This window comes from Notamacropus eugenii, chromosome 3, assembly GCF_028372415.1.
Source record: "Notamacropus eugenii isolate mMacEug1 chromosome 3, mMacEug1.pri_v2, whole genome shotgun sequence".
Classification (NCBI taxonomy): domain Eukaryota; kingdom Metazoa; phylum Chordata; class Mammalia; order Diprotodontia; family Macropodidae; genus Notamacropus; species Notamacropus eugenii.
In genome coordinates, this window is record NC_092874.1 from 369,109,673 (window position 1) to 369,181,761 (window position 72,089).

Genomic DNA, 72,089 nt, shown 5'->3' on the forward strand with positions numbered 1-72,089 from the left:
TCTGTCAAAACAGTCTGAATTTCTAAGTGTTGATCTTTTGTTTCTTCATCTTTTGATCCCCTTTGACTTGAAAAAAATCATAATTTCCTTATTCTATCCTGTTGATTTCAAATTAATTTCTAAGATTCATAAATTAACTTCTTTCGGCTCTAGCTATTTTCCCACCTCAACTGTTATCCGTTAGACTAGGACAGAAAAGTTCAATCATCATTCATAATGACAATTCATCTGATAAGGACAGAGAAGAAAGCACCATGTACACTTCTGTAGACTGGAGAGATTTTATGTGTAATACCTGGCATCTAGAACCTCTGCTAGAGTATGGAGCTATCTAAACATGGTCCTTTGACCAGCATTGTTTTTTTTATTTAATTTTTAATTTATGGAATAAAACAAACATTTCCATAACACAGTACAATAAAAAAGATAATTGTATATGAAACTGCAAATATACTATGTACAACTTGCTATTCATTTCAAATATACAGCAAAGTTATCATGTATATTTCTTTTTTTTCTTCCTTCTCCTTACCCCGCCCCCCAGAGATGGCTACTATTAAACACAAATAGGCATACATATAATATATATGTACATATACATGCATACTATATATGTGTACCCACACACACACACACACACACACACACACACACACACACACACAATTCCACCAACAATGAATTAGTATCCCAATATCCTCTCTGACATTTGTCACTTTCCCTTTCTATCATTTTAGCCAGTCTGGTATATGTAAAATAATTTCTCAAGGTCATTTTAATATGCAATTTCTCTAATCAATAATATTTAGAACATTTTTATATGATTATAAATTGTTTTGATTTCTTCATCGAAAAATTGCCTGTTCATATCCTTTGGCCATTTATTAATTCAAAAATGACTCATATTCTTATAGATCTGTTGATCTTTATATATTTTAGGTATGAGACATTTATATGAGAAACAGTTCATAAACCTCCCCCGCTATCTGCTTTCTTTGTAATCTTGCCTATACCTGTTTTAGTTGAACAAACCCTTTTAAATTTAATGTCATTGAAATTATCCATTTTATGCCTAATTCCACTCTCCTCTACTTTATTCATAAATTGTTCACTTATCCATAGATCTGATAAGTAATATGTTCCATGTTCTGATTTTCTTGTAAAATCTCTATATTTAGGTTATTTATCCATTTTGACCTTATCTTGGTAAATATTGTGAGATATTAGTCCATGCCCAGTTTCTGCCATATTGCTTTCCAGCTGTCCCAACAATTTTTAGGGAATAATGAATTTTTATCCTCAGATCTTAAGTCTTTACACTTGTCAACTACATGATTATTTTGTTTTTTTGGTGCTATAAATTTTATGTCTATTCTATTCCATTGATCTATCTTTCTATTTCTTAGCCAGTACCAGATAGTTTTGATAACCACTGCCTTATAATACAGTTTAAGATCTGGTTCTGCTAAACCTCCTTCCTTTACACTTAAAAAAAAATAATTCCTTTTTATATTCTTGACTTTTTTGGTTTCCCAAATGAATTTTGCTATTTATTTTTCATAATTAAGAAAAATAATTTTTGGTACCTTAATTGGGCATTGAATATATAAATTAACTTGGGTACAACTGTCATTTTTATTATGTTGACCCTGACTACCCATGAACAATGAATATCTCTCCAATTATTTAAATCCAATTTTATTTGTGTAAAAAGTATTTTTATAATTTTGTTTATATAGTTCCTGAGTTTGTTTTGGCAGGTATACTCCCAGGTATTTTATATTGTCTAGTGTTGTTTTCAAAGGGGTAAAATCAGCATTCTTAAGAACATCATTGCAGAAATAATATTTTTGAAAGTAAATGTCATTTACCCAAAGTCATTGCTTGTTCAGGGTGATTTTTAATATCTTGCCTCTTTAGTGCCACAACTGTCTTGCTGTCCTCAGTCTGTTGTTTCCTACTACTTCCTCTTCTATCACCCTCTCAGAAGTGCTGAAAGTTTGTAAGTTTGTAAGACACCATAGCCTTGGCTCTCTTAGAGAGCTATAGAAAAGTAGCCATCAGTAAGTCCTTTCTACCTATGAGTACTCACAGTCATTTTGCTTTGTTGTAGCACCACCAGGAAACAGTGCTTTATGCTTGGCCCAAGTTGTCAATGGAAACATGACATTGACAAACATGCTGTTTTCTCTCATATTCAATAAGCAGTCTAATTTTCTTGATGTATTTTTACTAAAGAATGCTATATCCACCAGCACTTTTCTTTAAACAATTAGCTCAACGGGAATTTTTACCAAGCCTGAGAATAGGAACACTTGCCTGCTATTAGACTCCCTTTGCGTTATCCAAATTGTTTGATACATGGAATCATGGGGTCTAGGTCTGAAGTCGTAAGTTTTGGGCTGTTCATCCTAATCTGATAGGAACTTATCCCATGGTAATAGGCTGTCCTCAGGAATCAGCCATTCATCCCCCTGCTTCTGAGGGGTTCCTGGGAGATGCTTTGAAGCACTGAGTCAGATACATTGACTTTGAAAAATAAGTGCATTTTCTCATTAGGTACATTTTCCCATGAGCAACACATGGCATCATTGAATGTGCGACTAGATAAGAGCAGTTGGGTGCTGTCACCTTCCTATATGTGTATAGTTGCCAAATTCCACTTTAGCACAGGTTGGATACAAATATGAAATTTGTTTTATTTTGAAATATAATTCTACAAGTTTTAGAACTCATAGGTTCTTTAGAGACCAGATGAATCTGACTCCTTTAGTTTAAAGAAGAGAGAGTTGTGGCTCTGAGAAGGGAAGGGGCTTTTCCACCATGACACAGGGGACAGTCAGCCACTCTGAGATTCAAGTTCAAGTCTTCTCCTCCCTCCCTACATCCTGATGCCTCCTTTAAGTGGACCAAAGGGCTGCATGGTTGCTTGGCAGGCATTTGTTTGTACCTCCTAACAGAGGGCATTGGAGTGTCTCTTGGACATTTTTCCCTGTATGGTGATAACATCTGACCTTTTGATCATGCTTTAATCCTCCTAATAGCCTGGGGGGCTGGACATGTATGTCACTTCTCCCCATTTTTCAAATAAAGAAATTGAGGATCGTTGCCATCATCACCCAGCCAAGTTCAGAGCTGAGGTTTGTACACAAGTCTTCTGAAGGTGGCATAGTTAAGTACAAAGAGCTCTGGGGAATCTGAGTTCAAATTCTGGTTTTGCAACTGACCACATAGGTGACCTTGGGTAAGTCTCCACCACTCCAGGTCTCAGTTTGATCATCTTGTAAAATTAAGGAATTGGACTGGAAAACTTTTTTGATCTCTAAATCCTACAATTCTAGCCTGGTACTCAATTTTAAATACATCACCTCTCCTCAGCTCTCCAAAATTCAGGTCATGTGCTTTATTTCATATGTCCCTGAAACCTCCAAATCAAAGAAGATTTATATTTATAAAAACAGGAATCTTAAAAAGCCTATGTTATATTCAAATGTAATTACACCAAGAATAATAATATAACAAAATAGCAAAATGTCTTATAAACAATGACTTCTCTGTGGACAGAGGCTAGTGACTGCTTTGACAGTAGGAAGTTTTCATTCAAGACAATACACTATAATCAAATCAGCAAAATACTGTTACTCTGGGCACAGCGAAATTGTAGCCCTTTCTATAGAAGTGTTTGAAAAACTTTAAAATATTAAAATCATTTGGATGATACTGAAAACTACTTAGAACAATCTGTTTTGTAAATGCAAGTAGATATAATGAAAAATGCTGTATTTTTTTAGAATGCACATAAAATAAAATAATGCAACTTTCTGTTTAATTGTCATTGAAACCAAAAATCTTGAAATTAGGCCATAAGCAGTGATAATAGCAGTTTCTTCTCATAGATTTTTGAATACTCTATCTCATGTGATCTCTACAACAATAACAAGCTCACAGATTTAGAGTTAGATGGGTTCTTAAAGATCATCTAGTTCTCTTTCTTCCATTTTACAGATGAGGAAACTGAGGCACTGAAAATTGAAGTGACTTGCCCAATAGTATTAAGTAGCAAATTCAAGATTTGAACTCTGCTCTTTGTCTCCAAATCCATTGTCCTTTCCACTATACCTGATGATTCTAGAAACACTTGAGGGATTCTTTAAAACTTAAATGGATTTCTATTTTGTTCTTTTAGACATTCTAGTTAGTATGTGCTCCAAGCCTAAAAAAGTTTTTAGCAAGATCCATCAGTGAACTAACAAAAAAGGAAAAAAAATGTGCCTTTTACTTGGGTTTTCTTAAGAACCTCAAGATTTAATCTCATTTGGTTTCAAACACGTGCATTTGTGTACCCTTAGCCAAGCAGATATAAGATGATGGACAGTTAGCTCAAGAATGGGGCTTTGGGTTAAGGTTATGTCATATTATATGTGCATGCCAAAATTTTTACAAGCATAAAGGTGTTTTTGAACCTATATTCAAGATTTTAGTGCTATGGAGGGCTTTAGTTAAAAGGTTTTTTTTTTCTTTCTAAGTTTAATTTCTTGATTTGGAAGAAAAATTGATCAAGTAGGTGCTGATTGTATTCCTCAAAAATTGGGCTCTCATCATACCAGAATCACTTGGTCCTCATCAAAAAACTCAGTACATCACTCCAACACAAAAAAGTAAGGAAGGGGAAGAACAAGGGAGAACGCTGAAGCATAACTGCCTATGAACAAACTATAACTTACACATGTTAAGTTTACTACACTGTAAGGTTTTATTGTCTAATAAAATTATTTTCTATATAATTTAAAGATAATTTTAATAGAATTTTAGCTACTATGTTCAAACAATTTGTGAGTTTTTCTATTTATTATGGTAGTTCCACCATTCTACATACAGTGAAGTATTGCATGAGAATGTAAATTTGTGAAAAATAGATTAAATATGTTAATCTCCTGGTTAGCATTTACTATTCTATTATGTGCAGTATGATTCTTGCGTCCTTAAAATATTTGCAGATTAGTTGTGAAGTTTTGTGACTAATTAACCATAACATTTTAAAAATCTTGCTGATAATTTGACCTTTTTTGGTTGGCAATGGCTTTTATCCCCTAAATTCCAGTATGTGTGTAGTCTGAGAAACTCTGATGTGATTGCATAGCATTAAAATGTTGTTTGTTACAGTTGTAATAAAAAGCCATGCTAACTTATTTTCAGTGTGTGTTTGTCTCAGTCTTCATGTCTACATCTTTGTTTTCTTTTGTAGTTTGTTATTTCACAATGGGTAGATTTTGCCACCTTGAATTTTAACCATTGGACCCTTTAAAGAATATGTTTGAGTAACACTTCCTAACTCTTTATGCCCCAGATAATTAGTTAAACTTCTAAACTCAGTCATAAAGTCACTAGTAGGTACTAAATGCAAAACTGTAGTCTGCTGTTGCCACACAATCATATTTTCCTCCATTCCCCTTCAATGACTATAAACTCCAGGAAAATGAAACCACTCTGCCCTTCTTGGTGTTCCTCCTCTCATTGTATCTTTACTCAACCATCCCTCATGCCTGGAACAGACTACTTTCGTCACTCCTAATCAGAGAGGATGGGGTGGGATTAGATAAACATATGTACCAAAGATATTTTTAGCTATTGTCTCCATGGGGCTGGAAGTCTTCATCGCATTCTCTTCATGTTATATGTGCACCAGGGGAGCATGCAGACCGTTTGTTCATCAGGTGTCTTTCATTCCTATCACACAGCAGGCACATTATTTTCTCCATTGTAAATTCCCTGATGACATCCTTTACATTTCTTCTGCATAATTCCTCACTAGTAATATGTTCCAGCTAGCTAATATGCACCATGTACCTAACCATGTACTGCTGCATAACGTCAGTGGAAAAGTACTGGTATTAAATAACAGCCTTGTTTTGAAGAGAAGTGTGTAGCTTCCCAAAGGCAGTCCAACCCTCTTTCCTTTTCATCTCTGGCCTCAGGGTCTATTTGCAATATCAATCTCTACATGCTGATCAATGAGCATGATCCACCCAAACATCCATGTGCCTAACTAATACTATAGAACCAAGATAACATAATAACCAGAACCAAGTGAAGGAAAAATACTCTGTGTTTTGAATGATGAATAGGTGGATTTTAGTAAGTGATGAATAAGGGATATCTTTACTAATAAGAAAAATGAAAATTAAAAACAACTCTGAGGTTTTACCCTCAAACTTATTGAACTGTCAAGGATGATAACAAAGGAAAATGACAGTTATTGGAAGGCACACTAATGGGCACTGCTGGGGGTCTGTGAATCTCTCTAAACATTCTATAAAGCAATTTGCAACTACATTCAAGAGGTTACTGAAATGTGCATATACTTTGGCCCAGTGATATGACTACTGGATGTATTATAGATCCCTAAGAGACAAAGACAAAGGAAAAGAACCCATTTATTTAAAAAAATTATGACAGCACTTTTTTGTTTTTCTAAAGGATTGTATATAAGGTGATTTCCATCAGTTGGGAAATGGATGAATGGATGATGGAATGTGAATATAATGAAATATTACTATGCCATAAGAAATGATGAAAAAAAGGATTAACTCACTGTTACAAAGTGAAGTGGACTGAATGAGAAGAACCAATGATGATAACAATGCAAAGGAAACTTTGAAAGACCTAACTGTTCTCCCTGCAATGGCCAAACTTGATTTCAGAAAAGCTGAATGATGACTCAGGCTTTCCACTTCTTGCCAGAGAAGTAATTAACTAGAGATACAGAATAAAGCTTACATTCTCAGGCCTAGGCAATGTGTTGATTTGTCTTGCTGGATTACACTTATTTATTAGAAAGGAGGGCTTCTTGGGGGTGGGAAGTGGGGACTTCGTGGGCAAATTTCTTGCAGTAGTACAAAGAGAATAGAAAGCATCGGTAATAAACACAAGAATAGAAGGGGGCAGAGCCAAGATGGCAGAATAACAGCCAGGACTTGCTAGCACTCTCCCCACAAACCCAGCCAAATACCTGTAAAAATGACTCTAAACAAATTCTGGAGCTACAGAACCCACAGAATGACAGAATGAAGCACATTTCCAGCCCAAGACAGACTGGAAGGTAGCTGGGAAGTGTATATCACATTGCGCTATGAGCAGAGCAGAGTGCAGCATAGGCTTCACCTGCACAGATGGGACCTGAGCAGGCCTTGGGGGGACTGAATCTCAGGCACTTGTGGTGGTTTCCAGACTTCATGACCCCAAAACACCAAGGACAAATTGGGAGGTCAATGGAAAAAACCTGTGGAAATAGAGTGGTTGGGCTCCAGCCCTAGGGCTGTGGAAGGGGTGGAAGAGTATGCTGTGGAGGAGCCCCCAGCAACAGTGGCAGCCGCAGTTTCTGGAGCTCTAGGCCCACACATTGTGGGAGGACCGATTGGATGACAGTACCCCCTGAAAGCCAAGAGTCACCGTGACAAAGAGCTAAAAGGTCAAGTAAATAGCTGGGAAAATGAGCAAAAACCAGAAAAAAGAATCAGACTATAGAATCTTAATTTGGGGACAAGGAAGACCAAAGTATACAAAGAGAAGACAACAAAGTCAAAGCTTCTCTATCCAAAGCCTCCAAAGAAAAATATGAATTAGTCTCAGGCCATGGAAGAGCTCAGAAAAGATTCTGAAGATCAAGCAAGAGAAGGAGAGCAAAAATTGGGAAGATAAATGAGAGTGATGCAAGAAAATCATGAAAAATGAGTCAACTGCTTGCTGAAGAAGACTCAAAAAATACTGAAGAAAATGATACTTTAAAAAATAGACTAACTCAAATGGCAAAAGAGATCCAAAGAGCCAACGAGGAGAAGAATAACTTAAAAAGCAGAATTAGTCAGATGGAAAAGGAGATCCAAAAGCTCACTGAAGAAAATAATTCCTTAAAGATTAGAATGGAGCAAACAGAAGCTAATGACTTTATGAAAAATCAAGAAATTATAAAACAAAGACAAAAAAATGAAAAAAATAGCAGACAATGTGAAATATCTCATTGGAAAAACAACTGATCTGGAAAATAGATATAAGAGAGACAACTTAAAAATTATCAGACTATCTGAAAACCATGATCAAAAACAGAGCCTAGATATCATTTTTCAAGAAATTATCAAGTATAACTACCCTGATATTGTAGAGCCAGCAGGTTAAACACATATTGAAAGAATCTATCAATCACCTACTGAAAGAGATTCCAAAAGGAAAACTCCTAAGAATATTGTAGCTGAATTCCAGAGCTCCCAGATCAAGGAGAAAATTGCAAGTAGCTAGAAAGGAACAATTTGAATATTGTGGAAATACAATCAAGATAACACAAGATCTAGCAACTTCTACACTAAGGGTTTGCAGGGTTTGGAATATGATATTCCAGAGGTCAAATGAGTTAGGACTAAAACCTAGCTGGAAAATATGAATATAATACTTCAGGGGAAAAAATGATCATTCAATGAAATAGAGGACTTTCAAGCATTCTTGTTGAAAAGACCAGAGCTGAAAAGAAAATTTGACTTTCAAACACAAGAATCAAGAGAAGGATGAAAGGTAAACAGAAAAGAGAAATCATAAGGGACTTACTAAAGTTGAACTGTTTACATTCCTACATGGAAAGATCATATTTGTAACTCTTGAGATTTTTCTCAGTATTAGGGTAGTTGGAGGGATGATATACATGTAGACAGAGGGCACAGGATGAGTTGAATAGGTAGGGATGATATCTAGAAAAATAAAATTATGGGGCAAGAGAGGAATATATTGGGAAGAGAAAGGGAGAAATAGATTGAGGCAAACTATCTCACATAAAAGAGGCAAGAAAAAGCTCTTTCAATGGAGGGGAAAAGGAGGGAGGTGAGAGGGAAAGAGTGAACCTTACTCTCATCGCATTTGGCATAAGGAGGGGATAACATGCACACTCAATTTGCTATGAAAATCTATCTTTCACTACAGGAAAGTAGAGGAGAAGGGGATAAGTGAGGTGTGTATGGGGGGATGATAGAAAGGAGGGCAAATGGAAGGAGGCGGTAATTAGAAATAATTGGGGATGGACAAAGTCAAAAGAGAGAATGGAATAAACGGGGGGCAGGATAGGATGGAGGGAAAAATAGTTTTTCACAATATGACAGTTATGGAAATGTTTCACATAACTACACATGTATAACTTATATTGAATTGTTTGCCTTCTCAGTGGGGATGGGTAGGGAGGGAAGAAGGGAGAATAGTTGGAACTCAAAGTTTTAAAAACGAATGTTAAAAATTGTTTTTACATGCAACTAGAAAATAAAACATACAGGCAATGGGGTATAGAAATTTATCTTGCCCTACAAGAAAATAGAGGGGAAGAGGATAAGAGAAAGGATGTATATGTAAGAAGGGAAGGCAGATTGGGGGAAATTGTATTCAGAATGCACGGCATCTTGGGGTGGGTGGAGGGGAGAGATGGGGAGAAAATTTGGAACTCAAAATCTTGTGAAAGTGAATGTGGAAAACTAAAAATTAATAATTAATTATTTAAAAAAAGAAAAAAAAAACCAAAATCCTCCCTTCTATAAGAAGCCTCCCCCACCCCCCTACTCCCCCCAAATAAACCTTTATGGGAGATTCCATTTATTCTTCTTGGTCCCAGAAAACAAAACTAAAACTGGGGGTTGAAGTTAAAAGGAAACAGATTTGGCTCCACCACAAAGGCATATAACTACTCAAGAGTAGAATTGGTTTCCTCATATGACAGCAAGTTTCTTGTCAATGGAATTTTTCAAGCAAAATCTGGAAGACCATTTGTTGGTGATGTCTTTGAGAGGATCCATGGCTTGAACAGGATTAGAACTATAACACCTCCCCTCCCCTGCCCCAAGAGTCTCTGTTAAATAAATCTGATATTATTTATAAATTACATTTTTCAAAATCCTATAACACAATTAACAGCATAGTAGCTGTTGCACTGAAAAATGTTAGTCCAGTTCAATAAATGCCATCTGATGATGCTAAGGGAACAAACGAATGAAAAAACAATAGGAGAGAGGTCTGCAATGGACATAGATAACTAGGATGATTTTGTTACCACTATATTACCTTTGATAAAACATTTTTTTTTAAAGCCACACTCACAGAAAAGAAAAAGAATAAGGTGGAGGAAGAATGCGTCATTCCAGAACAACACATGTCTAAGAAAGTAGAAAAGGCAGAAAATTTGCAAATTTTAAAATGTTTTATTGATGTATTTAGTTTTTAATTTTTTTTACTCAATTACTTCTCAGTAGAACCCTTCCTTATATCAAAAATAAAATATAATTCAAAATTTTGAAAAATTTATCAAAGTTTTAGTAGGAATTTAGGAAGTTTTGTTTGTTAGTGTTTGTATGAATAGATAGGGAATATATTTGTGGTCATTCAGTCATTTCAGTCAAATGCAACTCTTTGTGACCCCATTTGGGATTTTCTTAGCAAAGATACTGGAGTAGTTTGCCATTTTCTGCTCTGGTTAATTTTACAGATGAGGAAACTGAGGCAAACAGGATAAAGTGATTTGCCTAGGGTCATACAGCTAGGAAGTACTTGAGTCCAGATTTTGATTCAGGAAGATGAGTCTTTTTGACTCCAGTCAAATTAGGTAGAATATATTTTGCATAGATGTTTATGTACCTATTGCCTCTCCCAATAGAGTATAAGCTCCTTAAGGACAAGACTGTTCATTTTTGTCTTGTAGTCCAAGTAACTAGCATAGTGTATAGTATAGTGTAGACAGTTATAAGTGCTTGTTGATTGACTTATTGACACCTTGCTTATAAAAAAAATTCAGCAAGCACATTTATTAAACAGCTACACCCAGCTCTGTGCTATACAACCTTGCATATAAATGGGTTGCGTCCCCTTTGCAAAAGAAAGAATTATCACAGAATCACTAGACAAGACTGGTCAATGTTTCATAAATAAAAGACATTCAAAATAGAAAGATTAAAAATGAGAAGTTCGAATAAAATTTACTATGCCTGAACTGACTCAAAAAAAAATCAAGTTTCAGTTCTTACTGGATAAAATTAAATTAATATTAGAAAATATTTCATGCTTCAAGGTACCATGACAATGAAAGTATGTCATTAGGAAATACACGTGTGTCTAAAGACGTTGGAACTAATTTTTTTAAATCAAATTGACCAAAGGTTTATCAATTTTATTGATTTTTTCATAAAATCAACTCTTAGCTTTGTTAGTTCAATAGTTTTCTTAATTTCAATTTCATTAATCTCTCCTTTGGTTTTCAGTATTTCTAATTTGGTATTTACTTGGGAATTTTCAATTTGTTCTTTTTTCTAACTTTAAGAGCTACATGCCCGATTCACTGATCTCCTCTTTCTCTATTCATGTAGGCATTCAAAGACATAAAATTTCCCCTAGGAACTGCTTTTGCAGTATCCCATAAGATTTTGTAGGTTGTCTCATTATTGTCATTCTCTTGAATGAAGTTGTTGATTATTTCTATGATTAATTTTTAGTTTCCAATTAATTTTTGGTTTATCTTTCCATGGCCTTTTACTACACATAATTTTTATGGTATTGTGATCTGAGAAGGATGCATTGACCATCTCTGACTTTCTGCACTGGATTGTGGGGTTTTTATGGTCTAGTACATGGTCAATTTTTGTATATGTGCCAGGTACTACTGAGAAAAAGGCATATTCCTTTCTAACCCCATTCAATTTTCTCCTGAGATCTATCATATCTATCTTATTCAGAGTTTTATTCACCTCGTTACATTCTTTCTTGCTTATTTTGAGATTAGATTCATCAAGTTCAGAGAGGGGAAGGTAGAAGTCCCTCACTAGTATAGTTTTGCCATCTATTTCTTCCTGTAACTCCCTTAACTTCTCCTCTAAGAATTTAGATGTTATACCACTTGGAGCATATATGTTTAGTAATGATACTGCTTCATTGTCTATGGTGCCATTTAGCAGGATATAGTTTTCTTCCTTATCTCTTTTGATTAGATCTATTTCTGCTTTTTCTTTGTCTGAGACTAGGATTGCTTCCCCTGCTTTGTTTTACATCAGCTAAAGCACAATGTATTCTTCTCCAGCTTTTTGCGTTTACTCTCTGTATCCCACTGTTTCAAATGTGTTTCTTGTAAACAACATGTTGCTGGATTATGATTTTTAATGCATTCTACTATGCATCTCCATTTTATGGGAGAATTCATCCTATTCACATTCACAGTTCTGATTACTATCTGTGTCTTTCCCACCATTCTCTTTCCTCCCATTTATGCTTTTAATTCTCCCTTCTCCCTTGCCCTCTACAATAGTTTTCATTTTTGACCACCGCCTCCTTCAGTCTTCCCTCCCTTCTTTCAATCCCCTTCCCTTTTATTCCCCCTTTCCCTTACTACTTCTTCCCTCTCTTTTATCCTCCTCTCCCTTTTTCCCCTTGCTTTCCTGCTGCCTATAGAGCTAGTTAGATTTCTATAACTAAGTAAATTTGTTGTTCCCTCCTTGAGCCAAATCAGATGAGAGTAAATCTTAAACAATGCTAATCTCCTTCCCCTCTTTCCCTCTACTATAATATATTTGTGTGCCTTTTCCTGTGATGTAATTTACCTTCTTCTGCCTTCTTCTTTTCACATCTCCCCTTACAATCTCTTTGCACCCTTAAATCACATTTTTATCATCACATCATTTACTTTATACCCACTCCTTATATCTATGTATATCCCCTTTATATGTAGTAATAAATATACAATTCTCAAGATTAACAAGTATCATCTTCTGTTACAGGAATGTAAACAGTTTGCCCATATTGAATAACAAGTTTTTTTTTTTCACCATTTACCTTTTTATGCCTCTCTTGAGACTTATGTTTGAAGATCAAATTTTCTATTGAGCTCTGGCCTTTTCATCAGGAAGGTCTGGAAATCCCTTATTTCATTGAATATCCATCTCCTTGCCTGAAATATTATGCTCAGTTTTGCTGGGTAATTGATCCTTGGTTGTAGTCCGAACTCCTTTATCTTATGAAATATCATATTACAATTCCTTTGATCTTTTAATGTAGAAGTTGCAAGGTCCTGTGTGATCCTGACAGTAGCTCCTTGATATTTGAATGGTTCCTTTCTGCTTGCCTGCAGTATTTTCTCCTTCACTTGATAGTTCTGGAATTTGGCAACAATATTCCTTGGTGTTTTTAGTTTAGGATCCATTTCAGGAGGCCAGTGGTGGATTCTTTCGATGCCCTCTGGATCTAGGACTTCTAGGCAGTTTTCCTTGATGATTTCTTGGAAGATATTATCCAGGCTCTTTTTTTTTTTATCATGGCTTTCTGGTAGACCAATAATTCTTAGATTTTTCTCTCCTAGATCTATTTTCCAGGTCAGTTGTTTTTCCAATTAGATATTTTACATTTTCTTCTTTCTTTTCATTCTTTAGATTCTGTTTGACTGATTCTTGATGACTCATAGAGTCATTAGCTTCTATTTTCCTGATAATAATTTTTATCAAATTGTTTTCTTCAGTTAGCTTTTGCATCTCTTTTTCCATCTGTCCAATTGTTCCTTTTAAAGAGGTTTTTTCTCCAGTTAGGTTTTGTACTTCCTTTTCCATTTGTCCAATTTTCCTTTTAAATTCTTCTGTGTTTTTTTTCATATTTTTAAAATCATTGGCCAGTTTTTCTTCTATTTCTCTATTTTGGCTTTTAAAATTCTTCTTCAGTTCTTCCAAGAATGCTCTTTGAACTTCAGACCAGTTCATATTCCCTTCTGAAGCTTCAGATGGGAGTACAGTCTCAATATTTACCTCTTTGGTATTTGTCTTTTGGTCCTTGTCCCCATAGAAAGATTCTCTGGTCTTTTCTTTTCTGCTCTGCTTCTTACTCATGATGATCACCCTTTTCCTGGCTTGTAAAGTAGATCTCTGCTTCTAGGGCACAATGGGCTCTGTCCCACAGTTCTGATGCCTTGAACTTGAGGCTTTGTGTGTTGTGGCTCTGGTTCTTCCAGCTAGAAGCCAAAATGCTGCAGCTTACCTGGTGCTGAGCTGGCTGATGTCTGAAAGCAGAGGCCAGGTTAAGTCTTTCTGTGCTTCCCTGGAGTTATCCTGGAGCTAGCTGCATTAAGTGTGGGGGAGGGGTGATCTGGCCACAGGAGGTCTCCTCTGCTGAGCTAGAGCATAGTCAACCTCAGTGGTTGGTGAACCTGTCTGTGCTAGTGTCTTCCCAATTCCCCTGGGGTACTGAGGCATGCCTGGGGTCCTGGTGTTGGTGGTTGTGGGTTCCACCCCCCTGGAGCTCAGGATCTCCTCCAGGTTTGCTAAGGTGGGTCTGTCTGGGACAGCTCCAGTCCTGCACTGGTCCCATGCAGCCACAGGCTCCCCTCTTTGCGATTTTCCTAGCCTCATCAGCTAAGAGTCTGTTTGTTCCTTTGGCTGTTCCCACTGTTCCAGAACTTTTCCTGGAGAAATATTTTATGAATTTTTCAAGGTCAGCAAGGGAAGGGGTAGAGAATTTACTGATCACTCCACCATCTTGACTCCCATCAGTTTAAGCAGACAACTTACAGACATTTGTTTTGCTGGCTGATAGTCTCAGGAGCTGCAATTACCTGGGGCTCCATGGCTCTCTCTCACTTCAACTGGACTCCCATCATGGGCTTGTATGCCCGAGATTCCACAGTGAGGCCACTGTCTCAGACTGCTTGGGGCTTCTTCCTTGGCCTGCCATGGCAGGGACTGTGCTGGTACAACCTGTTCGCTGTTTCTGTGAGCTCCTTCAGCCCTGAGCAACAGATCCTTCTTGTCAACTTTCCAGTCTGTCCTGAGCTGGAAATCTGCCACAGTCTTTCTCCTATTGGATTCTGCCCCTCTAAAATCTGTTCAGATTCTCTTTTCAGAGTTATCTGAAGGAGTTTGTCTTATTAGGTGAGTAGTTGCTCCACCATCTTGGCTCTGTCTTCTCTGTCACAACCAGAACTAATTTTTAAAGAAAAAAAAATTATAAAAGATTTAGATAAAAATCAAAGTGTGAGAGACTAAAAAACCCTCAACAAAATATGACAAGTCAAAGATAAGGAAGAAAGAAATGTGTCAAAGTGCCTGAATGAGTGGGCATATCTCAAGCCCTCTACTTCAAAACAATTAGAAACAGCCCAAATAAAATTAAAGCAATGAAAAAAAAAACAAAGAAAAGAAAGAAATCCTTAAAAGGAAAATCTCACAAGTAAACTGGCAAAGAAGAAAAAGTTCATGGAGTAAATGATTGAGAACATTTCTAGATGTGTCAGGTACTAGGGATCCCAAACCAAAAGCAATATAATTCCTACATCCAAGGAGTCTACATTATCCTGGAGGAATAGAATATTTTCACAAATAAAAAAAGAGTGGAGGGGCTGGGGAGAAAGGTGAGGCCTAACATTTGGGGAATCAAGAATGGATTGGAGGAACTGGCCTTTAATCTGAGTCTTGAAGTGGCCCAAGAGGCAGAAGTAAGGAGGGAGAGTACTCTCAGTGTGAAGGACAGGGAGCTCATAGCAATGGGGTGCCATTAAACTGTACATAAGGATTCCTGCAGCTTAGAAAACCACATGTTCACATTATACATGTCCTATTACCTCTTCAGGGCAGTTAGGTGGCATAATAGATAGAGTGCTGGACCTGGAGTCAGGAAGACTCATCTTCCTGAGTTCAAATCTGGCCTTGGGCACTTACTAGATGTGTGACCCTGGGCAAATCACTTCATGCTGTTTGCCTCAGTTTTCTCATCTGTTAAATGAACTGGAGAAGGAAATGGCAAACCACTTCAGTATTTTTGCCAAGAAAGCCACAAATGAGGTCATATAGATATGACAGAAAACAATTCAGCAACAAATTTTATTCTACTTATTTTGAGAAATATTTCCCTAACACATTTTGATTGAGATCCCCACAAATTACACTCTTATATTGTTCGGCCTTGAGGCCGAAGGGCTGCCCGAGTCTTACCTTTCACCTGTCGCAGGTCTTCGGTGGGCCAAACCAGATAAACGTGTTGAGAGAAGAGACTTTCCAGAGTCAAACAAGGGTTAGGCTTTATTCAGGATCTTAGTTACATGTGCAGGGTGAATTCTTCCTCAGGAGAGAGGAATCCTCCTCCTCCCAAGGAGGCAAAGATCGTACAGCAAGAGAATGGGAGTGGGAGAGGGGAGGGACCTTCTGCCCTCTAAGGGCCCCTCAGCACGAAGAGCGCCTTCAGGCTTTCCTGACCCTATTTAAGCTCTCTCGCCACATAGTTTGCACCTGAATACCATGCCTGCTCTCAGCCTTAAGCTAGTCAACAACAGGTGTGCTCAGACCATGGGTTAATCTCAAGGGTGGGATGCTCTCCCCAGCAAGTTTCCCACGGAGAAGAGGCGGAAATGCACGAGATAGCCGTGTCTCACGCCTCAATTCCCAGCTGTTCCCTGGGGGGCCTCATGAGAACTCTGAGGTTTAGAAGTCCTCACCTTTACCTGCCCGAGACTGTCCATGTGAAACTGAGCTTACACCCCCAACATTATATTTGACACCTCTCACTCAGAAGTTATCTAGTACAACTCCCTCAATTTCCAGTTAGGGAAACTGATGCCCAGGTACATACATTGATTTGTCTAAGATCATAAATTGTAGTAAGCAGAAAAGTCAGGATTTAAATTCTAAAAGGAACACTCTCCATTACTCTGCACCAACTTTGTCTACCTGATGTCTAGAATGATGCTGACATGCCAAGAATGCCAGAAGTGACAGTCTTCACAGGTCCTGTCAGAGTGTGGGAGGTTAAGTGCACTGCTGTAGGGACTATCTAGCAGAGGGATAAGGATAGACATTTGTTGGTTATAAGATCTTTTGAGTGTTCTTGAGCAACATCAGGTGCAGAAAAATTGGAAGGAAGAATTATTATTTCAGAGGAGCATTGGGTTGACCAGTGCTTAGGGAGTTTGAAAGTCTATGTTGCTAACTTCATTTTTCCCATAGTGGAGTCCATTTAATCTACATGTGAATGGTAAGTAATCCTCTCAGGTCACTTGAAGTTGGGGAGAAGATTGGGATCCTTTGGGAACAAGGGTATGAGTAAAATTAGTTATGAATTATGATGGGATGGAAGCATTCTAAGATTAGCCCAGGAAAGCATTAGGAAAGCTCACAAAAATTGACATCTCAGGTGGGAGTGAGACGGCTCAACCACTGAGTGCCATCTATTGGTTTAGTAGGATATAACTCATTTCTTTTACACAAACATGGTGAGTGAGCTAGAAAAACCTGAGCCCAAAACACCATCATGACCTTACCATGGCTTACCCAGATATGATTCTGAGCAATCAGAGTTTTGAGCCCCAACTCTTCCTCTTACTACTGGTCCTGCCTGTGTCAAAATGAAGCATAGTGTTTTTATTAAAATGAGTTCAGACTAACTTCAATCCAGGAAGAAAAAAAACCCAAACAAGTAAATACTGTTTATTTTCCAGTCAATGACTGTTAGATAGACAACCTATAGAGTTGGACCATTGGTGTGTATCCCTTGGATAGATTCTGTGCATGAACAATGAGCTGGGCCCAGAAAACAGGAGGAGGATGGGAACTAGATTACTTTTGGGAACTGTGTAGTGCTTTTAATAGTCCCAAGTTTCTCCTGCAAGCTAAGGTTCAACTTTTTAAAAACAATATTCTTCCAGTGACAATCTATGCTAAGTCATATAAAACCACAGTCTCTGAGAGACATTTTTCTTCATTAGCTCCTGGATTGCATCACCTCCAACAACTCATCTCACGAAATCAACAGATATCATCTGTAAGATGAAATCCACTCTGAAACTCACTGCTCCTCAGCATCCTCTGCTTCTGGGAACTTTTCCTTCTTCTTGATGGAGAGGGTTTAAAGTGAACACCTGGCAGCTAGTCCCTGATCCTCCACCATTAAAGTAGGACACACAGGGAATTCACCATATCATTTATATAGTTGCTTTACTGGACTTCGTCATTTCTAGAAATTCACCATTCTGCAAGATGAAATTAACCTTGAAATTTTTACCTCCTTAGATCATTTCTCACCCTGACTATAGAACTTCATCATGCTGCTGTCCAGTCTCCTCATTAGATTATGAACTCCTTGAATGGAGAGACTGCCTTGTGCTTTTCTTTCTATCCCTTAGGGTTTTATGCAATGCCTGGCGCATAGTAGTTGCTTAACAAATGTAGATTTTTATTGTTGTTTAGTCATTTCAGTTGTGTCTGACTCTTTGTGACCTCATTTGGGGTTTTCTTGGCAAAGACACTGGAACGGTTTGTCATTTCTTTTTGTTTCTTCCAAATTTATTAATTTGTTTTCAGTTTTCAACAATCACTTCCATAAGTTCCAAATTTTCTCCCCCTTTCTTGCAGTTACCTCCCCAAGACAGAATACAATCTGATATGGATTTTTCACATACATTCCTATTAAACACATTTTTGCATTAGTCATATTGCATAGAAGAATTAAAACAAATGGGAGAAACCAGGAGAAAAGTTCTGATCCATAGTTCTTTCTCTGGATGTGGATGACATTTTGCATCAAGAGTCTTGTGGAAATGTTTTAGGTCCTTGTATTGCTGGGAAGAGCTAAGTCTATCAAAAACACTCTTCCCATATTATGGCTGTAACTGTGTATAATGTTCTCCTGGCTCAGTATCAGTTCATGTAGGTCCTTCCAGGTTTTTCTGAAGTTTGCCTGTTTGTCGTTTCTTACAGCACAATAGTATTCCATTACATGCATATCCCACAACTTATTCAGCCATGGTTTGCCATTTCTTTCTCCAACTCATTTTACAGATGAAGAACTGAGACAAACATGGTTAAGTGACATGCCTAGGGTCACACAACTAGTAAGTGTACAAGGCTTGATGAGTCTTCCTGATTCTAGGCCTTGGTATTCTATCCACTGTGCCATTTAAGCTGCTCACATTGTTTATTTACTTTGACTCTCAAGTTGTGGGTCATCCAAAGAACAATAGTGGGGGCTGTAAAACATAGAGAGCCCACTTACCCCAGTAGGCAACATCAAAAGAACTAGAAGAAAGCCCCCAGTATGCTGGGTGGGTCTACAGGAGGAAATGGATGGATTTGCACAGGCTGAGAAGACAAAGGTGGGTGCTAATTTACATTGTGGGATGAACACCCACATTGATGAGATCACAGACACATTGAAATGTATAAGTACTCCATTTTTAGCTTGGTTAGAGGTAGGTGTGGCTGTTTCTTAAGAGCCAGAGGTGGACTAATTTATTTACTCTTGATTCATTCTGATTATTCAGATAGAGCATGGGTATTAAGGAAAAAGTGAATAGTTGAATCATGTAAATGAGGGGATATGAATGAGAAGCAAAGTTTCCAAAGACAGAAATGGCCACTTACAGCAGAGATTTCCTGTTTTTGCAATCTGATCTAACTCCAGGTTTTACAGAAGCAGTGTATGTTGTATATTGGCTAGAGAGCTAGTCTTGGTGATAGGAGGGTCAGTCCTGATGGGGTGCTTCGTTGCATGTGCTTGGACCTCAATTCTAAAATCACATTTCTCCCTACCCTCAAAATACTATCCCAGACAGTTTCTCCCCAGCCCAAGGACACAGGCTGCCCTAGCAACAACCTTTATCTCCCTTTCTGCCATAGTAGCCAGCTGTACCTATAGAACTCATTAAGCTTAACCAGCTGTGTACTGGCTTCATGAGCTGTGCACTGGGTCATAACGACATTTACTACTCACTGACCAATCATATGTATCCTAGACTTAGACATATCTATATTGCCTTACAGTAATCTTGTCTAACAAGCTATTGACGAAAGAAGCCTGATTTTTCCTGGTCAGCCCTGACTGTTGGTTGACTTAGTGAAGTTTCAGGCCTAAAACTATACTTCCATGTAGCTCCCTGCTTGGGCTATTTCCCGATGAATTTTGGGTAAAATACCTGAGCACTAGATACCAAAAGTGCATGTTCCTTTAAGAACTGGCCACTCCTTAACCCCCAAAACACCTGGTTAGCATATTTGGCACAAGTGATACTATAGAATATCCTATATAAGCTTTCCCTGTACCCCTTTAAGGTTGCAAGTTCCCTAAGAACTATTGCCCACTGAAAAGTGTAATAAATCTTTACCTTGAGTTCAACAATGCTTGAGTTCGTGAATCTTCTCCAGATGACCTGCCCCTAGTAATCCGGTCTTTGTGGGGCTCTCACATTCCCCTTCCAGCCCTTGTCAGTCCTACCTCTGATGCATATTGACTGCCGGGAAGCTCTAGGCAGATCTTTTCCCCTCTCAGTGCCCTAGAACAAGACTTCTTAAACTTTTTCCTCTGAAGATCCTTTCAGCACTAGGGCTGCAACCCATAGTTTAAGAAATACTGAGGAAATTCTCTAAGAGGTGCAAACCTGCACTGGGAGGGTTTCTTCACTTGGGAGTTCCTAATTCTAATTAAGTCATACGTTCAATCCCTAGCCTTATTCCTAACGCTAATTCTATGATTAGGGTATCTGAAATCCTAGTGTGTCCTCTGTGTCAGACACCATTTGCAACAAAAAAGTGCATCTTGGGGTCCTCTTATGCCTGATTACTCCTTCCCAGATGACCTGGGAGGTCAGAATCTGACACTCTCCAAGAGTAGGTATCATGAGCTCACAAAGATAAAACTTAAAAGTTTTATTTATAACAAATGGATACAGAAAGGACTCATATTCCAATTCCCAGTCAAGAACATGCTCACCCCTACCCCATAGTGGGTATCCCTCTTTCTAGAAAGATACACAGCCTCCACAACTTACAGTACCTCTCTTGGGTGGCATTCCACTAAAAGTAGAGATCTAAGATTTCTTCATGTCTCCTTTCTTGGGCCCCTTTGTCTGTGGCATGATGTGCTTCCCAGGCAGGTCTCAGTTTGTGTCAGTAGTTACTCTTTGCCATTACTTTCTTCTCTCTTCTTCTAGTAGCTCTCTTCACTTCCCAGGATATGGTCACTCCTTGAAGGTCCCACACATTGTCTTCTGTTGTTTGGCCTCCTGGAACTTGGCTCTCAGTACCAAAGAAGTTCATAACCAATCTCCCATATCTTAGTTCCTTTGTTGACTTCTTTAGTTGGGCCCCTTAGAAGTAAATGGTGGTTGTCACCTTGTGAGGGGACTAGATCTTTAGCAGATGTCTTACATGGAAGACATATGACCCTTCCAGAAACTCTGTATCACTCACAACCACACTTCTCTACTAGAATGCTCATGTTCTTTTGAGACCTTTTATTTCCTCCCCCAACCCCTTCTGTTTCATAGTCCCTGCTGTATCCTACCAGGGAGCTCACAGCATGGGATAGCAACTTTCCTTCTTGGACCACTCTAACAAGTTTCTGTTTTCAACTCCATCCCAGTTTATCAGTTCAATCTCTCTCTCCTCATCACCCAGAGGAGGTCAATCTGGTTTGTATCAGCATCTACCACTAAGTCTTTGGTGTGGAGGGAGCACTCTTGTTTTTACCCTCTTTGTCTTTTCATCTCCCATTTTTCATTAGCATAGATGGTCCAGGTTATCCAATCACACTGGAGCTACTTTGAAAAAGAAAGGGAAGAATGGAGGGATAGTACAGTACTGGATCCTTTGATGAAGGGTACCTGTATTATGAGACAAGATTAGAAAGCAACATTTCCATAAAGGACTGGAAAATTCAAGGGCAATAGGAATTCTGAACTGAAAGCATTTAATTTAGAATGAGGAAATGATGATTCCTTGTGCTTCTGAACCAGAATCATACAGGGTTAGCTGTTGATAAACCTGAGCATGGCCATCGTTTGAAAAAACCTTTTCCCTTAGGAATAACAATGAGAAGCTGATTAATTATGAGGGTCAACCCTTTAGCAGGTGGGGACACTGGAAAACCAGCCCTGATAATATAGGGAAATAGGATTAGAGGTGAACATCTGTGAGCAATTCTAATATGCAAGGGGTGGGGCGTGTTCGCCACCCCATATTTGTGGAAGGTTTTGTGGATGCTAGTGAGGCATGGTGGTGTTGGCAGACGCACAGTGGGGCCAATCTGGCTCTTAACCCCTGTTTTCTGCAATCTCTAGAGTCCTGACTGTTCTTTGCACCCATCTTCCACCTCCAGGCATTTTCCCTGGCTGACCCACATGCCTGGAACACTCCTTTATCATCTCTGCCTCCTGCCTTCCCTGGCTCCCTTCAAGATTCAGTTAAAATGCTACTTCCTTCAAGAAGTCTTTCCCAATTCATTTTAATCTTACTGCCTTTCCTGTGTCCAATTTATCCTGTACATAGTTTGTATGTACACACACTAGTTGCTTTTAGACTGGGACCTTGTCATTTCTAAAGCTCTTAGAGCTGCAGGGAACTCTTTCCACAAAGGAGCAGATCTTGACCTGCTGTTCACTCCCAAGTCCTCTCAACCGAGGAAGTCAACCCTCTAGCTGCTGATGCCAGGCTGGGCTGGACTTTGCAGAGGATCTCAATTCCCTTTCATTCCCTTCCTTCTGTTGATGACCTCCAATTTATTCTCTATCCAATTTGTTCTGTACATGGTTTCTTTCCCCAGTCCAAGGCGAGCTCCCTGAGGGCAGAGGCTGTGTCTTTAGCCTTTCTTGCATCCCCAGTGATTAGCGCAATAGGGGCTTAATAAATATTGATTATCCGCTTCATTACAGCGTGAGCTCCTGGAGGGCAGGGTTTTGCCTTATTTTATTGGTATCTTCAGCGCCTGGCACAAAGTAGGGCTTCAGTCCAAGTACATGAGGCACCTGCTGTCCGAGGTAAGGGCCACCTAGCGGGCAGTATCGGCTTCTTCACAAGAAGCGCGGGCCGCTGCACTGCAGGTGGTGAGGGCGACTCCCTCCCCAGCACTCCGTCGTGCTGCCCGAGTGGGCAGGGCGGGACCGAGCCGCGAGTGAGAGCGCTTGAAGCCTGATTGGCCTCGATGGTGGCGAGGGTGGGCCGAAGCGAGCTTGAGGCGGTTGGTGATTGGGCGAGCCAGCGCGAGAGCGGCCTGGTCCCGCAGGAAGCGCTAGAATATTTGAAAGACGCGGTCTCGCGCCCCGGGGCTTCGTTCGACCCATCTTCCACCCTGGTCTGGGGCTGCTGCGGAGATGGAGGCGGCGACCGAAGGGGCAACGGAGGCGGAGGAGGCGGCGGCGGCTCAGAGGTAAGGCAGAGCGGGCCAGAGGGGGCGGGAGCGGGCAGTACCGAGGGGGGTCCGCAGCTGGAAACCCGGGCCTTGAGTTCGAATCCATTCTCTGGGAATCTAGATCCTCCTCCAACATTGAGAAAACCGAGCCCGGAAACCCAGCTCCATTTCCCCAGCGGTCCTCTGTATCCGGCGATTTTACAGAGAAGGAAACTGAGGCAGTGGCCTCGAGGCCGACGGCTGGACCCCGGCGGCAGATGGGAAGAGTGGGGGGTGGTCGGAATTTGCAGCCAAAGAGGTGCTGGTGGGAGGGCATCCAGGGGAAGGCCGACCATGCAAGGGCGGGGCTGCTTGTCCCCGGGACCTCCCTGGTGAGGGAACTCCCTTCCCCCCGTGCAGGTGGCCGGCACCTCCCGGCCATCCCCGGAGGCTGGAAGCGAGAGCATTTGTGAAGCGCCTAGGGTGTGCTAAGAGAGCTTGGAGAGGTGAAAGCCCCAGCCTGGCGTCACCAGGTGAGGAGTCAGAGACCATATTCATGCTGGCTCTCTCTGTTTTTGCTCAAAGGCTCCCAAATGCAAAGTCACAGATGGAGCCCGGGGCCCAGATTTCCCAAACAGAGAACACCCTTCCCCTGGGGACCTTTTTTTTTTTTTTTTAAAGGGACCTTTTTTTTTTTTTCAAGTTAAGAGTTTTAGGCAGAAAAAGCATTAGTTAAATGCTTGTATGTGTAGGTCACACTTGAACTCAGGTCCTCAGGTCCTCCTCTCTTTACTCCTCCACCCTGCTCTCTCCCTTTGTGGTAAAATGTTTTCAAATGTAAAAGTATCCTATTGTCTGTAAAAAAGACACAGTGGATACATTGTTGCAATCCAGGAAAGCCCACCTTTTGTACTGACTCCCAGTATGATCCTGTACAAATGACTTGATTTCTCTAAATGGGTACTTTTCCCTCCTCTCTGAAAGGGTTAGTTGGGAGGATTTGGTGAAAGTCACCCAGAATGAGCAGTCAAGGATGTGTTGCAGTCAGCACTGGTGAAGAGAATCCTGACACAATTTAGCTCCTGGGTTCACTGGAGTAGAAAAATGGGAATGATAATGGCTGCAGAGATTTTTATTTATTTGTAAAGCCCCCAAATTTTCAGGTAATCTTTAAATGTTGTTACTGATTTTTAAGTTGATGGTTTTGCAAGGCATAGTGCCTGGTGCTTAATAGTAGTTTAATAAATGTTTATTGGATTGTTCTTGTTTAGCTGGGAAACTTTTTTCTGTCTTTTTTTTTTTTAATCCTTATTTTCTCATGACTTCTAGGCCCAAGAAAATGTCTGGTAACAATGACTGGTTTCAGAATTCCCGGGTTCCTAGCTTTGCTCAGATGTTGAAAAAGAACTTGCCAATTCAACCTTCTTCAACAATAGTGAATCCTCCTCCAGGATATTCATCATCAGAGAATTACAGTGTGTCAAATTTAGCTTCTAAGGTTACACAAGTCACAGGTACTTGTTTGCAGTAATACCTGATTCTTTAAGACTTGCTATATATGCTGTATTCCTTTGAAAGGTCTTCTCTTCCTCTGTACCCTGGTGTGATCCCCATGGTGCAGGTCCTTTTCCATTGCCTTAGACACGTGAGTACCAGAATGATAACTGTTAGCCACAAATTTGACTCACCAAAAAGGTATCAAGTAAAATTTATTAAAATGAAGTTCAGAGGAATTGAATGCCTTGGCCAAGGTGAACTCCATGCTTCTTCCAAAAGGCAGAGTGAGAGAGTGAGATATGGAAGTGAAGTCTTTTTTATCAAGCTCAGACAGGATAGATCCTCCCATCAGAGAATGGATTGGTCCATTCTCTTTTGAATCACAACCTTTGATAGTCCTATGAACAAACGTGGTTGGATCCTCCTTTCTGATAGGCCTTCCTTCAAACTCGTCAGGCCTGTGCATCAGTTTCTGATCTTCTTCACCTGACTCTGCTAGGTCACAGGTCAACTTTCTTTCCCTTTAGGAAGTTTTTACCTTGTGGAAATGAAAAGTCCTTTGTTTCCTACAATAGCTAAAAAAAAAAAAATTTACCTTGTCATAACATAGTAGGCTCCAACTGACTCCTGTGATCAAATGCGAGCCACCTTGTTGGAGCCCTATTCACTTTTGAATTTTCTTTTAAGCTGATTCTTGATATCTTCAGTCTTTCCCCTTCTTTTTCCATGGTATGTAACCTCATTATACTTAGGTGCCTTAAGCTTAGATTAAAAATACTCAGAAGCCTTCAGTGAATGCCTATTACTTCTGGGTTTCCAGAATCCTGATTTCTTTTGTAGTTTTGAAGGCCCTTCTCAATCAGGTCATACCTTAGGATGGCATATCACCAGTGTAAATCTTTGGGTCCCCTTAGGCTAGTCTTGCTGTGCCTTGAGCAACAGCATGACATAGGTGGAAAGAGCCTTTGCCTTAGATGACCTGAGTTTACATCATGCCCCAAATGCTTCCCATTTGTATTGATTTGAGCAAATCACAGCCTACTGGGCCTCAGTTTCCTCATTTGTGAAAAGAGATCAGACTAGGTGACCTTTGAGATTCTTTCCAGTCCTAGCTTTATGGTCCTATGATATGAATATTCCTAGCACTTAGAAAAAGAGCCAATTGTCACTGAAAGTCAGCATTACTTCATAAAGAAGAGGTTCACCAGATGAATCTGACTTCCTCTTTTGACAAGGTTCCTATCATGGTTGATGAACAAAATGTGATAACTGGCGTCTACTTGGGTTTCATTTGACAGAGTCTCATGCTATCTTTGTGAACTAGATGGAAAGAGAGAGATTAAATAATAGAACAGTTATTGGGAGGTGGGGGTGGGGATTCAGACTTCACCAGACCCAGAGTCCTTATGGTGGAGTGTCACAGGCTTGGCCTTGTGCTGTATGGATGTACCATATTTATTAGTGACTAGACTGAAGACCTGCAAAGCATATTTGTCATACTTTCAGATAGTATGACGCTTGGAGAAAAAGCATATGTCAGGCACGTCAAATTCAAATAGAATAAGAATCTCAGTGGTTCTCATGATCAACTTAGAAAACTACAAATTAACAATATCTATATTCTATTGTGTGTTTATTTTGTTAGTTATTTATCATTTCATTTTCATCTAGTTTGAGCAGTGAGTTTGACACTTTTGCATTGAATGACAGATTCAGTATCCCAAGAGTTCTCAACAGGATAGAACATTGGGCTGAATTTAGTCAGAAGAAAACATACATATATGTGTGTGTGTGTGCATATGTATACATACATACATATATATATACACACACATATACTTATTCTTTTTATTAAAATCCTAGTATAAGTTGGGGGAGTTGTGGCTAAATGAAAGTTAATTGTTAGACTTGATAATTTTAGTGAATTGTAAGCTCATTGTGTGACAGCAGTTTGACATGACAAGTGATCATTCGTAGTTTAATTTAGGGAAGCTTGGGATCTGTCCTCCTTACTAGTGTAGCTCACCATACTAGTGTAGCCTAGGAAAGCAACTAAATGGGACATGTGATTCACCCAGGGGTGCCTGATCTGTTTACCACTTTTTATGTGACAGAAAGGGAGCTGGTAGAAGGTGGCCAAAGTATTGCTATCCTTACTTTCTCCTTGCCATACTACTTTTCCTGTATCTCATGCCCAGAAGGGAAAGGTTCTAGCAAAAAGGTCCAGGCAGAGTTCTGGACTGCAGGAACCTGTCACAGGAACCATATGGATAATGGAAAAACCTTGAAAGACAGGTTCCTGAAAACAAGCAGATGACATAAGGAAAAAAAATGCCTGTCATTTGAAGCTGTTCAAAAGTGGAAGAGGCTACCCTTCTTGTGGCAGGCCCTGTTTCTTCAGAGGTCTTGAAACAGTAGAAGTCGTAGAAGAAATTCATGGTCAAGTCCAGGCTGGACTAGATTGTCTTTAGGCCATAGGATTGTGGAAATTGAGCTGGAAGGGACCAACTCTCTAATTTTACAGATGAGGAAACTGAGGCTTAGGGATGTGAAGTGATCTCCCCAAGGTCATGTCAGTGCCTCAAGGTATAGGGCCTCTTGACTCCGGAGCCAGTGCTGCCCACTGGAATGAAGACCTTGAGATTCTCTGATTCCCTCACACACATTTACACAAAGGATGGGCCAAGATAAGATGGAATCAGGGCAAAAGAGATAGAGATGGAAGCTTGAAGAAGGGATAGAAGTGATATTTGTATTGTATTTTATAGTGCATATCCTTTAGTAGAAGTATTATTTCCATTTTTGGGTGAAATTACTGAACTGCTTTCCACATCTATAAAGCATGGTAGACAAACTAGAGCTAGATCTAGATCTCTTCCAGCTGTAGAATTCTGTAACTTTATTAATTGAATGAGGTTATCTTGGTATTTATCTTTACCTTTCATGCAATTAAATGCTTTCATAGATTGTGGTTAAAGTACCTGAATAGCTTATTGGCACTCTGAGCCTATGTGATTGAATTTTATGTATCTAGATCTATGTCAGCATTAGTTTGGGGCTAGAGGAAGAGAAGTCTTGAGGGGAAGGCATTAGGCTCTTTATTTTTCTTCATTTTCTTTTTTAAAATGACTTGAAACTGTTTGTTTTTTAGGTAGCTTTCCAGAACCAATGCTTTCCAAAGTAGTCCTACCTAATCCAAATACTGTTCTTCCTCCAAAGAAGATTCCCAAGGAATTCATTATGAAGTACAAACGTGGAGAGATAAATCCAGTGTCAGCCCTGCATCAGTTTGCCCAAATGCAGCGTGTGCAACTTGACATTAAGGAAACTGTAACAACAGGCAAGTGTTTGCTAAGGTTGTCTGAAGTGCTTTTTAGGTGCTGAGTACTGTGCTAGGTACTGGGGATGCAAGTAAAAGAGCAAGACAAGCAGCTTATCTTGCAATGGGGAGATGGGGAAACATGAAACGTAGAGGAATTTTTAGCTACAAATCTGAGGAAAAGGTCCCCAGGTTCTTGGGAATGGGGATGGGAAAGCCTCTTCTTAGGGTTCTTTCCATTGATCAAACCATTGATAGAACAGAAGACTTTGATGACCACAGCTTTCTCTTTTGGGTTGTTAGTAACTGTGGTTTCTGGGGTTGGGTTGGAGTGGGGGAGTTTATAATACCTTACCAAGGCAGTTGCCACATAGCAATTTCTTGGATTTCTTCCTTGGGTGATGGCTTTAAAGGCAAGACCCCCAGTGGTACCAAACTGAATACAATGGCCCTGATTAGGCAAAAGGTTCTGCAAAGTAACATTAAGCAGTTTTGACATCTTTTTTTAAAAAAGTTAACATTAAAAAAATTTTTTTCACTTACACATAAAAACAATTTTAATATTTATTTTTTGAATTTTGAGTTTCTAGTTTTCTTCCTCCCTTTTTTCCCTCTCCCTCTCATTGAGAAAGGCAAACAATTTGATAGAGTTTGCAGTCATATAGAACATTACCATATTAGTGACATTGTAAAAGAAAACACAGACCAAAAAACTCCCAAGAAAAATAAAGTTAAAAAAATATGCTTCGATCTGCATCTCTATCAGTTCTTTCTCTGGAGGTGGATAGCATTTTTCATCAGAAATCCTTTGGAATTGTCTCAGGTCCTTGTGTGGCTTAGAGCTGCTAAGTTTGATGTCCTATTGTTGCAGTTTTGGTTTTAGCCCTCTTAGTATCTGAAGGGGAATCTAGTTTTAAAATTTCACAATTTGTAGTTAATTAGACGAAAGTGCTTGTTTTCTAGGTATAAAATCTCTGCATTTGTACAGGAGACATCTGTGCATGGTTCCTCAGTATCTGGGTCATTATTGTTGTGCAGGAAATATCACCTCATGCAGGTTTGGAATTGAGCTTAATTTTAATCCCTTGTTTTAGCAACATCTGGGAACTTGATAAAAAAGCACCATTTGAATTATTGGTACTTTCTAAAGAAGGCAGATGATATAGTAGCACTTGTGAGTTCTTTAATTTCGTTCTCCTTTTGTCATTCAGATTTTTATTAAGCACCTACTGTGTTCCTAGGCACTGGGTATACAAAGACAAAACCTGAAAAAGCCCCTTCCCACAAGGTGCTTAGTTTCAACTGGAGGAAACAATGCCTATAAGTAAACACAAAGTAATTTGGGAGTCAAGGAGGGCAGAAATAATTGGAGGGGTTGGTAGATTGAATTTAGGCCAGGGACAATTATGGTTGCTGAAGCTCTTAGCTGAGGTATGTGGTGGAGAGCTGCCTCCAGGTCAGCTAACATGTCTCAGCAGCTCTCCCCAGGCCCAGACTCTGGAGGGTAGAGGCCTCTCTTCAAAACACAGGAGAGCTGCTTACTTGCTGGCCCCTGAGGGAGCTTCTCAAGATGCTACAGAAAAACTGAAGATGGTATTTACCCAAGTGGACTGTGGAAGACTGAAGGGGCCATTCAATAAGAGGGCCATCTTAGGTACAGTGTCCAGGACTGCTTTATTGCACTGGACAAGAAAGAACCAGCATCTCTAGGGAGTCAGCAGGCTGTAATTGTTGATCTCATGTGGTTGCTTAGAGGGAAGCTAATGATAAGAAAGAGATTCCCTGGAATGCTAGGACAGCTTGACTCTGACTACTAGATGGTCAAGAACCATGGATTCTGTTGGGTGAATTCCATTAACGGAACCAGGAAGTGGGTCTCATTGAGACTGAAGATGTAGCCAAATCATACAAGAAAGAATAAGTTGGTCTTCATCTATCTGGTTCTGGGATTGGAAATTATCATAGAGAACCTCACATAATGAAAAGGGATCGGAGGAGCCAGTGAAAGCTGACATCAGCTATCCCTTCTTGGTAGTGGTTCTCTCCTCTCACCCTGTCTCATAAAGCATCCTGTCGGTGTCTTCAACTTATGTGCCTTATTTTATGAGAAGAACTTTTCCTTCCTAGTGTATTTATTCCATCTACATTTTCTTTTCTTTTAATATCATCAAAACATAATAAAACCACTCCCAGAATCTCTCTGGATCTGGATATCTGAGGAGCAATTTATTCTTTCTTGCAATGTCTCATCTCTTGGTGGTTCTTTTTTAACTTCTTTAACTATTGTTTTTCACCCACTTTATGACCCTTGATGATCTTAGAATTTGGAAGGTTGTCTTGTACCAACTCCCTTATTGAATGGAAACAATTCACCCTTGTTTAGTCCTTGCCTTTAGAGTAGTGCCTGATATACGTCATGTGTGATCCTGACAGAAGCGCTTTGATACTTGAACTCCTTTCTTTATAGCTGCTTTTTTTGTTTGTTTGTTTTGAAGTAACTAATGGATTCCATGTTCATTGCCCTGTAATAGATTTGTGTAGTTCTCTTTCATGATTTCATCAAATATATCTGTTTTCTGCCCTTTCCCCACCCCCATCATGACTTTCAGATAGCCCAGTGATCCTTTAATTATCTCTCCTTGGTTGCTTTTTTTGTTCTTGTTTGTTCGTTTTGTTTTTTCCAGGTCACTTGTTTTTTGATATGAGACACCTTACATTTTCTTCTACTTTTTCAGTTTTAAAATTGTGAGAAAGAGAGGGGTTAGATGGGAGGGTTGACTCAGGCTTTGGCAAAACACAAATAATAATACAAGGTGCCTGAGTTTTGAAAGTAGAGGAACTTCTATTTAGCAGAATAAACTCATCTTTCCCCCTCTCCTCTTGTCCAGTTGACCTCTTTATTGAACTTCCCTATTTCTGTTGTCTCCCAGTGTGACAGGTGAAAGATAAAATGACTGAGGAGACAGAGCTTTGATCTTCTGAGCAGATTGATTTATTAAGCAGTGCATGTTAATTAATTGCCCAATAAACTGGGAGAAGCTCTTCCTCAATTGAGGCTTGGACCCTAAATGTAAGAGGATACAGATTTTTATAAGTTAAAACCAGTCAAATAAGACCAATTAATTAAAATGAAAAATACATTAGGTAATCTGATTTCTAATTGGATGAAAGATTAGGGATTTCCAAATTGGGAGGGGGAAAGTAAATAGATACAGTTTCCTGAAATCAGAGAAAGAGGTGTCCTACCCCACTCAGGTTTCTATAAACAATCAAAGAAACATGGAAACTATAATTGATCAGTATGGGGTCACTTTTCAGTAAGACATATTAGTTTCTTGAGATGTACAATTATGAGAAAACTCCTTACATAAGTCTTTGGTTCTGACTGAGTTTCTGGTCAGCAAAACTTAGGTCCTTGACAATAGGTAGAGGTGGTCCAGCTTTTCAGCTCCACGGGGCTATGTTCAAACAATACAATAAAGTTTTCTCCTAATTCCCACAGTTGAATAAAGTTGTTTCACAAGATAGTAGTTGGACTAGACCCATAATTGAATAGAAAGGGAACTGAGCTAGCTCCAGAATTGAGTCACAAGGTGGGGTCAGTGTGGATCACTCAGTTCCCACAATGAACCATTTGCTGTTCATATCTCTTCCCCAACTGGAACTGGCCATTTAGGTCCCCAGTGGGGCAGCTACTATGTACTCATAGATTGTTGTTTGTTCTTCATTCTCGAAAAGGACCATGACATCTAGAAGGTGATGTCATGACTCGCAAGTGAATTGGATTTGAGGGAGGGAATGAGGGAGGGCTGTGCAAAGTCACTAACCTCACCCCACTTCACAAATCCAATTAGATTGCAAATCATGACATCACCTTGCTGATGTCATGGCTCTCTTTGAGAATGAGGGACAGACAACAATAAACGATATTCTTTCTTCCTTCCCTCCTTCCCAACTTTCCTCCTTCCCTCTTCCAAAGGAATTCCCTCCAAAGGAATATACATTTTGTTTACTAAAACTTTGCAAGATATTTTGGGGTTTACAGGCTAGATTTTTTTTTTTTTATGGACCATACCTTAAATCCAAGTTATTTTGGCTTCTCATTGGTAGGTCCCAGCTTAAGCCTCACTTGGTCACTGTTTGGGCTCTGAAGGCTCAAAGTGAATGTAAATAGTTATTGTTTCTGTTTTGGCTAGAAACCATGAGGGTCTTCCCCTCCCAGATTGATTTTTTTTTTTTTTAAACTAGATAAAAGAGACCATTCTTTGCCTCATTTCTTACCTAGCCTTAATTACTGAGTGGGCATTGCCTCAGTGAAACTGAGACCTGAGAAAGACCTTAGCTTAAAAAAACCATCTCCAGTTGTCCTGATCTGTATCTTGACACTGGACTGATTCATATATTCAGACATCAAAGGACTTTTAATGTGACTTTAATTGGGAAAAGCAGATGGTGTTGGGCATTTCCAATGATGCAGCATCCAAGGAGCCAAAACCAGGGTTGGGGATGTGTTGGAAGAATCTTTCTAAATCTGAATATCCAGACTTTGACCTTTTGGTTTACACAGTAACACTTTCTAAACATTTAGTCAAAAAGAGTTAAATTTAGCTCATTGTGGAAGGGGCTGTCTTGGGAATTAGAGGGTTTCCCTTCCTTGCAGGTTGAGAAGCAAAGCCTGTATATCCATTTCCTGGAGATGTTGTCAAGGAGATTGTCAGTAAGGAACAAGACTGGGCTAGATGGCCTCTGAGTTTTCTTCTGACTCTGAAATTCTGTGATTCCAAGTAAAGAAAGATAATTGGCTAAAAATAGTCCCATGAGTTTTACTGACACATCTGCTTAAAATTTTTTTAACCGTACTATGGATTTCATACTGTCTTATTTTTAGAAAAATTTTTCTAAACAGGAAAAATAAATTGCTGTTTATTTTCATATCAATAATATTTTCTTTCTTTTGACCACTTAACTGGATTCTGGTAATTGTATTTATAGTTTAAAACTCATACCAACGTCCCTGGGTATTTCTTTCAGGTAATGTTATGGGTCCTTATTTTGCCTTCTGTGCTGTGGTGGATGGTATTCAATATAAAACTGGACTGGGACAAAATAAAAAGGAGTCTAGATCCAATGCAGCCAAGCTAGCCCTCGATGAGCTTTTGGAGTTGGATGATCCTGAACCAAGGAATGTAGAAACCTCAGGTGAATGTTCTGGTCATTGAATAGTAGTTCTTTCCCCTCCCTTCTCCTCCATACATTTTCCCTCTCCCCCCATCTTGGTGGATAAATACATAAATAGGGACTGGACCTGTTATGTCATTGGTGTAGGGAGCCTCTAGTGTGGAATTTCTCAACCAAGCTTATGCCTATTCTGTCATTATTATTGGTTCATGCTACTCTTCTTTTATATTCAGGCTTGGCTAAATCTCCTTTCTTTTTTGCATTAAAAAAAATTTGAGCTCATTATAGTATTTCCTCTAAAACTATATTGGTTTCTTCAGAGTACTCTTTGGGATTGTATAGTCAGGATATCTTCCTTCCCTCTTTCCCTTCTTTAAGAATTTATTTTTCTAGCCAGGTATCCTTTGAATGTTTATACATGACATTATATTGTTGGTCAGAATGAAGATCAGAGTAGCAGGTATTGTATTATTCTGGTTACTTCCTCTCTCTTTTTTATAATTGTAGCTATTTAGGCTTGAGTATTTTGCCCTCAAGCCCTTAATGAAACCTCCTCGACAGAGCTCCCAAAACAACTATGTTTTCTCCTCCCTGAATGATTCCGTATTTACCTGGACCATATTGACCTGATTCTCCAGAATGGTGACACCATGAGCTATGAGGAATAACACCAGAGAACTAGAAATTGTAGAGAAGCAAGCAGAAAACTTCATCAATAAGATGCACCAAAAACTGTGTGGGGGAAAAAGAACCCACTTAAGTTAGCTGCAAAGTAGGCCTAGTTGTTTCCCCACCTCAAATTGTTGTAATAAATGAACATTCATTTGTATTACTATTTTTCTTGTGTATGTAGATATTTTTATGATTAATAAACTGCAAATTATATAAACTATAAATTAATAAACTAAAAATCATTTTAAAAGAAAATAGTTTTAGTTTTCTGATCTTGTTCAAATATTCTTTTTTTCATAGAATATGCTTTTTGCCACAATATTTCATACACTACCATGTTACCAAAAATATGAAGTAGCCACCTTTAAAATTTTAAAGACTTTGTGTTTCCTAACATTTCTTTCAATAGGTTCTGTCATCCTTGCAGAATCTGTTATTTCAGCTGAATCAAATTATGTTTCCAAGGTGCATTATGGTAGGAAAGTCCTTATGTTCTTGTTTGGTACTAGCTGCACCACCTAAAGAAATATTATGTATACAAACGTGCTTTATAGGTCTGTGTTGTTGTTGAGTTGAGGATCTGCCAAGAAAGATATGATTGCTCTGATTTAGTAGATAAACTTTAAGATTTGATGTGACCAAAATTTTCTTTTCCTTGTGGCCAACCTGGTGATGAATTATCTCACCCTTAGTGAAGCAGGTTCTTGAATGGTAACCATGGCAAGTCTATCCGTGAACCAACCTTGAAATCTTTCCAGCCTGATATAAAAACTTCCAAAATTTGTTCTCAGCTGGCATTGCCTTCAATAACCCATGGGTCACCTTGGACCCTGGACATAATGAGTGGGTGTGGCAGACCCTGAAGGTTAATTCTTGTGTTGGAATTAGATATGAGATGTAGAATTAATGCTGCTGTTATGTTAGCATTCTAAGCCAGAGTAAGACCACTGCCAAGGGGAGAGGGACTTTGGCTTATGTGAACTTTGAGGGACCCTAGAGGGCCACAGATTTCCCACCCCTTTTTTAGAACTTCCTGAACTATAATCTGTATGACATCTTTCTACCTACATTCCTGTGGCAGTGGTTTGTCAGTGACTCTCAGGGGAACACTGTCACATGACTCCTCAGCAGAAAGCAGTAAGGTTGTAGCATAACATTTCTCTCCTTTGCCCAAGAAACTGGATTCAAAGAAGCTGGCTCTTTTCTGTTTCATGCACTAAGGATCTCCTTCTGTATTTGTAAAGCCTGTTAGACTGGGGAAAAATTAGCAATTACACTATGGCAGAGCCAGCTAATACTTGGGTTTTGTGGGTCATGTCATAACAATAGAAATTGATAATCTAGAAGGAACACCAAAGTCCAGCCAGTTCATTCTGCAACTATTAGACAGAAAGTGTATAATGCTAAGTTGCTGCCATGTTGATAATTAGAATCTGCTTTAGTGAATGCCATTTGGGAGCCAGACTAGAATCAGAAACAGATAAAGATGTGGTAGGGAAAAGTTGTTGTCAACAGGATACAAATTCGTTAGGAATACCAGAAAGGAAAGAAGAGGTATCATTGTTTAGGCTCATAGGCCAAAGAGACAGAACTAAGAAAAGAAAATATCTTAGATACATTCTTAAAAATAAAGAGGAAAGAAAGAGAAAAAAAAAGTATAACTCAATTCAGCAACACTTCATTAGCTGAGCCTGACAGAACATGCAGTGTTCCTCACCATAATTCACAAAGAAGGGAGGAATAATAATTCCTTTCTTCAATAAGCAAATTTTATTGATATTTTTATATTGCCTAAATTTCTCCCTCTATCCATTTCCCCCCTCCCAGAGATCCATCCCTGATAAATTATTTTAAAAGAAAAAAAATAAGAGAGGAAAAAGTTCTGCAAAACTGATCAATACACCAAAAATAAAAAAATCAGACTTTATGTGCAATGTTCCATTCCCATGGACACATCCCTACCTCTGCAAAGGAGTTGGGGGGGAAGGTGGCTAATAGCCTTTTTTTTTCAGGAATACCAAGTCACTTTATTGGGATGCAAATGATGGTAGTTTTTTTGGTACTGATTATGGAGAAAGGTCAGACAAGCAAAATATACATGCACTGACAGGCAGTAGGAGTCACACCCACAGTTTCCAGGTGTGATTTAGCTCTCTTCTCACTGTCTCCACAGGAGTATTTATTAAAAAGATATTTGGCCATGCCATATTTGGGGGCCCTCATTTTGCACAGATTGGTTACATGATCACCCAGTTATTTGAAGGACTTTACCTGTTCATCCAAGTAGTGGGTTTCAATGAAATCATATAAATGGGGTCATTTTTGTCAGTTGCCAGCTTGTGCAATTCCAGTTATGACTGATTGCTATTTTTTTCCAAGTACAGTATGTACTCCATTGAGTTCAGCCCACTCTTCCAGTTGTCTCAATCTGGTTTCTTGTAATACCAATTTAATGGAAAGATCTTTCCCATTCATTAATAGGCCCTTGTGAAGCCTAAGTCACATGAGGTAGGAGGAGGCTGCTGAACAGATGGAACAGGAAGGGTAGAGCAGACCCAGGAGGAAGTTAGTGAGAGCAGTTGGGGCAGAGGAGAGAGGATGCAAGGCCAGCAGGCACAGCAAGGCTCATGAGTGTTTGTGAGAAGGCCCATTGGGTAAAGGGAACCCCCCATCCCCACCTGCAGGCTTCTGACTGTAGCCTGGGAATACTTTTGTCCCCAACAGTGCTAATATGGATTGACTTCTTGGCTACTATGACAGATTTGGCTTTCTGGTTCTGGGATTTGGCTTTCTGGTGTCTGAATAAATATTTTTCTTCTGTTTTCTATATGGAGAGGCTTTTATACTTTGTGATTCAGAACTCTGCTAGCTTATTCATAGGTGTCCTCAGTGCTGTGACTATTGCCTGGGTTATACATTTCTTAATATTTTGCAGGAAGATCCAGTCACCTCATTGATTTTGGAGTTTCATCAGCTTCTCGGCATGTTCTCTCTCTTTGTGAGATTGGTGTAGGAAATACTTGGCAAAGTTCCTCAATGTCACATCATCTTGGTTGAAGTAGTACAACATGGCCAGGTAGATGTAGGTGGTGTAGAGCTCCAAGTTGATCTGCTAGTTGATGGCAGCCTCTGAGTCCTTTTGGTAGTTCTGTCACACATGAGAAGGAGATGAGGTTGTCATGGTGGTAGAGATGGTGGAGGTGACAAAGAAGAAAAGGAGAAGGAGGTGGCTGTGTTGAGACTGGGGTGGTAGCAGCTGAGGCTGGGGTGGCAGCAGCAACAATGACTGGGGGAGGCTGAGGCAAATGACTGCTGTTCAAACAGTAGGATGCAAGTGTTGGTTAGTGGATCAGGGCAGGTCTGGCTGGGAATTGAGCAGCAGGTTCTGTTCAAACATTGTTGAAGCAGGAATTGTAGCAATTCCCCTTCCCTGTGATTCTGGCAACTAATGGATTTTTAACAAGTCCACTTGCCTTCACTGTTTCCCACTTCTGGGTCATTTTCATATTGCTTCCAATTAAGTATTTTATTAAACACTGTGAACCAAGGCCTGTGCTAAATTAAGGACATCAAGAAAGGCAAAAATAATCCTTCCCTCAAGGAGCATATATTCTAGTGGGGAGAAGTAACATATATACAAATACTAAGAGAGGCGATGGAAGGTCACCTTGGATAGAAAAGCTCGAGAATCTTGGAGGATGTTGAAAGGCAGAAAGCGGCATTGCCACAGAGTCTTGAGGGAGCCAGGGGATTCTGAGGCAGAAGGCAGCAAGGAGAGCACTCTAGGTCTGGGGGTAGACAGGACTTAGGTATGGAGATAGATTTGAATGCGTGGAACAGCAAAAAGGCCAGTGATACAGGATTATTACAAGGCATATGAAGGGAGTAAAGTCAAGGAAGATAGGAAAGGGCCAGGTTGTGAAGAACTTTGAATGACCACTGAAGGACTGTATTTGATCTTGGAGGTAATTGGGAGTCACTGTAATTTATTGATTAGGAAGAAGGGGCGAAAGAGATTAATCTGGAGAAAACCTGGTCTTGTTACATCCCTTTTATCTCTGCTGCTGGCCCCTTAATCCAGGCTTTCATCTCCATAGGCCTAAATTTGCCAGAAGTATACCTGATAAAAAGGCCCCTTAAATTGCCATAGCGTCACTAAGGTGGTCTCTGATACCATACCAGACACTGTAGTCCACAAGAGTCCAAGAGAGTTCTCGCCTCAGATCTCTATTGAGCATGGTGGGTGCCTTCAGCCATTTACCTTCCATTCCATGGTATGTATACACAGCTGCCTGGCTGAGCTTAATTTCTTAGAAACTCTGCTTTTATCTGAGGACTTCCTTGCTTCTGAGCCTTAAATGACTCTCCCTTGCTTCTGGTAGAATAAGAACATTTCTGTCTAGCTTTGAAGACCTTCCCTAGTCAGGTCAAGCCTTGGCATGTCACTGGTCACCTCTGTGAATCCTTGCCTCCCCTTAGGCTGGTCTCCTTGTTATGCCTCTGACCCACCTTGGTGGACTTGTGTTCAGTTTTGAATACTGCACTGGAGAAAGAATATGAACTGGTTGGAGCATGTCCAGAAAGGGGCACCTGGGTGCTGAAAAGACTGGAAGCCATGCCTTTGGGAGAGGGATACCATGACAGTCATCAGAGGAGCCACATGGTCAAGGGAAGGAGGTGGCACTGGGGTTGGAATCCAAGGACCAATGGTTATTACCAGCTCTGCTATTTACTGCTGTGTCACTTTGGGGAAGTTTTTGCCTTCAATGGTCCCTGTTTGACTAGAGGACCTCAGAGATACTTTCTCTCTAAATCCATGACCTTTTGCTTAAAGCCCTTTGGTCCCAATGAGAGTGAAATTGATTAAGACTGAGGATTAAGATCCAAGCAAATAGATTTATGTAAAGCGTAATATGCATAAATGCAGTTGTATAACATCAGATCCAAGGTCCTTCAGTAGGTACAAGGACACTGAATGATAGATAACAAAGCTTTTTTATAGTCAGTAATGAGGAACACATGATCTTATGCAATAGTCATTTTTTCTCTCTGATTAAAATGTGACAAAAAAGATACTAATCACAAGTTGTACCAGAACATTTCACAGTTATTTCCCTGAAATCACATGAACTAAGCTTTTATAGGAATAAAGAACTTTAAGTCATAAAATAGATGCTGCTGACAACATAGATTTGGTTCGCTTTCTTCAATTCCTCTCTTTGGTCCCTGGGGAGCCTATTATTCATCACTTATCCAATGCCAACACTACAAGGTTCAGTTTGTATTCAGGATTGGTATTTTGAACCATCATCAGATTGTTAGAATTAGTTTTGAGCAGTCTTTAGTTCAATAAGTAGCATAACATCTAACAAAAAGCCAGAAGACAGTTATGAGGATAATAAGAACCCATTTGCATGTGGCGGTCAGTGTGCCTGCAAAAACCAGGAGAATAATTAAGAAAACCAGAACAAGGAGCCCACCATGGGGTATCTGCATCTCGTTTAGTCAATTGATATAACCTGTTGGATTTTATGGAGACTTGTTACAAGATCTCCCGCTTGGTTAATGTAGGGACAACCAATTTGATTTATGTTAGCACAGGCCTTCCTTGGGAAACTGTAAGACCATTTGTGCTAAAGAATCGACTTCAATTTGGCAGGAGGTGATGGACTCACATGTGACTTGGGTCAACTTCTCAATCTCAAGGGAGAGATTTCTAGCTGTCTATTCTAGGGTGACAATTCCAAGTATGGAACTATGGGCCAGAGAGACTTAAAACTGTGTTCATTTACAGGGTTTCTGATGTATACATTCTTACTTTCTTGCCTTTGGTACTTACACCACCATGCTCCTAAATTTTTAGTGAAATGGTTTCCTCAGTCCTAAAGAATGATTAAAAACCAGTACTGGTAGGAATACATGAGTGTTCCTACATGTTCCAAACCAACTCAAAGAATGCTCCTTCCCTGCAGACGTAAAACAGACCAAGAATTCTGAGCCCCCGTGTGAAATTTGAAAGAGGGGAGTTTCAGGGAGGGGAGGTAGTGTTTCCATTCCAAAATTTTTGTCATAGCCAATAAAACTTAGAATAATCATAAGTAAGATTTGTGAAACTGATATATTTAGGTTTGTCATGCACCTTTTCTATTTTGTTGTAAATGGTGCCTCTGATTCAGATAAATGATTCTTTGTTTTCAGTATTTGGGAAAAGGAGATATTTTGTGCATTTATGAACAGTCCCCAAGTCCAATGAATTATTTGGGGTCTTCTTTACAGAAAATAAAATTTGGAGGAGTACCTGTTAATGAGATTGTCCTAGTTTTGTGGAAAACTATAGTTTCATTAAGTTTTATAATTTAAAAAAGTGATTGGCCTTGGTTTAATATCATTTATAGTTCTCTTGTGATTATATAAATGATATAAAACCTATATAGAAGGTGCAAAGGGTCCAATTTAGATCTTTTGGAGTTGTTTTGTCTGCTTACAGATGATCATTTGGAGTAACAGGGAAAGCCATTAAGGATCAGGTTCACTTTGATGATGGTGGCTCTCCAGCATCCATGATGCCCGTTGCTTTAAGGTAATATAAAGCATGTGCTGCTTCACCACAAAGCTTACTGAAAATATTAAGGCCTTTCCTATCTTCCTTTCCTAGTGCAGCTGGTAAATAGCATGAAAATTCATAGCAAAGTTGTATGAGAGGTTAAAAACATATGACAAGAATGATTATGAGCCTGCAGAGCGGGCTGACTGAGCATGGTGGCATCTGGGAAAGGTGCGGGGGACGGTTAATCAATCGCAGCTCCTGAGGGCCAGAATGGACCGCTGCAAGACGCTGCTGCTGCCTCCACTGCTACCATGCAGAAATCCGACGTGGGCAACAAGGAGTCTGGCAAGATCTGGCTCCGGAAGCCGGCAACGCAGGACAGACTCATAGTGAACATTGTTCACACTGCTGCGGAGTACTAGCCGAAGTCTCTGAGGTTTTTGAATGTAGCTTTTGATTCTACAGGAGATGCCTTTATTGCTGGAGACCACCAAGGAAATATCTATGTTTTTGACCTGAGTGGAAACAGGTTTACCCTTGTTCAGCGAACAAATCAAACTTCCACAGCTCTGGCCTTTAATCTTCACAGGAAGTCTGAATTCCTTGTGGCTTTAGCAGACTATTCCATTAAGTATTTTGATACAGTCACCAAGGAGCTAGTTAGCTGGATGAGTGGACATGATTCTTCAATATTTTCCATCTCTGTCCATGCATTGGGAAGGTATGCCATCACCACATCTTCTGATATGGCCCAGCTCTGGGACCTGGATACTTTTCAGAGAAAAAGGAAGCTGAATATCAGCCAATCTGTGGGCATACAAAAGGTTTTAACCCAAGAAATAAGTAAGCCACCTCCTCCTCTAGTGAAAGTAATTGAAGACTTGTCCAAGAAGACAGAACCAAGTCAACTTAAAGTAAGAGTGATAGAAGGAAAGGTACAGCAACCACAGAAAGCAAAGGACTGCAGAACAAGAACTAAAATATTAAGAAACATAATGGACGCTGACCTTGAAAATAAAGAGAGTGACCTGCCCAAAGGATATGCAAAAAAAAATCTACAAACCTTATTGAGAGGCTATGGAGAATATCCAACAGTATAGGATGTTCATTTGGCGCTCTCTACTATGATTGATGGAAAATTATTCAGCATTTAATAGCCTACTAGATAAGGGTACTCACTGTGCATTTCTCAACATTCATGAAAAATATCCCATCAAGAGTAGAAAATTACTGAGAATTTTACAGAGCCTCTTGGGTATTATTTCATTTACAGGACCATGTCTGCGTTAGCTCACTGGTCTGCTATCTTTGGTGACATGCCATATCTTCCTCTGTTAGCATTTCCATTCGTAAAATTATTCCAGAACAACCAACTCATCTGTTTTGAAGTTATTGCCACTCTCATAATTAGTTGGTGTCAACATTGCTTTAAATGTTTTCCTAATCCTCCTATCAACATCCTCAGTATGATAGAAAATCTTTTGGCCCATCATGACAAGGAGCTGCTGTAGCACTATATGAACTGTGGAGTGACCAGGCAGTTATACACATGGCCCCTCCTAGAAACTGTGTTCTCGGAGGTTCTTACAAGAGAAGAATGGCTTAGAGTATTTGACAACATCTTTTCTAATCACCCTTCGTTCCTCTTCATGATCGTTATGTCCTACAACATCTGCTGCAAGGCCCCTTTACTCAACTGTAATCTTAAGGATGACTTTGAGTATTTTTTCCACCATCGCAATAACCTGGATATAGCTGTTGTAATTCAAGAAGCCTATTGCCTCATGCTTTGCACTCCTGCTGATATTCATCTGGAGGCCATGCTTGATGACTTTGTCCGTCTGACAAAAAGCCAATACCCAGTCTTTAATAAGTATCCTAAATTCATCGTGGACTATCAGACTCAAGAGCTAGAAAGGATAAGGAATGATGAACTGGAATACTTGAAAGAGAGGCAGGTAGTTCACAAAATGGAAGCCAAAATAATGAGACAGAAAGATGAAGATGATGTTTGGTACCAGAAACAGGAGCTACTGCGTGAGGCTGAGGACAAAAGGAGGGACATTCTTCTGGAAGAGGAGAAGAAGCTGGTGGAACAAAGAGACAGACTAGTTGCATTGAAAAGAGATCTGAAATTAAAAGAAATACAGCTCCTTAATGCTTCGAGAAAGCGTTTTCTGCAGAATCAGCTGGACCAACGTGAAATGGAATTAAGAAGACTAGATGATGAAATTGAAAGAAAGGCATCTTTGAGAGGTGAAGAAGTGGCAATGGCCAAAGAAGTAGGATTACAGAGGTTGGAAATTGAAACTCAGAGAAGATAGAACAGCAACTTGCTAAAAATGAGGAAATTGCTACACAAGAAATTAAAGATGATCTCAATAACTACAGAAGAAAAATTGACCTGGAAGAGCGCAGGTTTCATAAAGCTATAGAAAGGGATAAGTGTCACAATCTGAAAACACACAAGTTGGTTGAAGAAACGTTGGCAAATGCTGAACAAGCATGCATTGACACTGACTGGCAAATCCAGGTTTTACTTAAACGAAAATTTGATGAGGTACAGCACAAAGAGCATTATGAGGGGATGGCCAGACTTCTTTGGAACAGCAGAGCCAAAGAACTGGATGCATTAAATGCATTGAAGGGGTTGGAAACAAAAAAGGGGAAAGGAGATGAAAGGCATCTTTTGCAGTCATCACCTTCAGTTGCTGCTTTATGTTATCGCTTCATAAGGAAATGTTTTAATTTTGACACAGAGGATTACCAGCAAAACCAGGATGAACACTTTGCAGAGAGGCTTCAGGAGTTAAAGGCCAAGAGTCCACTGAAACCTGTTTCTTCAGTGAGCCTTCCTGAAGACCATCTCAACTATATTCCTGGGATTGATCCTGAAACACATTTTTCTTTGGATCAAAAACAAGGAAAGCTGGAAAAGAAGGAACATGAACTAATGTCAGAAATAAGGAAACTTCGATATAAGCATGCCCAGCAGGCTCGTCAGAGATACCACATCCCCCTTTCCCACCGACCTCGTGATACAGATCTTCTAATTACCTGAAATAGATCGAGACCTGCTTATTTTGCAATCAAAGAAACTGATTTTAGATAATTTTAAATTCTGCCTAAATTAACTTTTTTGTATATAGAGATAGGGTATCAAAGAAATATAATGTATGCTTTGCGTAATCTCTGACAGTTTATTTGTAAATAGTTTTCTTGTGCTTTTTGAAATAAAATCATCTTTTTCTATTTTGAAACAAACAAAAAAAAAGATTATGAGGCATAAATCAAATGGTAGAGTAAAAAGTATCTTTCCCCATAGGTGGAGATTTTATTCCCACAATTACTGTTAGAGTTTTTTGATCTAGAGTTCTCATGTGTAGAGTTAACTGGGGAAGGAGAAATGCCAGGTAATGGTATTAAGATAGAGCAAAACAAAGCATTGTCAGATACACAGCTCTCACATGAAGCAGTTAGGAGCAGGATGTACTTGGGCATGGTATATCCAAGAGTCTTTTTCTCTCTAATATTGATTGCAGTTAGGTGGTCAGCAATACTTGGAATGGGCCTTCACAGGAAGGTTGAGTTCTGCTGGAAATTCCTGATGTAAATGTTATCTCCAGCATGGAACTCATCATGGAAAGTCAGAAATATGGTCTGTATTGCAGTTCTTGCTTCATGAAATTCCTTCATTCTATTTTGTAATTCCTACATATGAGAAGCAGCAGACATATCCTCCTGCTACCAATGATATATAGACTTTGGAGATGAGTTTTGTTTTTATTTGTGGGTGACCAAACATTCAAAAGGAGAGAGATGTAATTCCCACTTTGGTCTACTTTACAGATAAAATAAAACAAAGGGAAAGTAATTCAGGCCACTTTAAGTGAGTTTCAGAACATAATTTACCAATAAGGATTTAAAGGTTTTTGTTCATACTCTCTGTCTGACCTGAACCTGGGGGGTGATAAGGACTCTGAAACTTGGGAGATATCCCAAGACAGGAATTAATTTGAGAGAATATTGGCCAAGTGCAATGAGATCCCCTTTCTGAATCTATATGTCCTGGTGGACTGTACCTGTGCATAATATCTTTAAGAAGGATTTTAGCAACAAAATTAACTGTAGCTTTAGGACCATGAAATACCTCAACCCATCAAGTGATAACAGTTAAGACAAACTTTATAGTGGCAAGCTTTGGGCATACGTATAAAATCAATTTGCAGATGTTCAAATGAAATATAAGAGGAGGGTTGAAACAGACACCAGAAGCAATGTGTTCATGTACAAAGAGAAAAAGGTTTACTGTAATCTGGGAGCCCCAGCACTGGGGCTTTCTTGAGTTCAGCAAGGGCAGTAAGATGTTGTGATTCAAGGTATAGGGGCTCTGGAATTTTGTCTTTGGTTAGAGAGACTAAAGGCTTAATAATCTCACCAAGGACAATATTCAGCTGCTCACAAAGTAGTACACAATTGTGTTTCGCAGGAACAGACAGTTGTTGAAGAGTGTATATGTGGAAACAGATCAAGTGACTGCAGACAAAATGAAACCAAAATACTCTGCCTGGGGAAGGCACCACTGGATCCTTGATTTGGAGATATTGTGGCCTCTCTGTTGAAGCTGAAGATGGTGATAGCTGTCGTCTTGGCTGGTGTCAATACTGGGTACTGTGAGAACTGGACCACAGAGGAATATTTTTAAAAAGACAAGCTAAAATATTTGAGAGAACAGGAGGGTTTTCTGCATATTCTTGAGGCAGATGAGTGTATGTCCATTGTAAATTCTTCCAGATGAAGACAAATAGGGCCAAGAAAACCCCGCGGACACTATGGTCCATGGTATCATGAAGAGTTAGACATGACTGAATGACAACAGCCATCTGGGTAAATCAATTTGTTAGCCTGGCATGCAGTTGTATAACAAGTCAGATGTAAGGCCCTCTGGTAGGCACAAGGACACTAAAAGATAACCTTCTTTATACTCAATGATGAGGAGCAAATCAAGTTATTATAATCCTGAGCAATAAAAGAGTTTCAGTATGACAACATTGAAGGCTACTAACTACAAGTTGTACCAGAATGTTTTGTGTCTTTCCCTGAAATGATAAGAATAAAGCTTTACAGGAGTAGAGAACTTTAAGTCAGAAAATGAATTCTATTCATAAAAAGGAGTTGGTTTGGTTCCTTCAGTTCCCTGTTCAGTGAAGTTCAAAACATGTTGGAATTCCAGACTTGACAGTTTGGAATCATTCCATGTTTTCAAGTCTTATTTCTTAGATCTTTTCACTATCTTATGTTTCTCAGACAAATTGGTTATCTCCTTCCCCAGTACTTACATTCTACCTCCTTGCTTCCATTGTTTTTTTCATACTGTTTCACTGCCTTCCCATTGGAGTCTTACCCTACATTGAAAGCCCCACTGCAACACCACTTCTTAAATTAATGAATGAATAACCTATTTAAGTGCCTGATCTATGCCCAAAACTGTTCACTGAGCCTCTTTTCCCTTGCCCTCCCTTCCATGTGTACCCATGAGCTTCAGCATTGTTTATACTTCTTATGTGCTTATCATGAATCTTTATAGTTATTTGTGTATTTGTCCTGTTTTTCTTTCTAGACTCTAAACTCCCTTTCTTATTTGAAGGTGCCCTATCTTATTTCAGTGAATCATTAAACATTTATTAAGTGCCTACTATGTGCCAGGTATTGTGTTAAACTCTGGGGATACAAAAAGGAAAAAGACAGTATCTGTCCTCAAGGAACTGACGGTTTAATGGGGAAGAAAACAAGAAAACAAATATGTACAAATAAGATCTATATAGGATAAACAGGAAATGATGAACAGAGGGAAGGCTCTAGAATGGAGAGGGATTGGGAAAAGGCTTCCTGTAGGAGGTAGGGTTCTATTTGGGACTTGAAGAAAGTCACAGCAGTTTGTAATTTTCTCCAGTGCCCGTCCCAATGTTTATTCAGTGTTTATTGATGATTAGAAGTACTATCTGATTACAAACTGACACCTAGCCTCTTGGATGCCTTGTCCTTCAAGGCTCATCACTTAACCTGAGGCATGTTGAGAGTGAACTATATATAGTTAAGGGTTCTAGGGCTTCAGAGCTTTCTAATCTTAAGCCCTCACTTTAGACCCAAGGAAACTCTGGTTGGGAGAAAAAAGTCAAATAACTCTACCAGTGGGCAATAATTTTGATGATTTTTATCAGTTAATCTTGTGGTTGCAAATTTATTGAATTTAATTATTATCTCAGTTTTAGTTATAAGAAGATTGGATTTCTGGATATTTTGTTATCATCTCGAATAATATTTTGACCTCTTAATTTCTAATAGGTTTCCTGTCTCACTGCAGCTGTTAACATTTATGATCCTGTGTCGAATAGAAATATGGAAGAGGAGCATCTACTTTTTTCATTTTTTTTTATGGAGATGTTTCTAATTCTTCATTGTATGTTAATGTTGGTTTTGGGTGAACGGTAGATAATATTGATTTTTTTGAGGTGGATTTGTATAATATGAGTACTTATTCCTTAAAGTTAGAAAAAATTCTCCCGTGAGTCCATCAGGACTGGGACTTATCTATTTGTTATATTCTCTTTGTGGTTAGATATATTTACTTTTCTGAGATTGGGTTATTTAAGATCTCTATCAGATCCTCTGTCAATTTTGGGATTTGACAGATATATTTTTTATGTTCTCTCTCTTTTTTTGTTGTTCTCAGTTTTCTTAGCATTTAATTGGGCATAATAGGTTGTGATTATTTTTATTCTGGTTTTATTTTTGTGATTTCACCTTGCTACTTTGATATTTTGTTAATTTGTTTTTCTGCCCTCTTAATCAAATTGACTAAAGTTTTATCAATTTTATGTCTTTTCAAAAAAACAGCTTTAATTTGATCATTTCTATAGGTTTTTTCATTTCATTTTTCTTCTAATCTTTAATGCTCTTTTTTGTACTTATTTTAGGTTTGTTTATTTGTTGGCTTTCTATTTCTTTTAAATAAAAGAATATGCTAATCCTCTGCCTTTCTGTTTTGATGAAGTATGTTTTTAGGGATATGATTTTTGCTCTTAAGTATTGCTTTAGCTACATCTCAGAAATTTTTTTATGCTGTTTAAATCTTTATCATTTTCTTGTTTCTATGATTTGTTCTTTGACCCACTCATTTATATGAATATATGTATGTATTTAAATATACATGTGTGTATAATAGTTATGTATATCCTGTTTCTCCTTTTTTACATTTGTTTGCAATATTTTGTTCTATCTAATACTTGGGCAGTTTTTGAAGAGATTCTATGTAGTGCTGAGAAGGAGTATGTGTATGTGCATATTTGTATAATTATATATTCATATATGTATATTGTTAGTAGTCCATTTAGATGATGCCATACATCTTAACTCTAGTTTCCTCAGCAATTTGTTCAGTCCTGTATTTTTCTTTTTGTTTATAGCTTTCTGTTAGACTTATCCAAAACTGAGAGAGGGACGTTGAAATCTACTTCCCACTATTGTGTTACTTTATATATCTTCTTGTAACTCAGTTAAATGGTTCTTTTATAAATTTAGATGCTAAAATATTTGGATCATATAAGTTTAATATTGAATTGGTTTATTGTTTCTTGTTCCTTTGAGCATAACATAGTTTCCTTGTTTATACCATTGTCTGTTTTGAATGTTTGCTTTTGTTTTGTCTGCTAGCATGATTACAAATCTTGTTATATTGGATTGATGATGCATAGTAAATTTTTTCCCAGCCTCTCTGTATGTGTTTCTATATGTGTTTGTTTTTAAAATGTGTTTCTGACAAGCAACAGATTGTGAGGTTTTATTTTCTTATCCAATCTGTCACTCTTTTTTGTTGGACCCATTAACACTGAAAGTTAATAGATTTATAAGGTGATTTCTAATGTCCACCATTTGTCTTGAATGTTGTTTCTTCCCTAATTAAAAAATTTTCCCTTTTAGCCTCTGAAAACATAGCATTCAGTCTCTAGTTATTTTAGCTTAATCTATTTTAAAACAGTTCTGTTCCTAACTGCTTTCTTTCCTTCATCCTTAAACCCTCCCTTTCTTTTTGTTATTCCTTTCTCTATTTTGGAGAATTTGCTTATTCTTTTTTTTCCTTTCAGCTAAGTAATCAAGTAGAATCCCCATTCTCTCTTCTCCTTCAACTTGTTTTAATAGTTTAAGATATTCTATTCTCTGTACTTTTTTCTACTAATGATTTCTTCTCTTCATTATTTAGCTTCTCTTCCTACCAGTTGTAGACTTTTATTATTTGGTTCATGATTCTTTTACTTATTTAGCCCTTTTAGACACTGTGTATTCCTATTGGAAGTACAACTTTTGAGGTTCTTATTTTAGGTTTGTTTCTTCTAAAGAGTTTCTGTTATTGCTTTACACATATTGGCCCTGGCCCCCTCTCTCTGTTGTGCATCACCTTTAGAAATACCACCTCTTACAGATAGGAATCTCCCTATAACCCTGATCATTCAGTTCATCATTGACCTTTGTCCTCCCCTTAGTCATTTTTGTGATTTGTCTCAAAATTCTTCCCTGAATTCATGCCTTCCCATTCTAGGGGAAGTTGTTTGCCCCCAGGAGTTGTGATTTTCCTACTTCTGAAGCAGGATGAGTGGTGTCTTAGATGTGGCTGGGGGCGGGGGGTGGGGGTGGAGGTGGAGACTCCCACAAAGACCAGAGTACAGGGGCAGGTCACCTGGAATGACTTTGTAGATTCAAGCATTCTTGCGGTCAAGATAAAGATTTAGTATGCTTTTCAGTAGGCAAGAGTTCTTAGGAAACCTGCAACCTTAGAGGGGTACAGGTAAAGTTTATATAGGATATTCTATAGTAAAACAGGTGCAAAATATGCTAATTAGGTGATTCAGGGTAGGATTAGAGAGTGGTTAAAAAGTGGTTAGTTCTTAAAGGAACATGCACTTTTGGTATCTACTGGGCAGGTATTTTACCCAGAGTTCATGGGGAAATAGCCCAAGGTGGGCTACATGGAGGTGTGGTTTTAGGCCTGAAATGTCACTAAGTCAGCTAGTGGTCAGGACTGACTAAGGAATACCAGGCTGCTCATCAATACCTTGTTAGACAAGATAAATGTATGGGAGTATATGTATGTGTAAGTCTAGGATACATATGATTGGTCAGTGAGTAGTGAATATTGTTATGACCCAGTACACAGCCCGCTTGGTCAGTACACAGCTGGTTCAGACTAATAAGTTCTATAGGTGCAACTGGCTACTGTATCAGGAAGGGAGATAATGGATGTTGCTGGGGCAGGGTGTGTCCTTATACTGGGGAAAAACTGCCTGGAATACTGTTTTGAGGTTAGGGGGAAATGTGATTTTTAAAGAGAAATGTGATTTTAGAATTGGGGTCCAAGCACATGTACCCATCATTCCCCCCTTAGACACATGGGACCTAAAGTCTTTTGGGGTGAGGGATGAAGGTCTCAGCTTCTGAAACTGCTTCATATTGAGAGAGGAGGTAGAGCTGGCCCTGCCTCACAGAGTCCTACCATTCGAGGGGTTGAGTCTATAGTCAGTGTGATGCCAGTTCCAGAAGGTGATGGGTATTGGTCTTGGGCATTGGTTAGTTCCCAGCTTGAGCTGTCATCTGCAAGTGGAGGATACTGAGCCTAGAAGACACAAATCTCGCAAAGATATAACAGACAAGGACCAAAAAGAAGTAGGGAGAAAATGACTAGAAGTGGGGTGGGTATGAGAATACTGTCAGACTTCCTCACATCCTCTTAACATAGTAACTATCCAGGGACAGAAGGGGTTTGGATGACGCCCATTTGTTCCCAGATTTCTTATCTGCTTTCCACATTTTTGATCAAGCCTTTATTTATTTTTCCACATCTTTTGAACCCATTACTCGGATTGCTTCACTTTCCTTTATATTTCTACCATAGACAAAATAGCTCACAAGTTATTACTCTTCGCTAGCATAGCTGTACTGTCTTAAACAAAAGAGGTTTCTGACTTGAACCTCACAACTGAGTAGTTGCCCATCCTTGTTTCACAAACTTGTTTATCCTTCTCTAGTTACGTTCACTCTGGAAGAGAAACTTCAGAAATTAAATCTTTTGACATAATGATAAATTCAAACACGAAACTTTAACTCTTGCTTAGGCCGTGGAATGACTACAAATTCAGATCAAGATCTCTTCTGCTTTATAGATTATTACATTAATTTAGCAATACATTATCTTGCAAATGAAAATTTAGTAGGCCTTACAAGAGAGATTTTAAAAAAATTCTTCTAAAAGTATTTCCTTTTTCTTTTAGAAGTTTAAAATTTATACTGATGTTAAGAATATCACTAAACTTTTATAAAGAAAATTAGTTGAAAACCTTTAAAATGATAACTCTCTTTTGACCTTAAAGCAAAAATAAACCTTTAAAATTGAAATTTATTAAAACTTAGTTGGTATAAAATGTCCTTAAAGTAAAACATGAATTCCCAAAGTAATATAACTAAATTTCTAGTTACTACAGAATTCCTTAGGTACTACAAAATGCTTTCATCAAAAAAGTGTTGTAATGGGATCTCATATTGGTAGCAGTAAGAGATTTATCACAGAAAAATACTACTGCTTTTAAAATCCTTTTAAACAATGGGATCTTACTTAAGGTGAGTTGGAAGTAGTTTACATAAATTTCTACACATGTTCTAATTCTAAATAAAAAATAATATTAGATTTCCCAGTAAGATTACACAAAAAAGCTCATGTGTTTACTGACTACTTGCTTTGTTCATAGAAATTTGCTATAGGAGGAAAAAGCAAGGGAAGTATATACCAAACATAACAGGATAAACATCCTTGACTTTGTTTGAATTCAGGGAAGAGTGAAATTCTCCAATCATGCAGTATCTGTTTCATAGCCGGATTCAGGAATAGTCAGGTGGGAAACATTCCTTTTAAAGGAACACAATGGGGAAACTGAGCCAGGAAGAACCTATCCTAGATTGAGGTTAGAATTGGCCTTGGCCTCTCCTTTCCAGATGCAAAGCATCACCTGTTAACAGTACAGGATCATATTCTCTCTGAGTAACTGGTGGCATTTCTCTCAGATACTGATTTAATACAGAAAACTATACCCAAATTCAAACTCAAAACAAAAATAGTTATGATCTCAAATACCTTTTACCTTAAACAGGAAGCCATAATCTATCAACTAATAATATAATATAATCAACTAATCACAGCTTAGTTCCAGATACAGTTATTTTTATTCTCATGGAGTTGCAATAAACAATAAAGATTTACCAGTACTCATCTACATGTGGGATTCCATTTAACATCTTTCCTTCTCAAATTTAAAACTTGTCTTGGTGTAAAAATCCAATTGTTAAAAATCCTTCTTTGTTTAGGAACTACATAACCCAAACAAGTTCTTTTCCTGGGACGTTATGACGTTGCCCACGCAGATGGTTTCTAGAGGCCTTGGCAATTTTGCAAAATAAGGGAAATCAGCATGGACCCCAGGGAGGGGGGCTGATGTTGATGCCCCTGCCTGCCAACATACAGGATGACTGTTCTGAATGGGCAGAGTCAATCTGGAAAAAGTTTTCACCCAATTCCCTTCTTTCCATACACAGTGATCATTTAGCTATTTTAGGTTTTAGCATTAAAACAGTAATCCCAAATAACTTAGTTAACAATTTTACAGCTTTCCTAAGTGACAGCCAAATTGTATTAGCTGTAACCTTTTTAATAGGCAAAGGTAAGACAGGGTTAGCAGGGTTGATAAAATAACATAACTGATTTATATAATTTTTCCAACATCTTTTAGTTTCAACAAAATTCAGATTAAAATTGCTTTATCTAATGCCATTTCTGGCTCCCTCATTTTTATTGACCATTCAGTTTTTACAATATGAGAGACTTTTACTGCAATTGAGAAGCACAGTAGTAACACAAACAGTAAACTTTAAATGACATTAATTGAATTTCTAAACCATCAGATATAAAATTATTAATAGAAGATTGGGTTTACCAAATGTAGAGGCTGGTTGGTTTGTGATCTTGTACTGCCCTAACCCATTCCCTGCTCTCTCCACAGTTGCAGAACCTGATTGTGGGGAAGTCAGGGATTTGAGAAGGGAGAGAAAGAGGTACTAAGGACCAGGGAGTGCTGGGAGATTGTGGAGTGCAGCACCTGAGTTAAATGTCCAGAGGGCCATTGAGGAGGGGGATTTGGTGGATAAGGAGGAGAGTCCATGAGGAATCTATGAGCTTTCTGATAAGGGGTTGCTCAGCTTCGGGGAACTTGGAGCTGAAGCTCCAAGCTCCTGTGGTGTGGGAGCAAGGACTGGGGCGTTTGAGAGGAGAAGTTCCTCTGCTTGCCTAGAGGGGTGGGCTTCAGGGTGCCCAAGGATCAAGGGCTGTTCTCAGTGGGGGCCCAATATGTCTGCTATGCCTCCTCCTCCTTTCTTTTGCCAGGAGGGAAAGGGTAACTAAAACTGCCTACTGTTCTTTAGCATTCTCTTCCCTTGATATGATCTGGGATGAAAGGAGTTAATAGAATCTGCTAAAGTATTTTTAGCTGTTCTAATTATTCACTGCAGCCCTGCTTGGTGGTCAGTCAGGACTGCAGGGTGAAAGATCTTAAGAGTTCTAACTTTTACTCAAGTAAACTTCATTTCTGTGTCTACTCCTTAAAAACTTCTTTGAAAGAACTGTGAATCTGCCAGTTAAGGTGAGAGGGATTCTGGAAAAATATCCAGTGTCACCTAATTCCCTCCTCTTTACTGGAGAGTTCAAAATGTTATCTCTAAGGTGTCTCTTTTTAAAATCTATGCATTTCCCAATTTGCCTTAGTGCCAAATAATATAATAAATTCTGACCTGTCTTAAACATCAACTTAGGAGTAACATGTTTCACTTAAAATATGACCAGAATGAGTTTAACTACGTTTTGGTTGTGTCCTGTTACACAAAACTTTGCTGTTTTGGATGAGACCTGAAATGATTAAATGCTAGTCAATATGCCTCTCTGATTTGAGGGGAAAAGTTTCCCTATGTTCTTGTCTTTCTCTCCACCTCCAAAACCTGGCCAGGGTTACAAGGTAGAAAAAGAGAATTTTACTAACAACTTTCCATGAATTTCCAAACCTTTTATGCTTTTCTTAAACTTCCTATCCATACTGTTCTCTTTCCTACATGCTTACTTTCTTCTGGTGGGCTTTGATTAAAGTCCCTTTAAAACTGCACATACCTTATTTCTTTCTGTTTCTGACCCAGCATTGCCTTTAGCAATCACGTAAATAAACAGTAAAAGATTTGCCTCTCTCTTTCTCTCTCCTGTTCACCTACTACTCTGAAACTGTTATCAGAGAGAGAGGGAGAGAGGGGGAGGGAAAGAGATAACCACATTCCAAAGTCCAGCTGCATTAACACAGACACTCTCATTCATACAGACACAGACAGATCATATAGAGACAGAACATACACAGACAATAAAAGGAAGAATCCAAAAACTCAGAGAGGATTGTCAGAAATCCTCTGCACAAATCAGACACTTTTGCTTGGCTCTCCAGATAATGATGGAGGCCAGGTAAAATATTCTTTATGGTCTTGGAGACCAAGTTTCCTAGCGGTAAATCTTGGGGGTCGGTGTTGGCCCATCCTTTTGCCTATAAGCCTTAGAAATAAGTACAACAGGGGGAAGGGTACCATTACAATGCCTGTAGGCTACCTCACTTCTGAGCTTTCCAAGAGAACAAGTGAACTCACACATGAACCCCCCTACCAAAGTGTCCCTTGTCTCACAGGGATTGTGCCAGAGCCTGTTGAAGGCTCTACCTGAACCCCAGTAAGCCTTCCTAGGTACTTAAGGGGGTAAGCCTCAACTACAGGGCTAGGAGGGGGCAAGGGCTTGGGAAGCTTAAGGGAAAGGGGAAGAGAAGAGAAGCTTAATCTTGACTTGAAGAACGCCTGAAACCTCAGACTGTGCTCCATGCTGGGTGCCAAAAATATGATGAGGGCTGGAATGGGGGGGTGAGACTCCCACAAAGACCAGAGTACAGGGGCAGATCACCTGGGATGAATTTGTGGATTCAAGCATTTTTGAGGTCAAGATAAAGATTTAGTTTGCTTTTCAGTAGGCAAGAGTTCTAAGGGAACCTGCAACCTTAGAGGGGTATAGGTAAAGTTTATATAGGATATTCTATAGTAAAACAGGTGCAAAATGTGCTAATTAAGTGATTCAGGTGGGATTAGGGAGTGGTTAAGAAGTGGTTAGTTCTTAAAGGAACATGCACTTTTGGTATCTACTGGGCAGGTATTTTACCCAGAGTTCATGGGGAAATAGCCCAAGGTGGGCTACATGGAGGTGTGGTTTTAGGCCTGAAATGTCACTAAGTCAGCTAGTGGTCAGGACTGACTAAGGAATACGAGGCTGCTGTCATCAATGTCTCATTAGATTTAGACTTGTGTATATCTGTGTGTCTGCTGATAAATATAAAAGCTGTCAGCTGCCTACATTCTTTCCTGTGTGTGTGACTAGTAGTGCCAGTGTGGATGGAGATTTGAGAAGAGCTTTGGGCCTCTTTAAAGGATGGGGGATATCCCTCTTTCACAGTGAGCTGAAGAGGAAAATCCAGATGAGATTTTTCATAAGCAAGAAAGATGAACTTTAATCATGACAAACAGAAGTTTCCCATAATTAGGAGAGAATAGAAAAATTAGAGAATTAAGTGATATAAACAGGTGGTTCTCAAAAGAAAAATGGCTAAGTAACAATAATCGCAAAAAAAATGCTCCATATCAATAAGGTAAATGAAAACTAGAACAATTCTGTAGTTTTATGTCATGCACACCAGATTGTCAAAGATGACAAAATGGATAATAATAATTGCTGGAAGGGTTTTAGCACTGATTCAATCATTCTGGAAAAGAAGTTGGAACTATGAACTAAAAATAACTTAATTATACCTCTTTCACCCAGTGATACAACTTCTAAGCATATATCTACAAAGAGATCATTGATAAATTGAAAGGATTCATTTTTGCACAAATATTTATTGTAGTGATATTTTGTAACAAATGGAAACAAAGTGGGTTACTATCCATTTTTGGCAAATAGGGAATGCCTAAAAACATTATGATATATGAATGTAATTAAATATCATCATGAGAAATAACAAAAGGAATGGACTCAGAAACCTAGAAAGATTTGTATGAACTGATGAAGAGTGATGTTAGCAAAACCAGCAGAAAAATTTACATGATGACTACACCACTGTAATGGAAAACAACTTTGAAAAACTTACATCAGCCATGGACAAAATACCAATGATGATGGAGTTGAGGTATAAAGTGAAGCATTTTCATATAGCAACAATATTTGAGTTGTTTTGCTTGGTTATAGTTATTTTTTACAAGGGAGGTAATGTATTTTATTACTTGAGAGTTGGAGTTGAGGGAAATTAGTGAGGGTGATATCAAAAAAGAAAAAAAGAAACAATAATAGCATTAATGAACCAGAAATACAGAAAATAAATAGGAGAAAGAAATTCAGGAAAGCACATAAAAATCATAGGTATGGGGACCACTGAGTTAAAATCTAATACACCTAAAAAAAATCTGACCAAAGTTATAAATAGTAGATTCATGATGCATTGCAGTTCTAATTCTTTATTCATCTTTATGTAAAGAAATGTTTGTTTTTTGTGTCCATAAAGTTTATGGTGATGTAAAAGAAAATTTCTAGGAAGAAAAAAATACACAATCTCAGAAACAAATTATTTTCTGATATAAATATGGATTGTTGTTCTTCAGTCATTTCAGTTGTGTCCAACTCTTTATGACCCCATTTGGAATTTTTTAAAAAAAATTTACCTATTTTTAGTTTTCAATTTTCATTTCCACAAGATTTTAAGTTCCAAATTTTCTCTCCATCTTTCCCCTCCCCCCACCTTGACATGGCATGCATTCTGATTACCCCTTCTCCCAGTCTGCCTCCCTTTTATTATCCATCCTCTCTTATACCCTTCCCCTTTACTTTCTTGAAGGGCAAGATAGATTTCTATACAGCATTGCCTATATATCTGATTTCCCAGTTGCATGTAATAACAATTTTTAAATATTTGTTTTTAAAACTTTGAGTTCCAGTTTCTCTCCCTTCTTTCCTCCCCATTTGCCCCCTTGAGAAGGAAGGCAATTCACTATAGATAATTTATATGTGTAGTTATGCAAAACCCTTCAATAACAGTCATGTTGTAAAAGACTAACTATATTTTCCTCCATCCTATGCTGCCCCCCAATTATTCTATTTTCTCCTTTGACCCTGTCCTTTTTCTCTCCCCCAATCTTCCTTCCCTTCTATCATCCCCCTCCCCTTATTCCCTTCCCCCCTACTTTGCTGTAGGTTAAGACACTCAATTGAGTGTGTGTGTTATTCCCTCCTCAAGCTAAAACTGATGAGAGGAAGATTCACTCATTACTTCTCACCTTCCCTCTCTTCCCCTACATTGTGAAACCTTTTACTTGCCTCTTCTTTGAGATAATTTGTCCCATTCCATCTCTCTCTTTCTCCTTCTCCCAATATATTCCTCTTTCACCCTTTAGTTTTTTTAGATATTTCTTCATATTCAACTCAAACTGTGCCCTCTATTTGTCTGTCTGTCTATCTATCTATCTATCTATCTATCTATCTATCTATCTATCTATCTATCTATCTATCTATCTACCCATCTCCTTCAACTACCCTAATAATGAGAAAGGTCTCATGAGTTACAAATATCATTTTTCCATATATGAATGTAAACAGTTCAGCTTTAATAAGTCTTATGATTTCCTTTCTTGTTTACCTTTTCATGCTTCTCTTGATTCTTGTATGTAAACATCAAAATTTTCTATTCAGCTCTGGTCTTTTCATCAAGAATGCTTGCAAGTTCTCTATTTTATTGAATTTCTATTTTTTCTCCTGAAGGATTATATTCAGTTTTGCTGGAAAGGTGATTCTTGGTTTTATCCTAGCTCCTCTGACCTTTGGAATATCATATTCTAAGCCCTTTGATCCCATAATGTAGAAGCTGCTAGATCTTGTGTCATCCTGATTGTATTTCCACAATACTTGATTTGTTTCTTTCTGGCTGCTTGCAATATTTTATCCTTGATCTGGGAACTCTGGAATGTGGCTACAATATTCCTAGGGGATTTGCTTTTAGGATTTTTTTTACAGAGGTGATTATTGAATTCTTTCTATTTTATCCTCTGGTTCTAGAATATCAGGGCAATTTTCCTTGATAATTTCTTGAAAGATGATTTCTTGGTTTCTCATAATGAAGAAATCACGTTTCAAGAAATTATCAAGGAAAACTGCTCCGATATTCTAGAACCAGAGGGCAAAATAAATATTGAAAGAATCCACTGATCACCTCCTGTATTTTAAAGTGAAATTTTCTCTTCAGGTCTGTTTTTTTATCATCAGGAATGCTTGAAAAACCTCTGTTTCATTGAATATCCATTTTTTTTTCTCTAGAAATATTATAGTCAATTTTGCTGGGTAGGTGATTTGTGGTTGTAATTCTAGTTCTTTTGGCCTCCAGAATATCATATTCCAAGTCTTTTGATCCTTTAATGTAGAAACTGCTAGATCTTGTGTTATGTTGCCTATGACTCCACAATATTTAACTTGTTTCTTTTTAGTCATTTTCAGTATTTTCTCCTTGAACTGGGAGCTCTGGAATTTGGCTATAATATTCTTGGGAGTTTTCATTTGGGATCTCTTTCAGGAAGTGATTAATGAATTTTTCCACTCCCTATTTTACCTTCTGATTCTAGAATATTAAAACAGTTTTCCTTGATAATTCTTGAAAAGAGACATCTAGGTTCTTAAATTTTTTTTAAATTTTATTTTCCTCCAGTTACATATCATCAAATTCTTGTCATTTGTTTTTTACAAGATTTTGAGCTCCAAATTCTTCTCCTTATCTCCCTTCTCTCCCCTGTTCTGAAAATTGTAGGCAGTTTGATATAGTTTATTCATGTGCTATCATGTAAAGAATATTTCCATATTCTTTATTCTATATTGTGAAAGAAGAAACAGATCAAAAGAAAAAAATGAGAAAGAACAAAGTAAGTGAAAAAATATGCTTTGATCTGCATTCAGAGTTCATCAGTTCTTTATCTAGATATAAAATACCTGGAAATACACCTGCCAAAAATAAACACAGAAACTATGTGAACAAGATTATTTTTTTAAAAAGTTTTTTATATAAGTAAAATCATATTTAAGTGGAGAAATAATAATTGTTCATGGGTAGGCAGGACCAGTATAATAAAGATGACAATTTTACCTAAATTAATCTATATATTCAATGCCATTCCAATTAAATTACCAAAAATTATTTTACTGAATTAGAAAATATAATAACAAAATATGTTTGGAAGAACAAAAGGTCAAGAATATTAAGGGAACTAATGAAAAAGTGTAAAGAATGGAGGTTTAGCAGTGTCGGATCTTAAACTGTTTTATATGGCAGTAATTATCAGAACTATCTGGTACTGGCTAATTTATAGGAAGGCAGATCAGTGGAACAGATAGTGATGCAATCTATAGCAACAAATGACTGTAGAAACCTTTTTGACAAGTGTAAAGACTTAAGTTTTTGGAATAACAATTTATCATTCAGTAAAAATTGTTGGGAAAACTGGAAAGCAGTTTTTCTGGTAGAAATTGAGCCTCAGCCAATATCTTACACCATTTACAAAATGGATATATGACCCACATATAATGGGAGATAGTACAAGAAAATTTAAAGAACATGGAACATACCACTTATCAGACTTATGGTGAATGATTTATGAGTAAACAAGACATAAAAAGTGTTGTGAAGTGTAAAAGGGATAATTATGATTACATTAATTTTAAAAAGTTTTGTACAAATTAAACCAATGTACCAAAGATCAGAAGGAAAGCAGAAAATTGTCAAAAATTTATATAAAGAACTTTGTCAAATCTATGAGAATGAGTTGTTCCTCACTTGATCAATGGTTAAAGGATGTAAAGAGGCAATTTTTCTAATGAAATCAAAACACTTTGTAATCATGTGAAAAAAATGCTCTGTCATTATTGATTAGCAAAATGCAAATCAAAACAATGTTGAGATATTATTTTACACCTGTCTTATTCACTAAATTGACTGAAAGGGAAAGAAATAAATGTTGAAGGGGTTGTGGAAAAATTGGGACACTAAATCTCTGTTGGGACAACAGTGAACTGGTCCTACCATTTTGGAACATAATTTGGAATTTTTGCCCAATGAGTTTTAAAACTGCCTATACCCTTTGACCAAGATTAAGGGAAAAGGAAAAGAACTTGCATGTTATAAAACATTTATAGCAGCTCTCTTTGTGGTGGCAAAGAACTGGAAATTGAAGGGATGCCTGTCAATTTGGGACTGTCTAAACAAGTTCTGGTAAATGATCATGATGGAATACTACTGTGCTATAAGAAGTGATGAGTTGGAAGGCTTAAGAAAAACATGGAAAGACTTGCATAAAGTAACAAAAGTAAAATGAACAGTATGAAAAGAACATTGTATATAGTAATAGCAGTACTGTTTTAAGAAGAATTTTGAGTGAATAATTTTAACTATTATAAATACCCAAATTAACTGCAAAGGATTTATGAATGAAGATGCTATTTGCGACTAAAGAAAGAAAGAAAGAAAGAAAAGTACATATTGTGTGGATAAAATATATACATACACACACACTCCCACACTCCCACACACACATTTGTGTCTAGTGCTACCCATCTCTACAGAGGGAGTGGAGGGAGGGGGAAAAGTTGTATGATAACTTTATTATATATTTAAAAGGAAAAGCAAGTTGTACATAATAGATTTGTAGTTTCATGTGCCAGTCCCTTTTTTCTATTCTACTTTGTTATAGAAATGCTTGTTTTATTTTTTAAGTTCAGAATAAAAATGGTTTTAAAACAGGTAAGATAGGAGTGGATCAGGGTTTAGTAGGAAAGAAAAAGAGTTCTGTTATAAATGTACTGGTTAAGAGGCCTTGAAATAAAGAGAAAAGGAAGCTTAAGGCAAATTACCTCAATTTCTCAATTAAAACGAGGCAAAGTTTTCAACGATGAAAGTGAATGGGGGTAAGTGGAAGTACAGAAACTTTGGTAGAGAAAGGAAGACTTTGTAGTTGGTAAAATAGGGATTCAACTAGGGAAAAATAAAAGGCCTGCTTTGTTTCTATGAGAACAATTGAAGTTTAATAATATTAATGTGTGGTGTACTCATTCACTAGCATGTCAGCAGGACCAGGGGAGGTGGATAGCGGGGTCAATGTGGGGCTACAGTTTGCTAAGGCATAAATGACAATACAACAAAAAGGTGAGGGACTTCATGTGGAGTTAAATTGGTTGTCTACAGGTCTAAGATTGGGAAGGAAGGATAGTGAAGTAGTGATAATGACTTGAGAAAGTACTGAAGGGTAGAGATGTCACAGTAAGGGCAAAGGTTAGGCTTAGGAGGGGTGAAGCATATAGAGAAATAGAATGATAGGAGGTTATGATCAGATAGAGGAAATTCAGATTATCTGATTAAGAAAGTGGAACAGCTGTGGGTAGTGATCAGACAAAGCATATGGAAGCAGACATCATTCCTTTTTTAGAAATATTAAGAAGGATTTTTAAAATTATCCTATCTTGATTGGACTAATCTGAAAAAAAAAACCAAACAACCTTTTTTCATTCAGTATCCTACTGCCCTTTCACTGTTGGGCACAAGAAGGGTTCTTCCTCAGGTAATTAGTGTAGTGTGTGGATAAAGACAGCCCAAAGAGCACTTGACAATCCACCTAAGAGTAGCAGGCTTTTTCCCCAACTTTTCCTCAGTTGGGTAATCTCTTGAATTCAGCTAAGTTCACCTTTGGCCAATTGAAAACAACAGGCTTTGAGGGCAGTGATCATAGAGGATTACATGGTTTTAGAGAAATTAAGATTAAATGAAAATTGTTCTACTGAAGTACAATGTTAACCTTACATTACATTGAGTAATGTAACGATGTTTTATCATTTTGTGAAATGTCCTTATTCAAGGATCATTTACTTAAAAATGTCTTATGTTAAAGAGACATATTCAGGGATATGAGAGAACTCTGTCAGTTTGGACATTTTTTTCATCGGACTAGAATAATGCTTGATAATAATAGGAATTAATAAAAATTATTTCTGGCATGATTGTATTTATAACACAGAATATAGTATTAATATTTTTTCTTTGAAAAGGATGTGGCCATTCTTGTGTGTAGCTGGAGTGGAATGAAGGAGTTGGTAATGTCTTACATATATGCATGCAGAAGTCAAGATGTATATAAGTACAAAGAAACACCTAGAGACTGAAAAAAAATCATAATTGTGATAAAAATGACCATTTTAAGTTGTTCAGAATGTAATAATTACATTGAAATAAGCAGCTCAGTGGTATTTGATGCTGAAGCCCAGGTGAAGTTCCAGGTTCACAATCAGCAAAGAGCTCCTAGGAAAGGTGTTGCTTTAAGAAGATAGAACTGCATCTGGTGATTCTCACCTTTAACACTTGCTACTAGAAACCTTCAAACTAGTGGATTATTTGAACCTGGAGTTATGAGTTCTGTTAAGTTCTGTATTCTAGTAATGCTAAAGCTGATCAGATATCCACACTAAATTCTACACCAATATGGTGATACATAGGACCAGGGGGTCACAAGGATGCTTAAGAAGGGGATAATTAGTTCAGGTTGGAAACAGCAAGTCAAAGCTTCTGTCTTCATCAGCAGTGGGATTGGACCTGTGAATGGCAGCTGCACTTTCAGCCTTGTCAAGATAAGGAGAGGAAGGGAAAAACACCAGGAAAAGAAGCAAGAGGAGAAGCAGAAAGAAAAGAAAGAGAAGGAGACACTATATATATGTAGCATTAATATCAATGTGATATTTGGATTTAGTCAAAAGGCCACACACTTAAGGATCTAGAAGGCCACATGTAGTTTTAAGGCTGCAAGTTCCCCACCCCTGCATCTAGGCTAAAGACACAAACCATAGTGATTAGAAAACCTGTCCAATAAACCTGTTTAGTTAGATAAAAAAAATTCAGTAGGTCACCTCCAAACCTTACTGCAGCTGTTGATTTCTATGTGTTCCATTATTCAGCAATTCAGCCATCTTGGTATGCCAGGTAAAGTCTCTTCTCAAGAATTTTCTTCATAATTTTCTTTCACAAGATAAAATTTAAGCCTAGAGTCCCCAGGAAATATCCTTTCATACTCTTTCTCCTTGAGAGATAAATTGTTTAGTTTCTTAGGAATGAGGCTCTCTTGGTCCTTTCTTTCTGTTCTTGGTCTTTCTCCAACATCGTGTTAAATTTAAGAATCAGTTAGACTTAGTTTCCTCAGAGATTCTTCGCACAGGTTATCATGTGTTAAATGGTAATTCTTGGTTTTTCCATTTCTTCTCAAAGATATAGTAACGGTATCCATGATTTGGTGTTATACAAGGATTGAAATGGTAAGTAGGAGTCTTGCACTTTCAGGACTAATTATAGGCACAGCTCTGACTTGCATCACAGAATTAGCAGGCAAGCAGGCAACAAGCATTGATTTTCATTCAGTCATGCACTAAAAATTTATTAATCACCTGCCATGTGTCAGGCACTCTGCTGAGCACTGAGGATACAAAAAGAGGCAAAAGAGGTTTACATTTTAGTGGGGAAAGGCCACACACAAAAGAGAGTTGAAAAGTAGGAAATAAGGTTGGGATTAAAGTATCCATTTGGGGACATGGTGTCAAAATGCAGAAATTCACAAGCAGAGCCGAGAGGGTAATGAAGGATGACCAGTCTGGGCCCTACATTTCCCTAAAATGGAGAAATTCCTCAATAAGAGAAGGTTTTCAACAAGAAAGAGGGATATTCCACTATGAGGTCCCAGGGATGACTGGATGTTCCAGGGCGAAGAGGTCTCAGGCACTGAGGGAGTTTCCAGGGGGAGACTGCAGCTGAGGCATGGTGTGGAAGTCCAGAAAGTCAGCAACACCATAGGAAGAGAGGGAAGGTTGGCCACCCTGGACTATTTTCCTCAGGAAGGACTTAGAAATTGTTTTAACAATGGCATTCCTTGATTTTAGAACCCAGAACCAGACATCTAGCTTTAGAGATGTTAAGGGAATTTTTTTTCTTTTATTATTCTGGGCTCAGGACAATTCCTAATGCAAATTTTTGCTAACTAGAAGTCTATCTTAATATTGACCTTACCTGACCTGTCTCATGGGATGTAAAAATTTACTTAGAGTCTTAAATATTCCTTAGATAAGAAACTAGAGGAAAAATCTCAACTGTCCCTAACTCCTTGAAGACATGCAAATTCTTCTCCTCAATCAGGTTATTTTTGAACCATCTAAATAGAGTTTAATCCAGAACCTGACTTAGTTTACTTATACAGTTTGATGAACTTTGTTTCCTAAGGAAAGTATGAGATTATGACTGTTTAAGTTCATTCAACTTTTATGGCATTAAAAAAAGTATTGGATTATAGCTCTATCTTCTCTTTAACTTTTCAGGCCTAAGAGAAATGTACAAGATTGCAGTGTATAAAAGAATTATTTCTTTGTCACTCTGTTATAATTTTGCCTGTAAGAAGCCTTGTTAGAATTCTCATGATGGTTCAGATTTTCTCTGAGTCTTGAAGCTATGGCTTGAACATAAGATTTTTGACCATATTTACCATAATATTTATCAGTGTTGTGGTGTATTTGCAGCTTGATTAAGTGAACAGAACATATTCTTAGGTTTTGGGATATTGAAGGAGATGAATGGGCTTTGGAGTTAATGTGACAGTTTTTAAAAGATGTATTTATTTGTGTATGTGTGTGTGTATACACACATATTTAGATATAAAATTGTTGTTCAGTTTCTTTCAGTCATGTCTGAGTCTTTGTGACTCCATTTGGAATTTTCTTGGTAGAAATACTGGAATGATTTGCGATTTCCTTCTCCAGCTCATTTTACAGATGAGGAAACTGAGGAAAGCAAGGTTAAGTGACTTGTCCAGGGTCACATTGCTAGTAAGTGTCTGAGTACAGATTTGAACTCAGGAAAAGGGGTGTTCCTGAATCCAAGCCCAGCATTCTCTTCACTGTCCCATCTAGCTGCCCATATATAAAATGCTATAAGAATATTAAGTGGAAAATCGTTTTTGTTGCTGTCCTCATTTCTTTTTTGTGTAGATCACAATAAAGTTGTGTTTCAAATACCTAAAAAAACAAAAGAGAAGAAAATGGTGGGACATCAGAAGATAAATGAAAAAGTTCTACACAGGTTTGTTTTTTTTCTAATAGCAAACTTTTCACTATCAAGAAGCAAGGGAAAGTGAAGCGGACTTCTATTTTCCTACTATGAGCCAGGTACTGTGCTAAACACTTTGCAAATACTGTGAGGTAGGTGCTCTTATTATCCTTATTTTATATTTAAAAAAACAGAGGCACAGAGGTTGACATATCCTTTCACACAGTAAGTGTGTGAACCCAAATTAGAACTCGGTTCTTCCTAATGCTAGGTCCAGGACCCTATCCACTGGTTCATGTGGCTGCCTCATTATCTAGCTGTTCACCAAGGACAATCATATGGTTGCACTTGAACTGCAGCATGTCTTAGCTTTGTTTATGTAGAAATGTCATTAACAGAAACAAATATGGGAAGAGCAGCTAGATGGGATGTCCATGCATGAGGTAACACAGTTTTTGGAGAAGGGAGACAGTGGCTTACCAGGCATCTGAAGGAAACAATATATGGGAAAAAAAACCTCTTGGCTTTTAATAAATACTAAAAAAAGCAACCAAGAGAACAACAAGTATTATCTACACTTTTCCATAAATATAAATTCTTTCTTTTTTAATGATGATCATCCCCACATAACGATAGAAAGCAGCAGGCAAGCTTTTACATATGAGATTTCGCTGTTGACTATACCTTTACCATAATACAATTAATTGAAAGATTTAGGGATTTTAAGATTCCTTCTCTGCTTATTGTTTGTTAATTAAAAAAATAATTTGGTAGAGTAAAATGCAGCCTTAAAAGCTTTTTTCCTACAAGATACTTCCCACACATAAATCAAGGTTGTTTAGAATTCCTTATAAGATATTACAATAAAAATGGGTCTGATGATGAGCTCTGTCTTTGGGCCTTCCATTTTGGGGATGAAGCCAGGCTGGCCATGCTTTTTTCTCTTTCTAGATGTTTTTCTTACTCCCCCTGACTTCATCATGGCTCATATGCATTTTGCTGGCTCTCTTTTCCCATAAGTGAGTTCCTTCCAAGGGCTTCCACTTTGGCCGTGGACTTAGGCTAACCATGCTTTGTTTCCCACCTTGCTTGAGCTTATGGCTTTCCACACTTTGCCACCATGCCCCCAAATGAGCATCTTCTCTTCCCAGTTTTGATTCCTTTATGTGTATTTTCTTTCCTTATTAGGATGTAAGTTCCTTGGCAGCAAGAACAGTTGTCCTTTTGTTTTTGTGTAACTAGCACTTAACACACTGTCTGGCACAAAGTAAGTGTTTAATTAATGCTTGTTGCTCACCTGCCTGTCTGACAACTTTCTCATCATTAATATCATTTGAGGCTTAAAACCAGGAGAGGTAAGCTTGTCAAAGGTGTTCTGTACTGTGATAGAGGAGGTTCAGTGTAGAGTTCAAGTTGAGTTCATTCTCTGTGAACCACAAGGTCTTCCAGATGCTCATATTTATGGATGCCATTCTGCTTCAGGCCCTAGACAATTGTAGAATTTCCTGAGATTTGTGTAAAAGAATCCACATGGGAAAATCCAAGTAATTGAAGAATATTTTTTGCCCAAATTATGACATTCAATTAAGTAGACAACCTATAAAGCTATCCTAGGGCTTAGGATATAGTAAGAATTTAACAAATCCTTGATGAGTGAATGGATGGATCAATGTAGCTATCCTGGACAGATGGTAAAATGAAGGATGAATTGGGATCAGAATTAAACAGAGGAAAACAGGCTTGATTTTCTTAAGAAAATTGCATAACTCCTTTAGTGATCTTAAATTTCTCCTAGATATAAAGTTCTATTTACAAATATGACTATTTTTCCAGTTGGCATTATCTTCCTTTGAGACATGGCAGCAGCATGAATCTCCAAAAATTTAAACAACATTATCTAAAAAAATTAAAAACAAATACTAAACAAAGGCATGTGGTGAGAGTGAACAGGTAGCTACATTTAATACATGCAGAGTTTCTGCATGTGGAATAAGCAGTGGACAGCTGAAGTGTTTCAGTGGTATCCTTGACATGTCAGAAAAGGAAAGAAATTCTTATGGGAAGGCATGGACCAAAGTCACATAAACTGGGATTATGATCCAATTTGTTAGAGTGAACATTTGCATTGATATCAGAGATCAATTTGGGAATTTTAATATAAATGGGCTAGTGGCCTAGAGGGGTGCTATAAACAGTAGATTTTTCTGAAGCAAAGAATCTGACAAAATCTTTCATGCTATAACAAAAAGTGGATTTAAGGTGGATTGAGGTGAATTTAAACTGTTTGAATGACCGGGCTCAGAGTAATCATAAATAGGTTAATATGGACTTGGAAGAAAATCATTGGTAAAATGCCCCAGAAATCTATCTGTCCTTGGTCCTGGGGGCAGTCAGAACTTTCAGCAGTGATGTGAATAATGGGATAGATAGCATGTTTGTGAAACTGGCAAATTGGCAGATGTCAAGAAGTTTTACTGGTATAAAACACTGGGTGAATGAATATAGATTTAATAAGAGTTTAATAGCCTCAGAAGGTGAGACAAACCTAATATGAGATACAGTTTTAATATAGTTATAGAATTCTATACTTGGATTTCAAAAACACCTTCCTAAGTGAAAAATGGGAGGCAGCAGCTTCCAAAAAAAATCAGAGATTTTTAGTGACCTGCAATCTTAAGACGCCTCAGCTGTGAGATATGGCAGGAACTCTTTTTGGCCTTGTGACCGTTTGATGTTTTGGGGGTAGGAGTGGCCTTTTTTTACCTCATTATCTTCCTCTGAATATAAACCCAGATATTCTTTTATAGCAAAGTGTAGCTATCTATGGTCAGGTTCTTTTTCCTTTGTTTATTCATTTTTATTTTGTTTTATTTTTAGCAGCTTATTATTGTAATAAGGTTTTAATCCTGAGTTGTTGGTAGTTACCCTAGGCCTCAGGTCCTCCTTACTGTTATTTTCTGAATTCTGTCTAAGGGCTCAACCTCAGGGACTCCTTGCCTCTCCTAAGCCACAGTTAGGGCCCCCAGCCATGCTGCCCCCAAAATATTCTTGCTCCCTATAGGTACTGCATTCACTGGACATTTGCTGGCTCCCATAGCCACAGCCCAGGATCATTTCTATTCAGAACTGCTAGTCCTGGCTTCCAAAAACAGTAGGGGGGAGGTGGGGGAGGGAAGAAGGTATTTTTCAGTCTTCCTCTACTCAGTCTCTGCTATTCCTTAGATGAAAGTTTGTGAGGTAAAAGTTCCTGAGGATGTGAGAGGTAAAAATTTGTGAGGTGAAATTTATTGAGGCTGTGAGTCAGGTGAAAGTTGAGGCTTAGTCCCCTTCTCAAGGTCTCCTACTGTTTGTTAATTCAGTGGAATTTGCCTCAGAGTATCTACACTTCACATAGGCTAAACCTCAGCCACTGGAAGTCCTATCTTTTCTGAGGATCTCTTAAGTTATCCTAGGAGGACAACCCTTTTATTTTGAGGGCTCTACATTCATTTTATGGAGATATTCTGTCTGTTTGTGGAGGAAATCTGGAGAGCCTGGAAATTTCTGATTTACTCCCAGAATGTCCAGCCCAGAACTTCCAAGAGTTCTTGTACAATCTTGCAAAGGAATAAAAAAAAATCAAATGAAAGATCAGGCAAAAATTAGGAGAAAAAAATCTACGAAAAGTATGAAATGAAATTTAACCATTTGGAAAAAGACATACAAAATCTTAAGGAAGAAAATAATTCATTGAAAACTAGAATGGAACAAGAAGAATTGAATGACATAATAAGACACTAAGAAATAAAACCAGAAAAAATTTAAGAGAATATGAAATATCTCATTAGAAAAACAATTGATCTGGAGAACAGATTAAGGAGAAACAATGTAAGAATTGCCAGACTACTTAAAAGTTATGATTAAAAAAGGATCTCAATACAATATTACAAGAAATTATTAAGGAAATTTGCCCTGAAGTTCTCGAACAAGAGGGTCAAGTAGAAATAGAAAAAAATCTACCATTCACTACCTGAAAGAGCTCTTAGGGACAAAACTTACAAGAATGTCATAGCCAGATTTGAAAACTCTCAGGTTAAAGAGAAAATGTTGCAAGCAACAAGAAAAAAAATTTAAATACTGCAAAAAATATATTCAGGATGTCACAAAACTTAGCAATTTCTACTGTAAAAGATTATAGGTCTTAGAACAATATATTTTGAAGAGCAAAATTGCTGGGGATATGTCCAAGAGTAACTTACCTAGCAAAGTTGAGTATATCCTGAATTTAAAAAAAATAGGCATTTGATGAACTGACAACTTTTCAGGTATTTGAAACAAAAAGAAGAGAAGTCAATGGAAAATTGTACATAAAAGATCCAAAAGAAATATAAGGAAAGAAGTTAAAGACCAACTATAAGGCACTCATAAAGGTCTAACTGGTTACTTATTATAATGAAAATGTTTTTAGCAAATTCTTAAAACTATTATCATTACTAAAGTAGTTTGAAAGGAAGGGTGGGGGTGAGTTGAATATGATAGGATGATCGTAAAAAAATTGTGTAGGTAAAGGTAAAGCGGAACAATTATATTATAAAAATGAGATGTGAAAGGAAGAAGTAATATGGAGGAAACAGGTGGGGATAGAGAGCTGGTAATGTTAGAACCTTACTCTCATCTGGGTTGAAGGGGAAACAATGTGTACATCTAGAAGGGTATAGAAGTCTTCTGAACATGTAGAGAGGTGAGAAAACTGGGGGAAAGAATGGGGGAGGAATTTTAAGAGGGATGTGTGGATTGGGTGGGTGGAAGGATGAGGAATAGGAGGATGGGGGAGAAGATAAGGTAACAAGGATAGGGTAAAGAGAGACAATGAGAAATTAGCAAAAATAAGATGGAGGGAAATTAAAAAATAGTGATTATAACATGTTAATGGGATTTTTATAGCAGCTGTCTTTATGGTGGCAAAAAACTAGAAACTGTAGGAATCTCCATCAATTGGGGAATGGCTGAACAAGTTGTGGTGTAGGATTGTGATGAAATATTCCTATGCTGTAAGAAAAGATGAGCTCAATGATCTTAGAAAGGCATGGAAAGACTTATATGAAATGATGAAGAATGAAATGAGCAGAACCAAGGGAACACTGTATATAGTAATATCAGCATTGTTTTAAGAATGACCTTGAATGATGAAGTCATTTTGACTATTACAAATACACAAATTTTAAAAAAATGGATACCTAGGTGGAGCCATGATGGCAGAGTAAAGGCAAGGACTCACTTGAACTCATCCCCAAACTCCTCCAAATACCTATAAAAATGACTCTAAACAGATTCTAGAGGAGCAGAACCCACAGAAAGAGAGAGTGAAACTAATTTCCAGCCCAAGACAACCTGGATGGTCAACAGGAAAAGTCTGACGCACCAGGTTGAGAGAGGAAAGTAGTCTAGTGCAGGTTGCGCCTGTGTAGACTGGGCCATAGCAAACCTGGAGCAGGACTGAGAAGAAAGAATCATTGACAGCTGTGGTGGTTTCCAGACTTCTCAAACCACAAATGCCAAAGACAACTTAGAAGGTCAGAAGGAAAGGTCAGTTGAACCTGAGTGAGAGAGGAACACAGTCCAGCCCTGGTCCCAGCACAGCCCTGGGACAGGCAGTGGTGGTGGCTGCTTCCAGAGCTCTCAGTACACACACAGTAAGGAGATCAAACAACTGATCAGAAGGAGATTACAGTGATTCCTTTGCTGACACTGAGACAGGACTCTGTTGCTTTGCCCATACCTGGATCTGGATTGTAGTCCTGAGGCAAGGAGGAGCACTGGCATAGGAGAGCTTGTGGTAGTAGTGGAGAGGGAAGAGGGAATCCTCCTCACAGTTCCAGGACAGAAAAGAGCACTTGTGATCACCAGAGCACAGACCAGAAGAGGAATAAATACCTCTTCTTAAATCACACCATCTTGGAAGAACTGAAAACTTATAGGTCCCTAGAAGTACCTCTGAAAACAGAGGCACCAAACCCATGAAGCTTTGGACAGTATGCCCTCCACACTGGAAGCAGAGCCCTACCTTAACAAAGAATTAAAAAGTCAAGTAGTCTTGGTTTCCCAGTCAGTGTTGGGAAAATGAGCAAACACTGGAAAGAAATTTAGTGACAAGGAAGATCAAAGCATACACTCAGAAGAAGTCAACAAAGTCAAAGCTCCTATATCCAAAGCCCCAAACATCATAAGCCCCAAATCTGTAGGTAGTTAACTAATTATCAGAAATTGACCCAAGGTGACTCCCATCACTGTTGGCCAACTTGGGATTCCTTCGATCAGGATAAATAAATTACCTTAAAAAACATGTTGATCAAGCTGGTAAGAAAATTAAGTACCCCAAATGGGACATTTTTAATAAATGGCTACGTGAAACCTCCAAGCAAGAAGCCTATGTAACTTGGATTTCCTTAACAAAAGCTTAGATGGAATTATCCTATGTGTCTCTCTTACTATTTTGTCTGTGCCTTCATAAAATGTAGGAAAATCTTTATTTTGTATCATATTTGTGTTGTTTGTAGATTCTGTTACCATGAAAGATTTAAAATGCAGACATCCAGAAGAACTTCTAGGGACTGTAGCCAAAGAATTTAGAACACTGGGAAAAATTAATGAACTTTCATACTTGAAACATAGGCTTTCCTTGGAATATTAGGTTATAAGAAAAGAGGAAAAATATCTTTTTTTCCTGTCATTTCAGCTTTGGTTATCTTGGAATTACAGAAATAAAGTCAGATAATCAAAGTCTGTAGAGCTGCTAAAGCCATCTTGGTAGATTTTGGAGGCTTGGGGATTAATCATTAAAGAGTGTGAAGATTAATAATTTTTAAGATTGCAGGTGAGAACCCTTGGGATTTTGGAGAATTCTAGGAACTCACTCCCTTCTGAAATATCTTAGTGACTTTTAGGGGCCCCACTCTGTAGAATTTGCATTAAATTAAGTCAGAATTATCTAGGAACCTCTAGATTTAGAACCAGAGAAGCATATCCCTCTTCAAAGCTATCCTGAGAATAAAGTCTATTTTCCAAGAAAAGCTATCTAGGGACCAGATGAGTATATGAGACATTTGGGACTCAGAATGTGTTGGTTAAATGGATGTTGAGAATGGGTTACTAGGATACAAGGAGACTTGATGTTAGTTAATATTGGTGATAATTATTTTATTGATTTGATCTTTTGTTTCATGATGTTTAAGTTTTCTTGATTACCTTGGTGACATGTAAATCTGCTTTCTCAAAACTAGTACATTGTGAGCCCTTAAGTAGTTTGATCTGTAATGTGACTTGATTTAATGTAATTATGGTACTGAATTTATGAAAAACCTTATTGCATTGTCTGAAACTAGCCTTGCATGGCTGGGAAACTGGACTATCTCCATGTACAGTTTAGAGATCCTTAACCAAGGACCTA

General features: G+C 38.2%; 1 protein-coding gene and 2 pseudogenes across 2 annotated transcripts; 2 read left to right on the forward strand and 1 right to left on the reverse strand.

The window, feature by feature from the left end:
* Positions 1-23,005: 23,005 nt before the first annotated feature.
* LOC140496970 (adenosine deaminase domain-containing protein 1-like) lies at positions 23,006-48,336 on the forward strand. Of its 2 annotated transcripts, none has more exons than XM_072597395.1 (5): positions 23,006-23,172; positions 24,463-24,647; positions 27,782-27,970; positions 32,981-33,148; positions 33,635-34,054. In XM_072597395.1, the coding sequence occupies exons 1-5, from the start codon at positions 23,117-23,119 to the stop codon at positions 33,640-33,642; spliced, it is 606 nt and encodes a 201-aa protein (XP_072453496.1). In that variant the 5' UTR covers positions 23,006-23,116; the 3' UTR covers positions 33,643-34,054. The 2 variants fall into 2 exon arrangements, with proteins under 2 accessions (XP_072453496.1, XP_072453495.1); XM_072597394.1 differs by lacking the exon at positions 33,635-34,054 and adding an exon at positions 46,692-48,336 and having other exon boundaries at positions 23,014-23,172.
* LOC140531150 (ferritin heavy chain-like) lies at positions 33,703-36,980 on the reverse strand (annotated as a pseudogene).
* Positions 40,624-43,791, forward strand: LOC140496969 (TBC1 domain family member 31 pseudogene; annotated as a pseudogene).
* Positions 48,337-72,089: the final 23,753 nt, after the last annotated feature.

Excerpts from the sequence above, each read along its gene's own strand:
- LOC140496970 (XM_072597394.1), top strand. The coding sequence starts at position 23,117 with ATGGAGGCGGCGACCGAAGGGGCAACGGAGGCGGAGGAGGCGGCGGCG. Across the intron at positions 27,971-32,980 it reads TAAGGAAACTGTAACAACAG|GTAATGTTATGGGTCCTTAT; the intron begins GCAAGTGTTTGC and ends TATTTCTTTCAG. Across the intron at positions 33,149-46,691 it reads AAGGAATGTAGAAACCTCAG|GTTTCCTGTCTCACTGCAGC; the intron begins GTGAATGTTCTG and ends AATTTCTAATAG.